Raw genomic sequence first — 72089 nt, forward strand, 5'->3', positions numbered from 1 at the left:
ATAAAGATAAAAGCAGGAATTTGCAATACTTCCTGCTTCTCACCCAACAATATGTCCAAAAACTTTAAGCCAGAAAAATTATTCTGCAGCACTCTCATCCAACAAACACACACCGTAAGCACAGCGAGTGACCCCAACAGCTTGGACGTCTACATAGCAGCAGTGTGAGTCATAGTCTTGTGGTTTTCTAAAATTCTGCACAGTTACAAGGACGCATAGCTCTATTTTCTGGCCAGTGTCTTTTGGTCTCCAACATTTGGGCCTGTAAAAATATGCGAGGCTCCTCAAGTGAATATCCAACAAATCCAGAAATATAACTTTATAAGTGAAGCTCATGAAAGTTATTCTCTTCCTCAAAATCCTTCATCAGGTAATAACCCAATAGACTTCCTACGTTATTCTTAAAATCTTCCCAAGAATTGTAAATGTTTCTGTGTGTCATGCACAAAACTGTTAAGTGATTACTAGAAAACAATAAAAAAATAGAATTATGTATTTCCAATTATGTATTTGGAAATACATAATTTTAAGCATAAAAGGATTGCTTTATGTGTTAGAAACAAGGCCTGCTGGCTGTTGGAGGCTTCTATGTCCTTTGACTTCTTAGGGAATTATGGAGGAAGATGTGTAAAGGACAAGACAAATCCCCATTCCACTGTATCTAACAGGGAGAGGCTTTAGCTGATGGATGAAATCATTAAATTATAAGAGTAAGTATTAAGTAAGGAACTCACCTCTCTGACCCAAAGCAAAAGCTAAGTGTGCTAGCCTGAGAGAGGTGGAGAATCTAGAATCCTCTCTTTTCTGGCATTTTCTCAGGATATGACTGTATTCTCAGGACCTCAGTTTTGTCAGTCAACATATATGGTAATAATTATAGATGATGTTTAATGAGTACAGTTGACCCTCCATATCCTCAGATTCTGCATCCATGGATTCAACCAACCACAGATCAAAAACATTAGGAAAATAAATGGATGGTCGCATTTGCACTGAACATGTACAGACTTTTTTAATCATTATTCCCTAAACCATACTAGATATTATAAGTAATCTAGTGATGATTTAAAACATACAGGAGTATGTGGATAGTTTACATGTAAATGCTATACCATTTTATATAAGAGACTGAAATATCTGAGGATTTTGGTATCCATGGGGTATCCTGGAACCAATCCCCCATGGATACCAAAGGGTGACTATATTTATTCTATGCCAGGCAATATGTTAAGTACTTTACTCTCATCTGATTCTCCCAACAATCCAGTGGAGTAGGTGCACTTATGATTTTCATGTTTTTAAGTTATTAGCTGAGACTTTGTAACTTGCAACACATGACACAGATAATAAGTGCTACAGTCAAGTTTTAAGTTGGTGCCTGGCACAAGGAACATATTTAGAAAGATCAAAGCCTCATCTTTGATACCTGCAAAACTGTATCAGTCTTCCCTCACTAGAAGTTACTAAGACAGGAGCAGAAATCTCTGTAAGGTTTGCTATTCTGATACTCTTTGTATTTCTTCCCACTGTCTGTGCAATGATTCCTTTTTTGTTTTCTTTTGAAAATGTTATCTGTCTTAGAATATGTAAGAGAAACCAAGGAAGGGATTTATTACACTATAGTGTTAAAGGGTTAAAATAAAGAGGTTCACATGAGTGTGACCAACTAACTACTATAAACAACCCCATAGGAAAGTAAATTACAATTCATTTTATAGGCCTCAACTCACTACCTAGAGATTCTTTTTCTAAAAAATCCTGTTCATGGTTTGTTTTAACAGAAGATTGTTTGGGTGTTTGTTTGTTTTACCGTGCTGGGAAGGAAGACACAATGGAGATATAACTTGGCACAGATTTCCTTCTGCTGTGGCTTCTGCACTTTGTTTGCCCTTTAAGGGGTGAGGGACCATCTCATGATCTTGGAAAGGAAGCCCAAAGAGAATCCATTACCATAAAACATGACCCAGCCATCTTATCATATCACTTGACAGTATCACTTTAGTTAATGTTGAGTTAGGGTTTCTATTATAAACCCAATTACTGAAAGTGGGGGGGAGGACAAGGAGGAGAGATGGGCTCATATGTCAACTGTGTAAAATGATGTGAGGCTGAAAGCAGGTTGCCAACCAGGATAGAACTTTACAACCATGACACTTAAGAGAAAAATAATTCTTCTATGCGCCATACTTAGAGTATGCAAAATAAGGTAGCACAGACATTATCTAAAAAATTAGTACAATATCAATGGGCTTGCCTTTTAATGTACCTCCTCTCTCCTGGGAGTGCGTTAAACAATTGAAGGGGGGCCGGACGTGGTGGCTCACGCCTGTAATCCCAGCACTTTGGGAGGCCGAGGCGGGTGGATCACGAGGTCGAGAGATCGAGACCATCCTGGTCAACATGGTGAAACCCCATCTCTACTTAAAATACAAAAAATTAGCTGGGCATGGTGGCGCATGCCTGTAATCCCAGCTACTCAGGAGGCAGAGGCAAGAGAATTACCTGAACCCAGGAGGCAGAGGTTGCGGTGAGCCGAGATCGCGCCATTGCACCCCAGCCTGGGTAACAAGAGTGAAACTCCGTCTCAAAAAAAAAAAAAAAAAAAAAAATTGAAGGGAAGAAGAGGCAAAGTAAGATGTAATAAGAAAAGCAGTAAGCTAGGAAACAAAAACTAAGCTTGAGTTCTAGTTCTCCCATTTATTCACTACATCATGACCAAGGCACTTTATGATTTACCTAAGGAGACATCAGATTCTGCATTCTGTAAAACAAAGCCAGTAATGCCTCTGATGCTGCCTGAGCAGGTCCTTGTAAAGATCACATGCAGTTGGTCTAGGAGTGCACATTCAAGCTCAGGAAACACAGTACAAGTGAGGACCACTATTACCACCCCCACTGAGCAAAAGTGTTCCCAGATCATTTATACTTGGCCCTGGCTTGCCAATGAGAACACTTATTAAATACCTGTTAGCTGTTCTCAGACCTCACCACCCTGAGCCTGATGGAACCTCTCCTGGACCCACTTTAGGTTTAGCAGTGGGAGAATATCCCTGAGCATGTCAGGGAGAAGATCACAGATTACACAGATTATCCCTCTGGAGATGAGCAGTGCCCTTAGAAGAGGTGCCAAGACTCTCAGACTAGAAGAGTATCCTAGATTTGTTTAAAAGTTTTAAATCATATATATGTTAAAATATATGTAAAGATCATATATATGAGATAAATATATAATCATATATGCTATTATATATATTTTTTGACATTTTACATATGATATATGTATTTCATATACATATGATTTTACATATATTTGGCAGGCAAGTGTACATTTATATGTAGTTTCAAATATTTTACATAATTTTATATAGCGTGTATGTAAAATCACATTTCCAAATTTTATCTCTCTCTTTTTCACACACACACACACACACACACACACACACACACTGACCCTACCAGTTAATCAACAAGAAGTTTGGGTTTTGTATGTAAGGAAAAATGTTTTAGTAGAATATTCTCTGTTTGGGCGTGATGGTTCACGCTTGTAATCCTAGCACTTTGGGAGGCTGAGGCAGGTGGATTACGAGGTAAGGAGTTCAAGACCAGCATGGCCAAGATGATGAAACCCCGTCTTTACTAAAAATACAAAAATTATCCCAGTGTGGTGGCGAGTGCCTGTAATCCCAGCTACGTGGGAGGCTGAGGCAGAGAATTGTTTGAACCCGGGAGGTGGATGTTGCAGTGAGCTGAGATCACACCACACTGCACTCCAGCCTGGGCGACAGAGTGAGACTTTGTCTCAAAATTAAAAAAAAAAATTCTCCTTACCCACTTATGACTTTATCATTTAGCAGTCTTTGTGTACTAATATGTAATAAGTGGCAGACAAGAAGAAGTGTAAATAAATAGGCTGAAAGAGAATAGAAATCATGAAAATTAAAATAATCAGCATGTCACCATGATCAAGAATCTTGATTAGTGCCTAGCACGCAATTCAGTTAATTTTATTCAATTGTTTTAAGAACAGTTCTGCCTTCAACTGCATCTTCTCTGCAACTCTTTTGAGCACTATCTCCACATGGTCCTATATTAATTTAAGGACATTATAAAGATTGATTTGTAGAATGTACAACAAGGGTTAATATCACCTAAGAATTCCACCGTCTTTGAGAGACATTATGTCTGTGAATTTTGGTGAAAAGTAGGGTTTGGCAGAAGCAAGGGAAAGTTAAGGACAGAATGGATTATGACTAGGAATGTGTGGAGGATAGGTTGAGAAATTAAGATCATGTAAATATCTATGTAGAGAACTAACACTGAATAATAAACAAAAGCCCAATCATAATACGAGAAATCTCCCTTCTTGGCTAATGGCAACAGAAGTAATATACAAGGTATGTGGGTATCCTCTGTGCAGTATATTCATGATATTGTCTTATATGAAGTTGATACTCATCATTCAGCTGAAGTGGAAGGCACATCCAAGTGACTCAAGGCCCTCAGTGGTGGAGCTGACACCTATCAAGGTGACCAAGAGTGGCGGCTGTGGGACAAGTAGATCTGGGTCTGCATTCTAGCCCTACTGCTGATCAATGCTGTGGCCTTGGACAAGTGACTTCTCTAAGCTCTAAGTCTCCCAACTACAAAATGAGGCACAGATATAACCAATATCCTAAAGTGAATCTCAGGCTTAAATAAAATGAAATATCAAAAGAGCTTGCCAAACCGCAGCCCTTGTGTGGGCTTATGACGTGGGCTGCGGTCATTACCCTTAGAGAAACTGAGGAGGCAGTTTTGTAGAGTTTGCAGAGTTGTAGTTTGGGGCTCCTCAGGAAATGCACCCTAGTAGTTGCTGAGTATGTGGAAAATTCCAGTTCAGCCTGAAGCACTAGGTGGTGCTTTGTGAACCCAACGGAAAGTATTTTGTGTCCTCAGCTTCAAGGGTGGTATGTCAGTTCATTTTTGCATTGCTACAGGGAAATACCTAGGACTGGATAATTTATAAAGGAAAGAGGTTTATTTGGTTCATAGTTCTTCAGGCTGTACAGACGCGTGGCTCCAGCACCTGCTTCTGGTGAGGATCTCTGGAAGCTTTCAATCATGGCAGAAGGTGAAGGGGAGACAGTGTGTCACGTGGCGAGGAAGGAAGCAAGAGAGAGAAGAGCAGGAGTCAGGCTCCTTTAAACAATCAGGTCTCCAGTGAACTAACAGAAAGAACTCACTTTTAAAAAACACTTTTTATGGGTACACAGTAGGTGTATACATTTATGGAGTACATAAAATGTTTTGATACAGGCATGCAATGTGAAATAAGCACATCAAGGAAAATGGGGTATCCATTCCCTCAGGCATTTATCCTTCGAGCTACAAACAATCCAGTTACACGCTTTAAGTTATTTTAGACTTATTACAATAGCATGTGCACCTAGCCATTCATGAGGGATCTGCCCCCATGACTCTAACACTTCTCTCTAAGCCTCACCTCCAACATTGGGAAACACATTTCAACATGAGATTAGGAGGAGGATAAAACATCCAAACCACATCAAGTACTGAGCAACACAGTTATGGCTTGTGATTTAGAATCAGAAAGAGAAATCAGAGGAAGAAGGAAAGGGGCTTGGAGTAGGTAATTGAGTCATTCTAATTTTTCGTTGTTATAATCTGAGCTACATGTGAGTCTCCATTCCACATCAGTTCTGAATTTCAAAGATGAAATACATTCAGGAAAAGAGCCAAGCATGTCCTCTGATACTTACTGACAGGATTGGTAAGACATTTAAACTCTCTGGCTCTTGGTTTCCTCATCATTAAAATAAGAATAACAATCCTGAAAAAAAAAGAAAAAGAGATATTAGTAGGATAAAGGAGAGACATTATGTGACGGTAGAGCTTGTCAAGATTTTAGCCCTACAGAAATTTCATTTCCTAAAATTCCATTCTCTGGCTCCCGCACAGTTTTGTTACGAGGCCAGGTCTCCCATCTTGGAATAAATATAATCTTTCTCAACAGGTTCACCCTGCGACTTTACCAAAGCCAAATGAGATGTGTTAGGACGTTTATATTTCTACACTCCACATTGCTCTTGCCTTACCTGGAGCAGGTGGGTACTTCCCTCCCAGCTAATCAAAGGGGGACCTTTGCCTCTGCAACTGCTCTGGTGCTTAAGGCCCTCTCTGCAGCAGTGCAGACTGCAATGTCTCCATGGAAATCCACAGACCATTTCTGCAAAGAAAGGAAGGGGTGAGGAGCCTCCAGAAATCTGAGTATTTATAGTCTTTTATTCTGATTTGAAACACTCCCAGTGCAGAAACCTAAACCAGGGTCTCCAGAAGTCTTTTTTTTTTTTTTTTTTTTTTGAGTTTTGCCTGTGACCCACTTTAGGTCACATTCCTGGCTTTCCTTGGTGACCACCATCCTAAATCCAGCAGCTTGGGACTCAAATCCCAGCTCTGCCACTTACTAGAAGTCAGCCGTTTTCCCAGCATATGAAGCATTTCAAGTAAAATCAGTGTCACAATATCAAGAATTACAGCAAACTTATAACATATACATAGAAATCACATAGATGTATGTAGAGATAAGCACATCTCCCACCCTTTAGGAACGTAGCACTCGCCCTCAATTCTCTCTCCTTCTCCGCTTTCCAACAATCAAATAACATCCTAGTGATCAGTTTCACTGTGTGTGAGAATTTTAAAATTACAAATGAGAAAAATGTTTTCAAATTTTGAAAAAAGCATATGTAGCTTTTCAATACATTATGGGAAGTTATTCCACTCCAAGAGATAAAGTGAAGATGCCCTCTTTTTGCAGGGTTGGAGCAAGGCAGGAAGAGTGGAAATCTGGCAAAAGAGAAATTGGCTGATATTAGCTGTACCAACTGAGGGAGAAGGTAAGAGGTTATAAAGAGAAAGTCTAATTGTGACGCTTTAAAGAAAATAATGTCAAAGTTCAGAGAAAGGGGGAAAATACTATCAAAACCTACTTTATTTATTTCTAGTGAGGAACCAAATGGTGGAACAGAGGCCTACACCGTTCATTCCCCCTGCTGGCAATCAAACTTTAACAACTATCTGCACACAGAAAAGCACCATCACAAGAACTAAAAATCAGGGAAGCAATCACAGCATCTGGTTTTAAGGTCATATCCTGGACAGAGATATTGAGGAGGTCAGGAGAGACAGTTCTGAAGCTCTAACAACAGCCCTTTTCCATCCCCCAGCAACAGCTGAGCAGTGTGGAGAGAAAATCTGTGCACTCCGGGGAGGGAGAGCACAGTGACTGGGGGACTTTACATGGAATTCAGCGCTGCCCTGTCACAGCATAGAATAAAGCCATGTGGGGCTCAGCTAGCACCTGTGCACACAGAGAGCACTTAAACAGCCCCAGCTGGAGGAGAATTGCCTATCCCAGTGGTCAGAATTTGAGTTTCTCTGCAAGCGTCTCCACCATGGGCTGAAGTGCTCTAGGGTCTTAGGTAAGCTTGAAAGGCAGTCTAGGACACAAGGACTGCAATTCCTAGGCAACTCCCAGTGGTAGACTGGGCTTAGATCCAGTGAACTAGGGTGCCATGTGACATAGGGAGACACCAGCTGGGGCAGCTAAAGGAGTACGTGCACTATTCTGCCCCCAACTTCAAGCAGTGCAACTCACAGGAACGAAAGTGACTCCTTCCTCCCGCTTAAGGGGAGGAAAGTGAAGAGTAAAGAGGGCTTTGTCTTGCATCTTGGATACCATCTCAGCCACAGTAGGACAGGACACTGGGCAGAATCATGAGATTCCCATTCCAGGTCATAGTTCGCAGGTGACATTTATAGGCACACGGTAGGCCAAAAGGGAACCTGCTGCCTTGAAGGGAAGGATCCAGTCCTGGCAGGATTCATCAGCTGCTGACTAAAGAGTTCTTGGCTCCCTTGAATAACCACGAGCATTACCCAGGGATTGTGCCGTGAGCCTCGGGCTTTGAGATATGCTGGCTTCAGGGGTGACCCAGCACATTCCCAGCTGTGATGGCTATAGTGAAAGACTCCTGCTTAAGAAGAGCAGAGAGAAAAGTAATGGAGACTCTGTCTTGTACCCTAGGTACCAGCTTGGCCAAAGTGGGGAAGAACAATAAGCAGGCTCTTGGGGTCCCAGTGTCTAGACCTGAGCTCTTGTACAGCATTTCTAGAACTGCCCTGGGCAAAAGGGGAGCACACTTGTCCTGAAGGGTGAGTCCCAGGCATAGCAGCATTCACCACAAGCTGATGGAAAAGACCCTTGGCTTTCCATGAACATCAGCAGTGGCCTGGCAGAACCCTCCATGGACTGTGGTGGTGGCCACAGGGAGAGGCTCCTTTGCTGTCAGAAAGGAGAGGGAAGATCAGGGTGGACTTTGTATCATGGTTTGAGTGCCAGCGTAGCTCCAGTGGAATAGAACATCAGATAAATTGCTGAGATTTTTTACTCCAATCCCTGGCTCCCAGGCAGCATCTCTGGACATGACTGGGGTCTGGGGGCACTCATCACACTGAAGCAAAGGGCCTTGACCAAGGCTCAGTGCTGTACTGGTTTCAGATCTGACCCACTGCAATCCCAAGGGTGGTAGACACAGGGGTGCTTGCATCACCACACCCCCTGTTCCAGGTGGCTCAGCATAGAGAGAAATACTCCATTTGTTTGAGAGAAAGAAAGAGAAAAGAAAAAGAGCCTCTGTCTGGTACTCCACAGAACTCTTCCAAATCTTATCCAAGACCACCAAGGTGGTACCTCTACAAATCTACCAAAAAAAAGACAACAATACTGGTCTTTGGGACCAAGTCTTTTCAAATACCTGAAAAGCCTTACTAAAGTGACAGGCATAAAGAAGCCCAACTGTGAAAACTAAATACCTAAATCTTCAATGCCTAGGCAGTGACAAACATCTACAAGCACCGAAACCATCCAGAAAAATATTACCTCAATAAATCAACCAAGGCACCGGTGTTCAATCCTGGAGAAACAGAGATATGTGAATTTTTCAGATAGAGAATTCAAAATAGCTGTGCTGAGAAAACTCAAAGAAACCCAAGATAACGCAGAGAAGGAATCCATAATTCTTTCAGATAAATTTAGCAAAGAGAAACTAAAATAATTAAAAAGAATCAAGCAAAATTCTAGAGTTGAAAAATGCAATTGACATCCAGAAAAATGCATCAGAGTCTCTTAATATCAGAGTTGATCAAGCAGAAGAAAGAATCCATGAGCTTGAAAACAGCCTATCTGAAAACCCATGGTCAGAGGAGACAAAAGAAAAAAGAATACAAAACAATGAGGCATGCCCACAAGATGTAGAAAATAGCCTCAAAAGGGTAAATCTAAGAGTTATTGGCCGTAAAGTGTAGGTAGAGAAATAGATAGGAGTAGAAAGCTTATTCAAAAGGAAAATATCAGAGAACTTTCCAAATCTAAAGAAAGCGACTCACATTCAAGTACAAGAAAGTTATAGAACACCAAGTATATTTAACCTAAAGAAGACTACCTCAAGGCATTTAATAATCAGTCTCTCAAAGGTCAAATATAAAGAAAAAAAATCCTAAAAGCAGCAAGAGAAAAGAAACAAATAACATACAAGGGTGCTGCAGTACCTCTGACAGCAGACTTTATAGTGGAAACGTTATAGGCCAGAAACAAGTGGCATGACATATTTAAAGTGCTGAAGGAATTTTTTTCAACCCTAGAATAGTATACCTAATGACGTTATCATTTATGCATTAAGGAGAAATGAAGACCACCCCAGATAACCAAAAGCTGAGAGATTTCATTTCACCAGACCTGTTCTATAAGAAATGCTGAAGGAAGTTCTTCAATCTGAAAGAAAAGAATGTTAATGATTAAGAAGAAATCATTTGAAGGTACAAAACACTGGTAATAGTAAGTGCACAGAAAAACACAGATTAGTATAACACCGTAATTGTTTTGTGTAAACCTCTCTTGACCTATGTAGAAAGACTAAAGAATGAACCAATAAAAAATAATAACTATAACTTTTCAAGATATAGACAGTACAATAGGACATAAAGAGAAACAACAAAAAGTTTAAAAACAAGGGAATGAAATTAAAGCGTAGAGTTTGTGTTAGTTTTTTTTTGAATGTTTGTTTATGCAATCAATTTTGTCATTAATTTAAAACAATGGGTTATAAGACAGTATTTGCAAGACTCATGGTAACCTCAAATTTAAAAACATACAACAGATACACAAAAAATTAAAAGCAAAATTAAAGAATACCACCAGAGAAAATTGCCTTCACTGAAAGGAAGAGAGAAAAGGAAGGAAGGAAGAGGAGACTGCAAAACAATCAGAAAACAACAAAGTATCAGGAGCAAATTTCTACTTATCAATAATAACACTGAATGTAAATGGATTAAATTCTCCAATTAAAAGATGTAGAATGGCTGAATGGATTAAAAAACAACAACAGCAGGACAAAATGACCTGTTGCCTACAAGAAACCCACTTCACCTATAAAGATACACACAGACTGAAAATCGAAAACAAAGAGATGGAAAAAGATATTGCATGCAATGGAAACCAAAAACAAACAGGAGTAGCTATACTTATATCAGACAAAATAGAATTCAAGACAAAAACTGTAGCAAGAGAAAAAGAAGGTCATTATATAATAATTAATGGGTCAATTCAGCAAGAAGATATAATGATTGTAAATATATATGCAACCAACAGTGCATGTATGTATGTGTGTAAAGCAAATAATATTAGAGCTAAAGAGATAAAGATATATTTGTTTGCAGTTGATATGATCTCATATTTGGAAAAACCTATTTACCAAAAAACTGTTGAAACTGATAAATTCAGTAAAGTTGCAGGATACAAAATCAACATCCAAAATTGGCAGCATTTCTGGTTTTTTAACTAAAAACCTTGAAAAATGATATATTTAGAAAAATGATTAATATATAACCTAAGAGCTTTTACAGGCATTTTGTTAACTTGCAATTCTTATACGAAACCTTTAACTGACTTGAGGCTAAATTTTAAATCCTTTTCTTTTTTTTTATTATACTTTACGTTCTGGGGTACATGTACAGAACGTGCAGGTTTGTTACATAGGTATACACATGCCACGGTGGTTTGCTGCACCCCATCAGCCTGTCATCTACATTAGGTGTTTCTCCTAATGCTATCCCTCCCCTACCCCCCACCCCCTGACAGGCCCCAGTGTGTGATGTTTCACTCCCTGTTTTCATGTGTTCTCATTGTTCAACTCCTGCTTATGAGTGAGAACATGCAGAGTTTGGTTTTCTGTTCTTGTGTTAGTTTGCTGAGAATGATGGTTTCCAGCTTCATCCATGTCCCTACAAAGGACATGAACTCATCCTTTGTTATGGCTGCACAGTATTCCATGGTGTATAAGTGCCACATTTTCTTTATCCAGTCTATCTTTGATGGGCATTTTGGTTGGTTCCAAGTCTTTGCTATTGTGAACAGTGCTGCAATAAACATACATGTGCATGTATCTTTGTTGGGAAAACAGGCTAGCCATATGCAGAAAGCTGAAACTGGATCCCTTCCTTACACCTTATGCAAAAATTAACTCAAGATGGAATAAAGACTTAAACATAAAACTTGGAACTGTAAAAATTCAATACCATTCAGGACATAGGCATGGGCAAAGATTTCATGACTAAAACACAAAAAGCAATGGTAACAAAAGCCAGGATTTACAAATGGGACCTAATTAAACCAAAGAGCTTCTGCACAGCAAAAGAAACTATCATCAGAGTGAACAGGCAACCTACAGAATGGGAGAAAATCTTTGCAATCTATCTATCTGACAAAGGGCTAATATCCAGAATCTACAAAGAACTTAAACAAATTTACAAGAAAAAACAAACAATACCAACAAAAAGTGGGCAAAGAATATGAACAGACACTTCTCAAAAGAAGACATTTATACAGCCAACAAACATATGAAAAAAGTTCATCATCCCTGATAATTAGAGAAATCAAATCAAAACCACATTGTAATACCATCTGACACCAGTTAGACTGGCAATCATTAAAAAGTCAGGAAACAACTGATGCTGGAGAAGATGTGGAGAAAGAGGAAAGCTTTTACACTGCTGGTGGGATTCTAAATTAGTTCAACCATTGTGGAAGACAGTGTGGTGATACCTCAAGGATCCAGAACTAGAAATACCATTTGACTAAAAATCAGTAGCATTTCTATATGCCAGCAGTGAACAATCTGGAAAAGAAATCAAAAGAGTAATGACATTTACAATAGCCACAAATAAAATACCTAAGAGTTAACCAAAGTGAAAGTGAAAGGTCTCTACAGTGAAAACTATAAAACACTGATGAAAGTAATTTAAGAGGAAACACACAAAAAGGTGGAAGATACTGTTAAAATGTTTATACTACCCAAAGCAATCTACAGATTCAACATGATCTCTAATAAAATACCAATGACATTCTTCATAGAAATAGAAAGGGTCGTCCTAAAGTTTATATGGAATCACAAAGGACCCAGAATAAACAAAGCTATCATGAGCAAAAAGAACAAAATTAGAGGAATCACATTACTAGACCTCAAATTATACTACAGAATTATAGTAACTGAAATAGCATGGTACTGACATAAAAAACAAACCCATAGACCTGTGGGAAAAGAATAGAGAATCCAAAAACAAATTCACACACCAATAATGAACTCATTTTCAACAAAGGTGGCAAGAACACATGTGGAAAAGACACTCTGTCCATCTGTCCAATAAATGATGTTGAAAAAACTGGATATCCATATGTAAAAGAATGAAACAAGACCCCTATCTCTCACCATATACAAAAATCAAGTCAAAATAAATTAAAGACTTAAATCTAAAACCTCAAACTATGAAACTGCTACAAGCAAACATTGACGATGCTCTCCAGGACATTGGACTGGGTAAACATTTCTTGAATAGTATCTCATAAGCACAGGCCACCAAAGTAAAAATGGACAAATGGGATTACATCAATTTAAAAACTTCAAAAACTTCTGCATAGCAAAAGAAACAGTCAACAAAGTGAAGGCACAATTCACAGGATGGGAGAAACTACTTGCAAACTACCCATCTAGCAAGAGATTAGTAACCAGAATATATAAGAATCTTAAACAATTCTATAGGCAAAATCTAATAATCCAATTTTATCATAGGCAAAATATTTGAATAGACATTTTTCAAAAGTAGGCATACAATTGACAACCAGGGATATGGAAAGATTCTTGACATCATTGATAATCAGAGAAAAGCAAATCAAAAGTACAGTGAAATGTCATCTCACCTCAGTTAAAATGACCTTTGTCCAAAAGTCAAGCAAATGCTAGCGAGGATATGGAGAGGAGGGAACCTTCATACACTGTTGATGGGAGTGTAAATTAGTACAACTACTATGGAGAACAGTTTGGAGGTTCCTCAAAAAACTAAAAGTAGAGCTAACATACAATCCAGCAATCTCACCACTGGGTATACACCCAAAAGAGAGGAAACCAGTATGTTAAAGAGACATCTGCCCTCTCATGTTTGTTGCAGCACTATCACAATAGCCAAGATTTGGAAGTAACCTAAGGGTCCATCAACAAATGAATGGATAAAGAAAATGTGGTACATATATACAATGGAATACTAGTCATCATAAAGAATGAGAGTCTTTCATTTACAACAACACAGATGGAACTAGAAATTAGTATGTTAAATGAAATAAGCTAGGCACTGAAAGACAAACTTCACATGTTCTCACTTATTTCTGGGTTGATTAATGGATACAAAAAAATAGAAGAGTAAATAAGACCAACTTGATAGCACAACAGGGGGACTATAATCAATAATAATTTAATTTTAAGAACTATAAACTAGTGAAAGCATAACTGTCAGCATATCAGAGGCAGCATTATCTTTCACTTGGTACATTTTTTTTAAAACCAAGAGTATAATTAGATTGTAACAAAAAGGATAAATAATTGAAGAAATGAATACACAATTTCAATGACGTGATTACTATGCATTGCCTGGCTGTACCAAAATATCTCATGTAATTCATAAATATATATACCTAATATGTACCCACAAAAGTTAAAAATAAAACAATTTAAACAAAAAAAAATATTATCTTGTCAGCTAAGTATTAGTCAAGTATCATTAAACAAGAAGGCATCCAAGTGTGTGTGTGTATGTGTGTGTGAAAGAGAGAGAGAGAGAGAGAAACACAGAGGAGCTGAGAAGTATAGAAGGTAGAATTGAAGCAGCTGGCAATAGTAGATAAAATACTAAAACATGTACATTATAAGTTCCCACCATTATATAAGATCATTGCCACAACCATAAACTATCCTAACAGAGTGAAAACAACTCAACAACTTTATGAGCACCAATACAGTGAAGCATAGACATATACATTCAGAATGTCTTAAAGCTTTCACAATGGCATGAATGAGTTTTAAATTGTAATAGTATATAACGCAAAGATTTCATTTTGAAACTAAGACAATACAGGCACATCTGCCCTGGAAGAAGCACATTAGTCAGGATGGGGCCTGTAGCAGAAGTTGCTACTTGTCCTCGAACATTCATTTTCCTCTTCCCTCCTGGTAAAATAATTTTTGGCTGGGCAAATGTCTGCCCAAAATAGGGATAATTGTTGCACACCCTTCTGGTTAGGACTGAGTCCTGGCCGATGGCCTAAGAGGGAAAACGCTGTGTGCAATTTCTGAGCTGTTCCCTTAAAGGGAAACCATATGTCTTTCACTTTCTCTTCCCTTCTTTCGCTTCCTGAGGGCTTGAATGTAGAGTAGATGTTGTAGGTCATCTTAGTTCATGCTAAAAGGATAGTCCCCTAGGGATAGCAGAACAACCAATGACAAGGCACCTGGAACTACTCGGTTTATAATGAATCTAAACTTATTACATGAGTAGGAAAAAAAGTCTGTCTTGAATAAGCTACCATTTTCAGTCTCTGTCACAGAAAGCAAGCACATGTTTTAAGATATCGTCTCTCATTTTCGCAAGAGGGCTAACACCATGTCACCATGTTTGCATTGACGAACATGCCAGAGTTCGGAATATGATAGAGTATAAAGAATTCCACAACCTTCTTCTGAATATAAATGTGACATCGGAATTGCCTCTGTGGCCTCCACGTGAGTTCACTTGCAGTAGCAGCAGACCTTTCTCAGAGTGCTAGGGCTTTTCCAGACCAGCAACTCCCATTGTCTCTACCTGAGGGCTTCCTTTGTTTTAGAGCTTGCTTTGTCTCCCTCAAGATCAAGGGGAGGACAGAAACACTGATGAGCTTGGGGGCAGCTCTCAGTCAAAGGGAAATGTGAAAGAAGGATAAATGCCTAGCCTCCCGATTCTTCTTTGGAGAATGCTAGGGAAAATTCCCTCTGGCTTTTCAGAGACTCCCCCTAGGCCCATCCAGACGTAGTTGCTCCCAGCTCTAGATGGTTTAGTCTCTTCTCTTCTCTCCTTTCCCTGTTTCAATTTTCCCCTTTTACCCCTGTGTGCTTTCTGTGATATCCTCTCAAATAAACTATGCAGTCAAGTCTTTGTTTCAGGATCTGCTTTTGGTAGACCCAAATCAAATGACCCCGAGTGTCTTGATTTTCTCACTCTAAAGATATCCAAAAGTAGTTAGAAAGATGAGCGATAAATGACAAAAAATAAATTAAAACAGTGAAAAATAATGACACACATTTACCTTCAGGTTGTTTGCATGAAGTTTCTCAACTTCTCTTTTGTCAAAGAACCTACTGGGTTTTCCCAGTATGCAAGAATTTCAAGCAAAACCTTGCTCATGATATTAAAGACTGTCACAAAAATTTCTGCTGTGGGGAATAAACATCTCTAACACATAATGATCTTTTTAATAAAAAGATTTCTGGGCCTAATTAAAATAATAATTTGGTCAGCCAACAAACTAAGTAAACACATAAAGCTTCTTCAAGATGTTCATTGTAAATCATCACATAAGGTCATTTCTCTTTTACTTCCCTTCAAACTAGGAAAGACTCAAGGAACCCCTTCACTGTTTGCCTGAATTCACTATTGAAATACCTTTTAGAAAAGTCCAATTTCTGGCTTTCATTTTCCTGCATTCAGAGGAACTTTCTGTATATATGCTTCAAACTGTATGTATGGCAGTAATAGCATAGTTTACTGATGAGTAATAGCTTTTTGGTTTCTTTGACCACTAGTGAAAATGTAATCCTTATTAATAAGGGAATTCAGTGAATATAAAAATGAAGAGAACAATAGTTTAAAAGCTGCTCACTTCCAAAATGTTTTATTCATATTGCTTTATATTTTTATATGCTTAATTTACTGATCTGACTCACCCTTAATTTTAAGAACTGCAAACTATTGAAAGCATAACTGTCAGTATACCAGAGGCAGCATTATCTTTCACTTGTCGTCTTTCCAATTAGATAATAGATGTACAGAAACTAATCTTACTGTAACATTCTGCTGTGTGTAGTAAACTTCATAACAAATCTCTTTATTTTAAAATAAAGGCCTTGAAAAAATATATAGATGCAGAAAATTCAACGCAACTAATTCCAGGATGTCTTGCTGCTTTAAAATACAGAGTTTCTGCCATGAAGTAATGGATTACTAACGAACACATCTAATGTTCTTTTAAGAAAACCAGGACAACAACAAAGATGATGAATATGTGGTAAAGGGTGACCCCTTCAAAAAGAGCATTTGATCATTGCACTGCAGTAAGTGGGACCAGATAGGACAGGTCATTCTCATGAGACGCTCTTTCTGCTCTACTTATGAAGCCACTGCATTATCTTTGGTGTCATATTGTTTCCTGTTTTTCAGATCCTAAAATCAGACCAAGATTTCTCTTCCTAACCTCACACAATGTAGTGCCATGTGCAAGAAACTAGCTTGGGTTAGATTTCACCAGCCTGGGTATCCCACTGAGGTCCCCTTTCAGTTAATGCTAAAAGTATAAGCTCCAACTTCTTGTGCAGGTGCTTAGCCACCCTCAAAAAGTCCTGGGTCCCTTCTGACAGTCCCCACTATGTTGTCTCAAGACCACGTGAGTTCTGAGCTGCTGCGTTTCCAGGCACACAGATCCACCCTGTGCAGTCCTACTGAGTGCTTTCCCTTGCGCCTGCCCAGCTTCTGCTTACAGCCATGTCAGATTCTCCCAGGATTCCATGTCTTGATCTGAAGAACTGACCCCTTAGCAAAGTAAGTCCAGGGACCCTTGAAAAACGTTGTCCTGCACAGTGTCTCACCAATCCTCTCAGAAAGTCAGCACCTTGAGCTTCAGCACCTGGTCGGCCGTCAGCAGCTACTCCAACAAAACAGAAATCTCATCAAGGGGGGCACAAAAAGTTTCCCCTAAATCTGTAGAGAAGAAACAAAACAAAACATTTTTCTCAAGGGACTCAAATGCAGAAGAAATACGATTCTTCTTACTAAATGAAAAAATGTTAGATTATCATGAATGAGTAGCAGGTTAGTCATTTAGAGCAGTCATGTCAAACTTCCTACTGGCAATTCTGTACAATTGCAGAGTTAAATGATTCCCTGTAGGGAGGTTTCCCAGATCAAAGGAACAAACTGCTCCAAGTCCCAATTTGCAACATGGAACACAAAATTCCTTTTGCTTGAAGTTACTGACTATATTCTTAATTTTCTACTGTCCTCATTAATATATTAAAAATATTAAAAACAGGCTGATCATGGTGGCTCATGCCTGTAATCCCAGAGCAATGGGTGACTGACGCAGGAAGATTACTTGAAGCAGGACTTCAAGACCAGAGAAGGCAACATAGCAGGACACCATATTTACAAAAAAAATTAAAAGCAGGGCATGATGGTGTGTAGTTCCAGCTACACAGGAGGCTGAGGTGTGAGAATCACCTGAGCCCAGGAAGTCAAGGCTGCTAGGAGTTATGATCGTGCTACTGCACTCCAGCCTACAGAATGAGACTCCAGGCAACAAAATAAGACCCCATCTAAAAGAAAATAAAAGGGTAAATTTTCAGAAGCACCCAGGCTTAATTACAAAGCTCTTTATCTCACCCCTTCGCCAATTCCCAATTGATCAGCAGTGAAATAAAGTTCAATTCTGAAACACAGGCTGCAAAACTCACCACATCTTGCTTCAAGAATGCGGCTTACGTTTAACCTAGCTTTTTTTCCAGAGAATCGTTGAGATTACTATGAATATTATACGTATCTAAAAGAAACTGCTAAATAAAATAAGTAACTTAATATCTATACACATGATCTCTAAGACATTTTTATTGTACCCCAAGAAGTTTAGAATTTAAACTTTAGCTCCTTAAATACAATTCGAATGAAATTATTAAATACTCTAATAAATTATGAAGTATTTATCTTAAATACCATGATCTTTATATGAACATTATAGTACAAAATGTTATGTGTTCAGTATCAAAAATGTAAGACATTAAGGAAAATTGAAGAGAATACATCACTAATCACACAAAATACAATTACTATTCACATTTTGGTATACTTTCAAACTTCTTCACAAACTCTTTTGTGTAGGTAAAATCTTATAGTTTTACAATTTCACAATCTACTTTTTTCACCTCAAGTAGATGGTAAGAATCTAATTATGATTTAAATGCTTCTCAAATTCTTTTTTTAATGTCTCCATAATATCCCATCAGTGAATATAACATAGTTTACCATATTGTTAAACATTTAGGTGTTTTTGTTTTTAGCTATTCTAGAAAATGTTATAATGTGTAGCTTATTCTGCATAAATCTTTATCAATATCTCAAATTATTCCCTTAGAACATATCCTGTAAAGCAAAATTTTGAAGCGTCAAAAAATATTTGATATAAATATTGCAAAACTTCTTTTTAATAAATAATAATTTATATAACCATAGAAATATATAAGTATTCATTTCACTGGATCCCTATCAACTTTGAATACTATTTTTTTATACTTTAAGTTCTGGGGTACATGTGTAGATTGTGCAGGATTGTTACAAAGGTATACATATGCCATGGTGGTTTCCTGCATCCACCCCTCTGTCACCTCATTAGGTATTTCTCCTAATGTTATCCCTCCCCAATCTCCCCACCCCCTGATCTCCCTCCTCTAGCCCTCCATCCCCCAACAGACCCCAGTGTGTGATGTTTCCCCCACCATGTCCATGTGTTCTCATTGTTCAACACCCACTTATGCGTGAGAACATGTGGTGTTTAGTTTTCTGTTCTTGTGTCAGTTTGCTGAAAATGATGGTTTCCAGATTTATCCCTGTCCCTGCAAAGGACATGAACTCATCCTTTTTTATGGCTGCATGGTATTCCATGGTGTGTATGTGCCACGTTTTCTTTATTCAGTCTATCATTGATGGGCATTCGGGTTGGTTCCAAGTCTTTGATATTGTAAACAGTGCCAGAATGAACATACGTGTGCATATGTCTTTATAATGGAATGATTTATAATCCTCTGGGTATATACGCAGTAGTGGGATTGCTGGGTCAAATGGTATTTCTATTTCTAGACCCTTGAGGAATTGCCACACTGTCTTCCACAATGATTAAACTAATTTACACTCCCACCAACAGTGTAAAAGCATTCCTGTTTCTCCACATCCTCTCCAGCATCTGTTGTCTCCAGATTTTTTAATGATTGCCATTCTAACTGGCATGAGATGGTATCTCAATGTGGTTTTGATTTGTATTTCTCTAACAACCAGTGATAATGAGCATTTTTTCATATGTTTGTTGGCAACACAAATGTCTTCTTTTGAAAAGTATCTGTTCATATCCTTCACTCACTTTTTGATGGGGTTTTGTTTTTTCTTGTACATTTGTTTTAGTTCTTTGTAGATTCTGGATATTAGCCCTTTGTCAGATGGGTAGATTGCAAAATTTTTTTCCCATTCTGTTGGTTACCAGTTCGTTCTAATAATTTTTTTTTTTTGACTGTGCAGAAGCTCTTTAGTTTAATTAGATCCCATTTGTCAATCTTGGCTTTTGTTGCCATTGCTTTTGGTGTTTTAGTCATGAAGTCCTTGCCTATGCCTATGTCCTGAATGGTTTTGCCTAGGTTTTCTTCTAGGGTTTATGTGGTGTTAGGTCTTATGTTTAAGTCTTTAATCCACCTGGAGTTAATTTTAGTGTAAGGTGTCAGGAAGGGGTCCAGTTTCTATTTTCTGCACACGGCTAGCCAGTTTTCCCAACATCATTTATTAAACAGGGGATCCTTTCACCATTGCTTGTTTTTGTCAGGTTTGTCAAAGATCAGATGGTTGTAGGTGTGTGGCATTACTTCTGAAGCCTCTGTTCTGTTCCATTGGTCTATATCTCTGTTTTAGTATCAGTACCATGCTACTTTGATTACTGTAGCCTTGTAATATAGTTTGAAGTCAGGCAGCATGATGACTCCAGCTTTGTTCCTTTTGCTTAGGATTGTCTTGACTATGTGGGCTCTTTTCTGGTTCCATATGAAGTTTAAGGTGGTTTTCTCCAGTTCTGTGAAGAAGGTCAATGGTAGCTTGATGGGGACAGCATTGAATCTATAAATTACTTTGGGCAGTATGGCCATTTTCATGATATTGATTCTTCCTAACCATGAGCATGGAATGTTTTTCCATCTGCTTGTGTCCTCTCTTATTTCCTTGAGCAGTGGTTTGTAGTTCTCCTCGAAGAGGTACTTCATATCCTTTGTTAGTTGTATCCCTAGTTATTTTATTATGTTTGTAGCAGTTCTGAATGGGAGTTCACTCATGATTTGGCTCTCTGTTTGTCTGTTATTGCTGTATACGGATGCTTGTGATTTTTGCACATTGATTTTGTTTTCTAAGACTTTGCTAAAGTTGCTTATCATCTTAAGGAGATTTTGGACTGAGACGATGGAGTCTTCTAAATATGCAATCATGTCATCTGCAAATAGAGATAATTTTATTTCTTTTTTCCTAATTAAATACGCTTTATTTCTTTTTCTTGCCTGATTGCTCTGGCAAGAACTTCCAATACTATGTTGAATAGGAGTGGTGAGAGACAGTGCCTTTGCCTAGTGCCTGTTTTCAAAGGGAATGCTTCCAGTTTTTGCTCATTCAGTGTGATATTGGCTGTGGGTTTGTTGTAACTAGCTTTTATTATTTTGAGATACGTTCCATCAATACCAAGTTTGTAGAGAGTTTTTAGCATAAAGGGCTGTTGAATTTTGTCAAAGGCCTTCTCTGCATCTATTGGGATACTCATGTGGTTTTTATCCTTTCGTTCTGTTTATGTGATGGATTACGTTTATAGATTTATGTATGTTGAACCAGCCTTGCATCCCCGGGATGAAGCCTACTTGATCATGATGGATATGCTTTTTGGTGTGCTGTTGCACTTGGTTTGCCAGTATTTTACTGAAGATTTTTGCATCTATGTTCATCGTGGATATTGGCCCAAAATGTTCTTTTGAGTTGTGTCTCTGACAGGTTTTGGTATCAGGATGATGTTGATCTCATAAAATGAGTTAGGGAGGATTCCCTCTTTTTGTATTGTTTGGAATAGTTTCAGAAGAAAGGTACCAGCTCCTCTTTGTACATCTGGTAGAATTCAGCTGTGAACCCATCTAGACCTGGACTCTTTTTGGTTGGTAGGCTATTAATTGCTACCTCAACTTCAGAAGTCTTAAAAGAAGTCTTAAAGAAGTCTTAAAACTCAATAATAAAAGAGACAACTCAAATTTTTGAAAAGTATTCAGATATTTCACCAAAGAGGTATATAAATGACCAGTAAGCACTTGAAAATTCTCAATTTTATTAGTCATCAAGAAAATGAAAATAGAAATCACAAGACACATTTTCACACCTATTAGAATAGCTAAAATTAAAAAGGCTAAGGACAGCACACTTGGGGGAGAATGTGAAGAAATGCAATCTCTCATTTATGACTGGCAGAATTATAAATGATGCAGTCACTTGGGAATTCTATCAGTTTCCTAAAATGCTAGATATATACTTACTGTATGACTGAACATTTCTAATCCTAAGTATTCACCCAAAGAAATGAAAGCATAACTAATAAAGAGTCAGATTCTATTTTTGTTGTTCAGTACTGACAATGTTAAAGCCCAGCCCCTTTCCCTTTTGCCCATATCTGTGCAAGACAATGATAAAGCATGGGCATCCCTTCCTTTGGCACTGGAGAGAGGTTTAAACCATGCAAACTCAGCTCATGGGAACACCCACCTTAACTCCACCTACTAACTACAATAAAACCAAAGTCCCCAGCCTGTGCAATATAGGGAGACACCATCTCTACAAAATAAAAATTAAAAAATTAGCCAAGCATGGTGGTGGACATGTCTGCAGTTCCAGCTATTTGGGAGGCTGAGGTGGAAGGATTGCTTGATCTGGAGAGGTTAAGGATGCAGTGAACTGAGATTGCACCACTGCACTCCAGCCTATACAACACAGTAAGTCTCTCTCTCTATGTCTCTCTCTCTTTCTCTCCCTTTCTCTCCACCCCTCCTTCTTCTCCCTCTTCCCCTCTCCCTCCCTTTGCCCTCTCATACACAACACACACACACACACAAACACACACACACACACAAACACACACACACACACACACACGCCCCTAGCCCCTTTTTTGCTCAAGCTATTCTGGACCAGCTTGGTTGCTTGCCTTTCTCTCACAAGAAAGTCCCATTATGTGAGAAATAAAGGTTTTTATGCCTTCTTGATATATGTGGCATCATCACTCCAAATACTAAAACAAATTATCTACATAGAGTTGATCAAGCCCCCTATGGGACAACCACCAAAATAAAATCCATAAAAATACATGGATACAAATAGTTGTAACAACTTTATTTATTAAAGTCCCAAACTGGAAATGTCCTAAATGCCATCAATGAGTAAACAGATAAATGAATAATGGTATATTTACATAATAGATTACAACTCTGTATAAAACAAAACAAAACAAAAAAATTATTAATATCCCTAAAGTAGCTGGATCTTAAAAACATGATGGAAAGGGAAGCCATGCACAAGGGTACATATTGCATGAGTCCTCTATTTATATGAAACTCTTAAACTGACCAAACTAATCAATCCTGGCAAAAATAAAATCAGTGGTTTCCTGGGGTTGAGGAAGATAGTGGTACAATTGATTGCAGTGGGGAACAAAGGAACTTTCCTGGAAGGTGGAAATGTTTTATATTCTGGTTTCATCAAAAGTCCTTGATCTTAAAATGAGTGAAACTGATTTGTATATAATTATACCTTAAATAAGTCGATTTTGTAAAAAATGATTTTCAGATTTATCTTGTGACCCCCTAGCTAGATCCCAAAAAGGTGGAAGGAAACATTCCTTTCACGTGAAAATATACAGCATACAGAGAGCAGCAGAATCACATGGCTATCCCCTACACATGGGATGCTTAATGGGAGTTGGAATATTCGAGGGGGACATGACAAGTAGGAGCACTTAAATATTAGAAATCAGGTGAGTTTATTTAACTCAATACACAGCATAAACATCCTTTAATGAGAATGGCAAAATGAAACTCTGGTGGTGGCTAATTGACCGTGGGAGGCCCAGGACTGGAAAAAGATAGTCATCTCCGTAAGTACTACTCAATCTTATATAATGGTAACAACTAAAACCTTTAAGTCTAGTAGAGTTCTCAGTTGCGTTCATAAGCTACAGAGTCATAGCTTTTCTTCCAATTCCTTCTTGAATGATAGGGAAGACTAGTAACTTTGAGAAATATTCCTGCAATGGTATCTCCAATGTCAGGGAATTTTGCTTTCCTCAATTTGGAACTTTATATTAACAATAAGGAAGAGACATTCTTAGAAATATGGAATATTATAAAACAACTAAAAAAGAGAAATCTTCTCAGTGGGCATACTTTTAAACTCTAGCATTTAAATCTACCACAACAGTCTAGATTGAGTTTTGACATTCCATATTTGGTTGCCTTCCAGGGTTTTTCACCAATGTAAGTTACATATATGACTATTTTATTTTTAGTTAGAAGATCAAACCCCTATACTAACTCCTATGACATGGATAGAAGTCTTCAGGACAGAGCAGAAAGTTAATGGAGGTCAAGTAATAAACTTTTGACCCAAATCCATCTCATAGTAGGTCCTGTGGAATACAAATCTATTTTGAGATTATTTTTCCAGTTTCTAAGTGGAAAAGTTATTACAGATAGAAAATCTGGAATATATATACCTAGCAACAAACACAATCCCCATATTAGCTTTCTAACTCAATGATAAGGCCTATCATGACAGAAATAGCTAGCATAAATCTTATTAAATATCCTATTTTTTTTCAAATTCTAAATCAAAATCAATACCACATCCCACATGGGTGAATTTTATTTATTAATGTCATCACTAAAGACTTGTGGACTGCAGAACTAGTGAGTCCTATCATTTGCCCAGTGAATCTTTTTGTTTGGCATATGTGGAAATAGACAAATCTTAGAGAATGGCAGTGAATTATAAATTTAATAAGATTGTGATTTCAATTGCAACTGCTCTTCGAGATGTGATCTCTTTATTGGAGCAAAATCAATTCAGTCTCTGGCAACTGCATATGCAACCATTGCCATACTGAATGTTTTCCTTATAGCCTAATAAGTAGAAAATACAAAAGCAGCAAATTTCACTCAATAAATACAATAGCACATTCACAAAATTCAATATCCTTTCATGATAAACACATTCAATAAACTAAGAATAGAAGGAAACTTTCCCAATCTAACAAAATAAATCTATGAAAAACAAAACAAGGATGCTTGCCCCTGCCTCTTGTATTCAACATTGTCTAGCCTAGTGGTCAGCTAATGATTGTATAGAGGATTCTTTAAATGCCTGAAACCAGGAAGTTTTTGTGAAGGAACCAGAAGAGGCTTTGTCAAGATACTCAATGTGTGTGTTGGGCATGCTTTCAACACTCAGCCAGGCAATTTACAACTCTGCCTTAGCCTTCACTTCTTGCTTGTGCAAAGTCTAGAAGTTATCCAGAGCTGAAACTCAGTTCTTTCTTGAGCATACTCATAGTCCTGAACATGCATGCAGTCCTACACATGTGCATGGTTAAAGCAAACTCAATATGGCCTGAGAAGGACTCTGTACTTCCATATTTAAGTTTTTATGGATGAACTGCAATCTAACTTAATAGGTAGACAAGATTGGAAACCTAACTTAAAAGTATGCACCCGTAACAATAGTTGAGTCTTGGCCAGTCTCAGCAGCTATACTTCAACCACTCCTACACTGCTGGGTGTTCAAACTCTGTTCAAATAAGTCAAAGGTGGAGCTGTAACCAGTCCAGTTGTTTCTGTACCTCACTTCCAATTTCTGTACATCACTTCCCCTTTTTTGTCTATAAATTTGTTTTGACCATAAGACATCCCTAGAGTGTATCTAAATCTGCTGTGATTCTGGGGGCTGCTTAATTCACAAATCATTTGTTGCTCAAATTTCTTTAAAATTAATTTGGCTGAAGTTTTTTTTTCTTCTTTTTTTAAAAGCATCAATGTCAAGATTTCCAGATATATGCCAGAGATTTTCAAAGTTCCTTACAGACATTTTACTCCCCAGAATTTTCTCTTGAGCTCTTTGGTTAGCCTATTTGCCCTCCAGCTGTTATCTACCACCTTAGGCAGGCAAAATGTTAAACAATTGCCTTTCATTTTTTTGATAAATGCCCCTGGAGAAAAGGTTGTTCACATTAAATGAGCTATGACTGCAAGCTGTTCTTTTTAAGGCTTCTGCAGATCTGGGCAAGGAAATGGGAACAGGGCAAGTTAAAATGTCAGTTTCACAGTTTTTACAGAGATTAGCTTATTTGTCTTAACTAAACTCTGCAGATTTCTGCAAGCCTTTTAAAATCTTCAGATTGCTGAAAAAGTTAATTTTGACTTTTTTGTGAGTATTTTCATTGTGTTTATGAAGGAGAAGATTTTTGGAGGTCTTTACTTTGCCACTTTCACTGAAATCCTTTTTCATTCCACAATTTGATCCGTACTCTTTTTGCTCATCTGTTTGACCAAACTTTTTGCTCACACTTGGAATGTTGAGTTTTCCTTGGGGTTTCATTTAATTATTGAATATTACTTATCAAATTTCATTTATACCTATGCATATATGCAGATTTGTACAAATAGCTCTACACAAGGCATGTTATTTGCAAAATCCTTTAATAGTCAGACACACACACAAATGCAGCCCCTCACAACCCAATAAAATTTCTACTGAACTCCAGCATTAATTTCTTTCTTTACATGCATGCCAACTGACTTACTTATAATTATGCAGGAGAGAAACAAGTCAGAGCTACAGTGTGACAGATGCAGCAATTTCTGCAAGAATAATAATCCTACCCCCTCAGGTTACCACCCTCAACCTTTATCAGAAACTTTGGCTTTGAACAGTTGAAGAGAAAAGAAACTAGAACTGCCATAAGGCTCTCTTCATATCACCCTCCTCTCCACTTAAGTAAGAAATAGAAGACAAAGATCTAGGACTTTAAGACACCTAGAATAACTTCTAACATGATCTATGCATTTTCAGGTCACCCAACTTTTGAACTTACCATTGTTGATTGCTCAACTTTTAGACTTCACTGAAAACCTGGAAAAGTTTCCTTTGCACAGGTAGAGATTGCATTGCTAATGTTGGGCCAATTTTAGTTATGCTAATTGGTAACAAGAAAAGGTGTTAAACATTGAAATATACCAGTGGAAAAAAAGTGCCTATTTGCATCAAACCTACCTGTCACATGTTATTTTTCTTGAAGCAGAATGATGTTATTCTACAACAAAGAGTGGAAAGCTTCTAAGCAGGTTGTATACTTGTAAGATTAGGCATATTTGGAGTTTTCTGGTAACAACTTTTTAAGGGTCTTGCGTTGGAGCCTATAAAATACACAAGTAAAGATCCTTGGCTCTGAAGGCAACCTGTCAGAATCTCAGTAGTATTCATTTTGAGAATAGTAATAACTTTGTGGACTAAACAATACTTATACAACTGAAAACAACATATTGCCTTTAAAAAATGAAAGGCATACTAGGAAAGGGCAGCTTTAAAGAATGTTCTTGAGTAGTAAGCATAGACGCAAATTCAACATTCCTTTTCCTAATAGGAAAAAAAAAGGCATTTTTATCTGTCTTTTTTTTAAATCCTAAGAAATTCATGAGGGAAATATGTATGTGGTTTCTTCTTCCTTCCTCTGAAGGAAATTTTTCCAGATTTTCAGTGAAGTCTATAAGTTAAATAATCAACATTGGAAAGATCAAAAAGATAATACTCAGAGCATACCTTGAAACAAAACATAAAAGAATTATAGCACAGAGATGGAAGTAAAATATTTAAGGGCTGTTGGGAGGTATGAAAGTCTAATTCACTACATACAAGTTTGCTCTCACCAAGCCTTATCTTCTAATTGAAGTTTTATACCTTCAATATCTATAGCCTATCATAGGACCCATCTTAAAAACTTGAGAAATCATGCTTTAAAAATATATTTCTCACTTGTGTTGCACCCAATCCCAGATAAAGTTGTGGAAATCAGCACATACCATTTGCTCATTAAACATATCCTTTTTTCTTCTGTCTGAAAATCTTCATATTGTTTTTCTGTAGAAATAGTTTACATTTAAAACGTAACATGGGGCTGTGAAATGTAGTCATGGAAACCATGACAGTAGGGAAAAAAGAGAGATTTGAAGAGTTAGTGAGTGTTTTTGATTTTTCAAATACAATAGTTCCCTTAAGCAAAGTCAGTTGTGCCATATGGTGAACTGTGTGTGGTAATTTTCTAAGCTTGCAAATAGAATTCTGCAAAATGTGATCAACTGCTAAGTCAATGCAATCCAAGTGAGATCAAATTCTGCTTTTGCTCACTATTCCCAGGGATATACTGCAAACAAATGCTTAGTATTTAATTTTAAGAACTCTGAAACAAAGATTTATGTGATAGGGTAGAAATTCACCAAAATCATTTAATTTTAAAAAATGGAGAGACAGTGGGTTTCAGAAGGCCACAGACTTCCTTGCACACTCATTGTCTGTGTGAAACTCTATATTAGCCTGAGATTCAGTTCTTGCCCTTGCTCCATCACCCCAAATCCATAATATTGTCATTATTGTCTTCTTGAGGCAAACATTTTCTGTGTCATAAGTCTTTAAATATAAATCAGCTTTTGCTGCAACGCAATCAATCACAGAATCTCATTTGCATAACAAAAAGCATTTGCTGTATGACTTCCTCGTGCATCTATCTGCAAGCTGGCTGAGGCAGATCCGCTTTAGGCTGCAGGTCTGTGGGTAGAGCCAGCTCTGCTTCATGCATCTAACACTGGAGCCTTGTTTGGAGTGCCCGCAGCTATTCCATCAGGTCTTCCCATGGCCATGACCAAAGTGCAAGAGAGTAATCTCAACTGAGCAAATGCATTTCAAGCCTCTGCATACAGCACATTTGCTAATATTTCATTGACCAACATAAGTTACAGAGTCAAGCTCAATGTCAAAGGGAAATGATACATATATCACATTGAAGTAGAGTGGTAAATATTTAATTAACAATTTAAAAATTTACTGCAATCTACCCTTTTTGTTCTCAAATATTCTCTCTCTTTTCATATGCAAAATACACTCACCCTCATTGCATTCATAAAATCACAGCATCAGACTCAAAATACAGAATCTCATGATCTACATCTGGTCTAGATACAGCTCTTTGTGATACAGTGATCTATGAGCTAAACACAAGCTATGGTGCTCCAACACACACAATAAACCATTGTACAACTTGGGTAGGGTATCCACAATAAATAATCCTAGTGTTAAAGACTGAGGAATGGAAAACACATACAGTTACTAGTTCATAACAATTTTGGAGCCTGGCAGAGCAAATGGCATCAGGTGTCCAAACAATAGAAAACTGAAATCATTGCTTGCTAACAGCTGTTGCCCCAAAGGTGGACCAAAATAAGATATATATCCTGTAGTGTAGCTAGTAGAAACAAGAGCAATACTGAGTGACACCTGGGCACTCCTCTTAGGAGGAAATGTGTCTTTCTGCACAAGAATACTCAATGGGAATCTGCATCTATACAATCATGTAAGTTGCGACAAGGTGATTTGCTTTGTCCCCCGCTAACATTGAACCCATAAACACAAGAATCATGGCCATGGTTTTTTTTGTTTTGTTTTGTTTTGTTTTTTTCTTTTTTTAAGATGGAGTTTCACTCTTGTTACCCAGGCTGGAGTGCAATGTTGCGATCTCGGCTCACCACAACCTCTGCCTCCTGGGTTCAGGCAGTTCTCCTGCCTCAGCCTCCCAAGTAGCTGGTACTACAGGGCATGCGCCACCATGCCCAGCTAATTTTTGGATTTTTAGTAAAGACGGGGTTTCACCTTGTTGACCAGGATGGTCTCAATCTCTTGACCTCGTGATCCACCCGCCTCGGCCTCCCAAAGTGCTGGGATTATAGGCGTGAGCCACCGCACCCAGCCAACCATGATTTTTTATAAGACCCAAGTTATGCCCTCTTGGAGTGGCTCCCAGCCTATTTTTCTCCAAACATCTTGGGTTGACCCTCTTGAAGGTATTTCCTCTGCCATCATCCTCCTTGACTATATCTAAGGGGCATTTGAAAATAAGCCCTTCTTGGTGGCTCAGCAGATTTAAGTTCAATTTCTGACAATATAAAGTTGGAGAGCAAGAGGTTTTTGCTACATCTCTAATAGTTTTATTGTCTTGTAATCTAGACTGTTGGCTCTTTTGCCAATATAGTTTCTCTCAAAAGCTTGCTTTGTTTTCTATGTATGCACTTAAATTCTAGTTAAATACAAGTGCCAAGAGCCACACCCAAAACTCTCTCCAAGGCATGCCTCCATCTAGACTTAGTTACGGGCTTTTCGGGTATGTTAGTCTTCTGAGGGGCCTTGCCTTTAATTTTTCTAGAAGCCCTTTCATCCAGCTGAGAAGATCTGTAAGCTTTAATCATTAATTGTTCATATGTCTTAACAAAGAATGTTAAAGCCATTATTAACTTGGTCTTTGTAATTAGCATCCTTGTTTTCACAAGAAATTACTTTATTTTCCATACCTGAGATTTCTGGGCTCTCTGTAGTCTCTCTAAATCCTGTTTGCAGACTGACCAGTTTACAAATTGAGCTCATCTTTTTCTGCAGCATTTTATTAATTGTGATTAATAAATATCTGTCCATGATTTTAAAATATCACCTTAAATGCTATAAGTTCATTAGGTAAATTTTTCTGTCTTCTGAGTTACTACAGGCAACAGCTTTTTCAAATATGTTGTCATTTTATAACTTCTATCACCACTTTCTCTACCTCCTGTGACAGGTTCATTACTCACTGTTCTCAAAGCCAAAGCCAACTGCTTGGAGTTTTGAATGGCAGCACCTCATTTCCATTACCAATTTCTACATCATTCGGTTATTGCTACAACAATATTTCATTAAAAAGCTACCCAAAATTTAGTGGTTTAAGGTCATAAACGTTAATTCCCACATTTACATATCTTCATGCTGGCTACTGTTCAGCTAACTAGGGACCAATTTAGCTGTGGTGACTCTATGTCAGGCTGTAACGTGATGGGGTTTGGCCCCACATGACAGCAGATATGTGGGAAATGTTCTTCTCCTGGCAGAGGATTGTGTTGGGAGATAAAGCTCCATGGGTTACTCACATTTCTGCACATACTGAGAGCAGAGGCACTGACTGTCTTTGTTTCAGACCATCCTTTCAAGGATGTATGGCAAACAGCCTCGGAGGATAGACATAAGGTTTTCCTCCAGAATCAAAGGCGGACATGCTGACCTTCCATTATAGAATATTCGGGCTCCCTAAGTGTAGAGTTTCCCTCTTATAATGCAACTCACTGTTGGTGCAGTAATCAGGTGGCCCTTTCCATATTATCCTGTAGGAACTGGAGCTTGGGGAACCAACACAAGAAAATACTGATATTCTAGCCACTGTTATTGCTGTGAGTAATAAAGTTTTTTATTTCTGACATAGGAGTCTCATGCCTTCTTCAAGCATCCACAACACTGTGGTAGAGTAATTTGTTTGCTTGCAAATAGAGTAAAGTATCAGACTCTTAATAAAGGTTTATTATTAAAAGTAAAGGAAATCACATAGCGAAGCCCAACATTAATGGTGTGAGGAAAGTATAATTCTCCCACGGAGGTAGGAGAGTGGGAAAGGTAAGAAGTAAATATTTGCTGAATGATAACCTAATATACCATAATATCTACCAGTGTATCTGTCATTTCTTCTCATTTAGAACCCATGGATTTTACTGAAAAAATAATAATCTGTAAGTGTTGAGTCTTGGTAGAATTGAGAAACAGAAATTTCAATGGCTCCAACTGCCATTGTGTCAGCCCTTTTCTATTGCTTATAAACACATATATTTCTCATTCCTATTTTGTACATTTTCTTATTGCATTTCCCCTCTCTGATCAAAGGCTTTTTCTCAGATCTTTAACGCCAGCAAAAAATTTTAATATAGACAGAATTAATGAAAGCATTAAAAATAAAGAAAAATTATAAAAATGGCATTTCAGGGTTGGAGTTGAATGAAAAGAAACCAGTGGGTTCTCTAGCAGTTTTCTGAAGCTAAACAAGAGAGCTGGTAACTGTCACTTCTCTTAACACATCTACCACCATTTGGGCTCAACTAAAGCAGTAGATATTACTAAAGACAGCATGGTGAAGGATGAGTTTAATTTAGCTGATAGAGTATACTGTGACTTACTTACTTACTTGCTCAATCCGTGACTGTTAAATCAACAGCCTTTGTAACAAAGTAAGACTATTTCCTTGCACACATATAACTACAAGGGATTCACAGAACACAAGAAGCAAAATCATCCCTCATGGTAACCTGTTCTACAATTGATAACATATAGAGATTTCCTACTTGGCTTCAGATACATAGGACAAAAGGCTGCAAACAAAAGGCAGATTCTATTTTGAAGTTAAAGCTAGGTGACTATTCCCAATCAATAGAAAGGTCACTGAAACTCCAAGACTTTAAGCACTTAATCAAAAATAAGTTATTTTCAAAATTATGATTAAAATCAAGATTTGTAAATAGGTGTTGTATCTTTTATATTGGCACTCTACCTACTGGCCACATTTCCCAAACTGAAGTTATTGTTATCTGAGAGCCTCAGGTAAGTTAAAGACAAAAATTAAATGTAATAATTCGTAAGTAAATAAGTAAATGTCATACATGTCTACATGTAAGAAAAAAACAAAACAATAAATCAAGTATTCAGCTTTTGCACGTTTGATTTTTTTAAATTGGATGCACTTATTATAATCTAAATATTTGCCATACATTCTATTTTCACTGAACAAGTATTGTATTGAAAGTCTATGACTGTGAGAGAAAATACCACTATTCTTGGCACTATGGATACCGGTATAGCTAACACTTGCTTGCTTATTACTTATTTACCTATGAATTATTACTTACTTATTGATCATTATGTTTAATTTTTCTCTTTAACTTACCTGAGGCTCTCAAATAACAATCACTTCAGTTTGGGAAGAACAAGCAAAGTCATGTCTTCTGGTTTTGCATTCATACTTACAAGCATAATGGACAGAATTAGAGCAAAGACTGATGAGGTTCTGATGAACAACGTAGGTTCAGGGGGAGGAAGAAAATGGGATATTGCCCCAGCAACACAATTTCTACAATGGGAGAAAGACCACATAGAGGTAAACAAAAAAAAAAAGAAAGAAAAATAAAACAAAACTGTGAGGTTCTTTGAATGTCACATTGTCAAGTTTAAACTTTTTCTCACAAGCTGTTTTAAAGCAGAAAAATTGCATGATCTATATTTTAGGAAAGCTCTGGGCAGAGAGAGGGATGGCTTGGAAAGAGCCAAACCTAGAGATCAGGGCAGCTAGAGGACAATCACCGAGCCCTTGAGAAGAGATGACGAGATGACGAAAGGCCTGAAAGACGGGTTGAAGTGGAAGGGGCTTTACTGAGGTTGACTTGACTGAACTTAGTGACTCATTTTATAATTTTATAAAATTTCTATGATATTATCAAAACTCTTCAATATAATGAAGCCTCAATAATGGTCTTTTTATTTTTTAATAAAATGTGAACATATAGAGAAAAATATAATGAAAATCCATTCACCCACCACCCAATTTAGGCAATAAAATGCTATAAATGTAAATAAATCTCACTATCTGATCTTCCCAAAACTCAAGTCCTCCCTCTTACTTAAAAACTACCTTCACCTTAAATTTAGTGTTTATTTATATTCTGTTTTTCCCTTCCTCTTATCTTTTCCCTTTTCTGCTGTCATCACTGTCTTTGCTCAATGAAGCAATATTCACTTGCTAAATGACAATTTTAACTACTTGCTATCTGTCTGCATTCTAGAGGAAGTCTATTCCTTCTCTACAAATTTGGCTCTCACACTGTGGTCATAGCAATTCTTTTCTGTACATGGCATAAAACTACATACATTTTTCCATTTATTCCTCAAACATTTGTTTAAAACTAATTATATGCCAACTACTCTTCTAAGCAACTGGAACTGTGATCACTTACTGAGTATATACTGAATGAGTGAATAACAGACTCTCCCTGCCTTCAATAGCATCTAGAATAATGAAGGAGCAAGACACAGATAAGCAATATTGAAAGAAAGAATAAGGACTGTAAGAACACAAAAACCATAAAAGTATTCCTTTGGCTTATTTCATGGTATTTCAGAATCTTGTCACTTAATCTGATGACTTGTCACTAAAAAATTTTGCCAACTACCACCATTCTTACGTCTCTATGAGGTAGACATATTAAGAAAATGTTCTTACTAGCCAAGATCAGAAGCTCCTAGAAAACATCCCAGTGCTGTCCAGACAATGTTTAATTCCCCGGAATTGTAGTGGAGATACAACCCCAGTTTATTGCCAGCCATCAGCTCAGACCCCATCTTACCAAATCCCTAGAAGTCTGTCCACACAAAAGCCACTCCTAGGAGATTTCCTTGTCTTCCTCCTTCCAATAGTGAGAACCTACTTTGACTATGGGATGAGAAGGACTACTCCCTCCTTATAGTTGCCCAATAGTAACAATAACCATAGCAACACTAAAAATAACTAGTATATATTGAGCATTTACTACATAGGTGATATGTATATAAAACTTCACATGTGGTATCTCATGTAAGCCTTACAGACTCTGTATAAAAGATCAAGTCTCTGCCGGGTGCGGTAGCTCCCACCTGTAATCCCAGCACTTTGGGAGGCCAAGGCAGGCAGATTGCCTGAGATCAGGAGTTCAAGACCAGCCTGGCCAGTTTGGTGAAACCCCATCTCTACTAAAACTACAAATATTAGCTGGGCATGGTGGCACACGCCTGTAGTCCCAGCTACTTGGAAGGCCGAGGCAGGAGAATTGCTTGAACCCGGGAGGCAGAGGAGTTGCAGTTAGCCCAAGATCATGCCACTGCACTCTAGCCTGGGCGACAGAGCAAGACTCAGTTAAAAAATATATATATATCAAGTCTCATCAGATGCAGTGGCTCTCACCTATATTAAGCCACTCAAGAAGTTAAGGTGGGAGGATCTCTTGAGCCAGGAGTTTGAAGCTGCAGTGAGCTATGATGGGCACACTGCTCTCCAGTCTGGGTGATACAGCAGAACCCCATTTCCAAACTAAAGTAAAATAAAAACCAGATCTCGTTACTGCTCCCAGTACTTTTTTTGTAAATTTCCCAACTGGCCCTCAGAAATGTTAAGTAATCTGTCCAAGAACACTGAGGGCAGAGGTAGGTTTTTTGAAAGCTACCAGTCTTTTAGGAAAAGGGCATGGTAATAAAAAAGTAAGCTTTGGTGCCATTAGCAACTAATTATCGAGAAAACGGTGGTAATAATAATAACAACAATAATAGTATAGTAACTGAAAATGGGGCAGCTTGAGCAGAAAAGGGTCCTTGACGCAGAAGGCATCTTGTCGAAAGCAAGTGCAGGGACTGGATTGATCGCATTGCTCATTTGTTTAGTAGACAACTAAGAATAGGGTAAGAATTCACCTTCTCTTTGCTTGTCACACCATGCTGTGGTTTCATATTGCCTGAGGCAACAGGGCCCCTGCTGCAGTCTGTGTTAGTAACAGAAGAGTCATTTCCATGGTTTCCTTATGGTTTCTAGAGACGATAATATATATTTTTAAGCTTGGCTGATTTTATTCATGGAATCCACCCAATAGCTGACACATTAAAAGTGGCATAAGTCCATATTTTGTAACATGTATCAACATCATGCAGTTATGATAGAAAGGTCTTTTTGAAATGATACGATCTACGACAGTCCTGCTCAGATCAGCACACTGATGGTCCCCCTTGCTGAAGGGAGCCAGGGTACCGTCATTGTCCCTGCTGGCCGTTCTCATAGAGGCCTCTCAGGACACGACAGATGAAGAACAGCAATGCTCTCTCCTTAGATACTAATGCCAATGGATGGGAGGCCACAGAGAGCAATGCACCGATGAGGGGAGGCACTTGTAAGTTCGTAGGGTGAAGTGTTGTCTATTCTTCAAGATGGAATAATTTACTTTTCTTAGTCACCATCTTTCCAAGAAAAGAGCTGGATTTTGAAGGAAAAATAAGAACTTACCAGGTGGGTAAGTGGGTGAAGTCTTAACAGATGCAAAAACATAAAGGTATTGGAATATTCTCAACCTGTATCAAGATGAGTTGTAAGGCACGTGTACATTTTTATCTGAGATCATACCCTCTTTTTCTTAAATATTATATCAGACTTCAAATTTCTTGAAAATGTCATGTTTTAAAATGGTATTTTATTATACACATGGCCCTAATTTATTAACCATTCATTTATTGTTAAGCATTTCGGATTTCCCCCAACGTTTCTGTTATTATAAACATGGCTGCAAAGAATCTCACTGCGTATATATTTTCATTTGATTTTTTGATTATTTACTTAGCATATATTTCCAGAGGTGGAATTGCTGAATAGAAGGAAATGGAACTATATGAGTTTCTGTGCTGACAAACTGCTTTCTACAACCCCTTTCTCGGTGGCTTTGAGTTCCAGTTGGCCCTACATCTGTTTCTGTGAGAAGTGTTTGTTTCACCAAAGCATTTTTACCTTTGGGTATCAACTTTAATCAAAGCTTGCTAATGTGATTGAGGAACATTGGAGTGACATTATTGGAATTTGTTTACTTTTTTGAACATTTTCTTGCAATGTAAAAGAGTCCTTTCTGAATTGAATGTAACAACACCCCTCCACTTTTGAAAAGGTTGCTCTGACCAGGAGAGTATTACCTTCTAGATTGTTTCTGTCTTACCAGAGCCCAGGCAGTAGAGAGGAATACTGCCTGACATTTTGATCTGGCCTAAGTAGGGCACAGAGGGGAGGGGGAGAAACTTTAATTTCCACATTTCTGCCTCATGTTTGAGTAACTAAAGGTTTCTGGGTCTGTTGTTTGATAAGTCCCTGGGCATGATCTGGAAGCAGAAGGATGAGAAAATTATAATTAACATTGCACTGCATAATAACGTAATGCTCCACATTGCCTGTAAGAAAAAATCTCATTTTCCTTATTTTCTGAAAAGCATTGTCTGCTTTTGAAAGATGTGTGTGTGTGTGTGTGTATTCTCTTCACAATTATATAAATCAAAATTTACACGATCACGTGTGAACAGAAACTGAACTCAAAATAGCTGAAGCAATAATAGTCATTGTTGGCTTAAGCAACTGAAATGTAGGGGCTCTATTCAGTTATTAAAATGATAATCACAAACCCTGTCATTTTCCCTTTCTTTGTTTAGGCTTTATTTTCCTTTGCGCTGGCTTCGTTCTCAAGCAGGCTTTCTCTACGTACCGGTCTGCATGGCCCTCACCAGCTCCATCATTTAGAGAACTTAGTGTCCAAAACCTCAGAAGAAGAGGATATTTCCTTCCCAATCATTTCAGTAAAAATCCCAGAGAGGGGTTTGGTTGGTCTATCTTGAAATACCTACCCATTTTAGTATCAATCACCAAGGCCAGGAAGGATGTGGTACTCTGCCTACTCTTGGAACCAGGGAATATGATCAGCCCCAAGTGAACCACCTGGGCTAAGAAATGGAACAAGTGCAATCCCCCAAAAATACCCTGGGCAGTGTTGGGTGGGTAAATGATTCACAGTTGGCTCTCTGGAGTAGAAAAAGACCCTGATTTGTAGCAATTGTTGATTTCCGTGGTGTAAGCACTACCACAATGACTGATTTCAAGCAACCAACAAGGCAGTACTGAAGAAAGAATTGAGAAGAGATGCGTACAGTTGGCTCTCTCACACCACTGTGACTGGACCAAAAAAGAAGGCTCAAGCAGAAAGCACCAGCTCCCATCTGAATTACTCTGCCAAATATTCCAACCCCACCCCATCAGTCTTCATACACCATGAAATGTTATTATTATCAGTTAGATTGATAAATTATACTTTGGAAAATTTTATCCCGGGGGTTACCCTGATACAGAGAGGGAGATAGAACTAGGAGATGTCCAAACCCAGAGCAGTGAATGGAGTTTTTCTAAAGTTGGATAAAGATTGCACAGTAAAGTTAAAGGGCAGACTCTCTCTTGGAGTAAGGTACACCTCAAGACTAATAAGTATATGACAATGGTGATTCCCTTCGGTTTTTGAGACAGTCATATTTAGTCTTTTAAGTTTTTTTTTCTACAATGAAAAACTTTTTACCAAGCCCTGAACATTCAGCATACCATGCTACATGCGTACAAAGGGAAGGAAATGGAAGGGTGGCATTCCAGTGTTACCCACCTACCAAGGCCAGTGTCATAGCGAAAGCACTGAATTGAAAGAGGAAAGTATGTTCAGAGTTTCAGGAGGTAGAAACACAGCTGAAGAGCACTCAATAGAGTTAGGAGAGATGGGGAGTTGGAAGCATTATGGAGAAATTACTGAGCATGAAAGGATCAGGGAGCAGATGAAGAAGAAAGCTCCCTTTCCCTCAAATACACTCAATAATAAAAGTAACCTATGGAAAGGATGTATTTTCTTCTTGAATGCATTCCTAGTCTATGTCCTTAGCTCATTTTTCTTTCCTTTGTGCTTTTAATATTTTAGTTTCGATTTATACCTAGTATTGGCTCTCCTAGAAGAAGACCCTGAGATAAGAACTTGCACAAAAATGATTTATTAAGAAGTATTCCTGGGGAAAACTAATAGGGGAGTGGAGAAATGGGACAGGAACAGGAGGGGGCTGACCAGGTTTGTGGCATCCACTAAAGTTCCGTGGAAAATACCTTTGGCATTACCTCCAGGTAAGGTCTGGAGATGATAGAGATCACATCTCTAAATTGCCCTAATCCAAGATAAGGGAGCTGTGTCTCTTGGTCCCTGGTTAAGGACTGTTCCTGGGTTGGAAAGATTGAGTTCAGGCATCAATTCCCAGGCAGTTCTGACTCTCCATAGGCACTAGTAAAAGCATGTTAAGTTGGCCGCAGCAGTCTCCAAAAAAGAAATGCAGGTACTAGCAGTGTTCAGAAAGGAAATCTCACAAGCCGCCAGTAACAAAAATAGAAAAGGATCCAAGGAAATGTGAGTAAAGCACTGCCAGTGTTTGCTATAATTCTGCTATAATTTACCATACTACAAGTGTTCTTATACACTAACAGTATTAACTTTTGTCATACTTAGTGAATATGTTTTCCCAAGATCATTGTTGGATTTTTAATTCTGGTTTTGTTATTTTCTGATATGCAGATGTTTTCAATGTTGATGCAGGAAAATGTTAATTATAATTTCTTCACAAAAAAAGAGACAATATCAATCTTGCTTATCAGTACCTACTAAAAGGCCTAATACATATTAAGAGGTTAATAAATATTGAGATTATACTTTAAATACAGTTTTGTATATTTAGTATTTTCCAGTTTGGGAAATGGCTCTTAATCATAAAACCGTAAAACCTTTCCCAGATATCAAAATATTTCTCTTGAGAGTTCTACTTCAATGTAGGATATAGAAAGATGCAAGAGAACATCACTCCCACTATAAAAATGAAAAAAATCTACGTCTACAAAATCATAAATTTTCTTAAGTTCATCAGCAAGCTGAGGTTACAAGGCAAATGTAAATTGCTTCTGCGAGAAGAATAAAAGCAAAAACCATCTGCCCTGGTGAAAGGAGAAGAAAATACATTTGGGCACAGAACCCTGTTTTGATACAAACCGAAGCATATGATAAATAAGATAAATATATAAAAGAAAGCCTTTGTGACTCTGGGTTAGAAAAGATTTTTTTGAATAATACATAAAATGGAGAACACATAAAAAAATAATAAATTGGATTTTATCAGAATTAAAAATTTTTGATCTTTGAAAGCCCTGGTAAGAGAAGAGAGAGAGAGAGAGAGAGAGAGAGAGAGAGAGAGAGAGAGAGACAAACCACAGACTATGAGAAATAATTTGCAAAATATGCATATGATAAACAATTATCCAGAATCTACAAAAACAAAACTCTTACAACTCAATTAAAAAAAATAGCTAAATCTTTTTTGTGTGTATTTATTTACTTGTTTTTATATATTTAGATACAAGTGCAGGTATCTTCCATGCATATATTGCAGCATGGTGAAGTCTGGGCTTCTGGTGCACCCATCATCCAAACAGTGAACACTGTATCCAATAGGTCATTTTTCCACCTTTACCCCCTCCTACCTTCTCACCTTTTGTAGTATTCAGTGTCTATTATCTTACTCTGTATGTCCACATGTACCCATTGTTTAGCTCCCACTTATAAGTGAGAATATGCTATAGATATGATTTTCTGTTTCTGAGTTATTTTACTGAAGATAATGGCCTCCAGTTCCATCCATGTTACTGAAAAAGACATGACTTCATTCTTTTTATGACTCAGTAGTATAGTGTATCTTTTTGATATAATGATTTCTTTCCTTTTGGGTATATACTCAGTAGTGGGATTGCTGGACCTAATGTTATTTTTCTTTGTGAAATCTCCATACAGTATCCATAAAGGTTGTACTAGTTTATATTCTCACTAACAGTGAGTAACTGTTGCCTTTTCTCTGCATCCTCACCAACAGCTATTGTTTATAGACATTTTAATAATAGACACATTTTAATAATAGTAAAATGGTATCTCATTGTGGTTTTAACTTGTATTTCTCTGATTATTAGTGATTTTAAGCATTTTTTATATGTTTATTGGCTGCATGTATGTCTTCTTTTGAAAAATGTTCCTTGTAGATTCTGAATATTAGCTTTGTCAGATGCATGATTTGCAAATATTTTTTCCCATTCTGTAGGTTGTCTGTTTACTCAAAAGCAGAAGGTTTTTAAGTTCCATTATTTTTTTATTTTATTTTTTGCATTGCTTTTGAGGACTTGGTCATAAATTATTTGCCTAGGCCAATGTCTAGAGGAGTTTTTCCTAGATTTTCTTCTAGAATTTGTATAGTTTCAGACCTTATGTTTAGATCTTTAATCCATTTTGTGTTAACTTTTATATATGGTGAAAGATATGGGTCTAGTTTCAATCTTCTGCATATAAATAGCCAAATCTCTAAAACTGACCAAAGGTTTGGACACCTCACTAAAGAAAATATGTGAATGACAAATAATCATGTACAAAGATGGTCAACATTAATGGATGTGAAAAAAAAAGCAAATTAAGACCACCATGGGTGGGTAGGAAAGGGTTAACTCAGGAGCCCTGTATTGCTCAAACCCTGCATATTCCAAAGAAATACCTTTCTTCCTTTGGAATATTATCCTTTGATATAATGATTTCTTATTCTTATTTCTTAGGAGGCAGAATATTCTGAGATTCTGTATCAGTTTGACCAAATAAGTTTATTCTAACAATGTGATTTATGATGAACATCTGGTTTTGGTGAGGTAGGGATGAAGTGCAGCATGGGAGTCAGAGGAGCTGTCAGTCATAGTGCCTGTGTTACTGACCCCAAATAAAACTCTGGACACAGAGGCTCAAGTGAGCTTCCCTTGTTGAAAACCCTCATGAATGTTGTCACACATCATTACTAGAAGAATTAAGCATGTCTCCAAGTGACTCTACTGAAAAGGGACACTTGGAAGCTTGCGCCTGGTTGTTCTTGGATTTCATTCCATATGCCTTTTCCTTTTGCTGATTTTAGACTTTATCCCTTTACTGTAATAAATCACAGTCATGAATATAAGAGTTTTTCAAATCCTTCTAGTAAATTATTGAGCCTTGGGGTGGTATTGGAGACTGCTAATGCAATGACATAATACTACGCATCAACTTGAGTAGCTAAAATGAAAACGATTGACACACCAAGATTTGGCCAGAATTTGAAGCACCTGGAACTTTTATACATTACTGGTTGGAATGCAGACCGGTACATATAGCTCTTTTACACAACAGCTTGGCAGTTTCTTATAAAGTTAAATACATTTATGTGGCCAGCAATCACACTCCTAGATATTTAACAGAGAAATGAAAATATATGTCCACACAAAAACATGTCTGCAAATGTTTTTGGCAACTTTATCCATAATCTACAAACACTTCAAATGTTCAATGCTTCGTGGGTAGATTAAAAAATTGTGGAACATCTATAGCATAGAATACTATTTAGCAATAAAAGAGGAATGAAGAGAAAATACACGGAACAGTGTGAATAAATCTCAAACACATTATACTATGTGAAAGGAGCAAAACACCAAAAACTACCTACTTTTTCCACATGATCCCATTTATGTGATATTTGGGAAAAGGCAAAACTAAAGAGGCAGAATCAGATCAGTGGTTGCTTGGATTGAGAGGAAGAGATTGCAAAGGGGATTAATAGAATGAGTGATTGTTATCACTGTGTATATATTTACAAAAACAAAAACAACTTATTGATCTAAAAATAATCCACAAGAAAAATGTCTGATAAAATACATTTTGTGATTCTAAAAAACTAAACAATCATGCAAGGAGAGTTAGGTACATATTTAAGTAAGATGTTTAAGAATTGAAACCATTGCCTAAGTTCTGTATCCCTAGCACAGTGCACTTAAAAAATGCCTAATAATATGAAAAGAGAAGTCTCTCCTAAAACATACACAATATTTCACTGTAAACATTTAATTTAAGTAATTGCCCTTTTGTAGGACATGTCAGTGGTTTCTAATATTTTACTATTATAAATGATGTTACAAGAACATCTTTATATATGTTTTTCCCATTTTAAATTATTATTTACATAGCCTTTATTTCTGTCTTTATATATAAATATATGTGAAATATATATATATATACACACACACACACACTAGAGAATCTCTCAAATGTCTACCTATTTTTCTAGTTTTCTGTGAAAAAGTAGCTCTTGAATTTCTGTGAAATTTGTCAAGTGAAGGTCTAAAGTGTTTTTTATTTTTTTTTCCTCTGCCATTGCCTTTAACGTACAACGTTCTCTCCATTCAGCTTTCTGAGTTAGGAGCTTTCCCTTTTTGATTTGTCTTTTGCCTTTTTATTTGTCTTTTGTGATCTTTAAGGACTCGGTTTATCCCACTATTGTAACACTGATATACTGCTTTGATCTGTTTGTCTGCCTTTTCTCTTACATGTTGTGATTCACATGTCAAGAAGTCGCTGTTTATTCATCTTCAGGCGATCCCATCTCTGACCACAGCATGTGGCACACAATAGGGACCTGACAAGGGTGACTTGGCTAAATAAGCAGAAGAGGCCTGAACAACAGGGCCCTGTTTCCGTGCCTTCCGCTGCCACGGTATAAATGCAGTCCACTCTGCATTTGCTTACACAAGGTAAGTCCCTGCTTCTCAGTGTCTTGTGGTGTCACCCCAAAGGAACCAAGCAACTTCCACCAGAGAAGCGTGTAAGTGTGCATACTGTCCTTTGTTCTTGCTACCCACAACATTAGGGGGCTTTGATTTATTTGCAGTGAATGGGATTTCTTTGCCATAAGGGATTATAGCTAGAGGTTCAGATGACAGGCCCTGGAGAAAATTCTTAGGATAAAAAGTAAGCTTTGATCCTTACTAGTTAGACCTTTGGAAAGTTAGTGTCTTCCCCTGTAAAATGGGAAAATAGATGTATACCCTTCATAGCATTAGGTATGTAAAGGCCCCAGCAAGTAGCAAATGTACAACAAAGGTGTGATCTATTCTTATTAGCTACATCCTCCCCCTGTCCATCTGTACTGGGTGCTTACATTTTATAACGAGTTTTCGGCAGGTTGCTTCACACGGGCTAACACATTGAGAACAGGACTGGTGGCAATGTGCAGATGTGCCTTCTTGGGCACACTCACCTCACTGGTTGGGCAAAGGCAGCTCCCTCAGTGTTTCTGCGCTGAGTTCCTCCTACAGTCCAACCCCACAGCTCTTGACAGAAGCTCAAAGGGCTTTACTCTTGCTCTGTCTGCACAAAGATGAACTGTTATTTCTCATCTCAGTCCTGTCACCACTGCCCCTCAGTCACCACTTCTGCTTCCTTCCCCTTATGCATAGGATAAAAAGGTCAGCAAGCTTTTATCCTATGCATAAGAGTATTTTTCCTGGAAAATATTCTTATTCTAGCTCTATTAATGCTATGACTTATCTCCCAGCTATTGAAAATGGTTCTGTTTGGGTGCCATTTCAGCAGCTGGCTTCCTCCACTCTTTGTGTTTCTCTTGTTTGCTTTACAAACTAGAGAGAACTTTTTTTTTTCATTTTTTATTTTTGTCATGGGGCTGGGAGCTGGATAAAAGCGTATTTTCAAATGTATTTTTCTAGATGCCCCCAAATCAGGAACTCTAAGGGAACTATAGAGTACACCTGGGATTGTACCTGCGGGGTGGGTGTCTAGGCTGTAAATAAATACTAAACTAGTGGTTATTTCACTAGGAGTTTAACTACAGGCTCATCTGCTTCAGTGAAATTCTAAGTGAGACTCATTTTTGAAATAGTTGGTGAAGAGAGACTTCAAACTCTGTATTCTAAGCAAATGGTATAACCTCCCAAGGCCATCCACCATCTGCCAGTATGTGTGTGAATTGCCACAGCTCAAATCCCACTCCAGTAAACAACATTAACCAAAAGGTTCACTTTTCCGAATCATTTTCAAGTCCTGGAAAGTGGTCCACACTGACATTCAGTGTTTCATAGAGGGGGAAACTGCATTTAAGAGGAAGGAGGACCTGAGTTCAATTAATTTGAAGAAAAGCATGTGGATTAATAATAGTAAAATCATAGTACATAACACTGATTAGAATTGACTTTATCCAGGCCCCTGGGCTTAGCGCTTTACCAATATCATCTCATTAAATTTTCAACACAATCCTTTGAGGTAAGTACTAACATTGCCCAGTTTTGCACATGATAAAAGTGGAGCTGAGAGAATTTCACTGACTTACCTAAACTCACACAGATGGCAAATGGCAGAACCAGAACCTAAACCCTGTCCTGCCTAAAACCCAAGTGTACTCCGAACCAGTGGTTCCCCAAATCCAGACTGGATAACTGCACTTCCTGAGTTATGCAGGCATTCCCTGAGAGCTCATAAAAACAGAAACTCTTGGCTTCACACTTAGAGATGCCGATATAGAGGGTCTCAGGTGGGAGCCAAGGAATCTTGGTGGGAAGCACAGCTTAGGCTCTATTCTATAACGACCCCCAGGTTCTGGATCTGGATCAGAAGATTACAGAAAATGTTCTCTAGATCGTGGCTTCAGACTAGAGAAAGACTGCTGGATTTAAAGTTAAAGACATAGGCTTCCATTATTTGAGTAACTTGCTTGATGGTGTTGCACCTTTCACATATGTGAGACCGATATCACCAGCTGTGCCACTGTATCTTTTAAGGTTGTGACGAAGCTCAGAAAAGATAATGTAGCAAGAAAAGCCTTGAAAACTAACAGACTGCTACATACACACAGATCACACATTTATGACTATGATATTCTATTCTCATTTTCTGGGTGTAGCAGATGATGTCAGTGCTCTATCCAGAACAACTTGGATCCTGTTTTTACCATTTTTGCACAAATGTCACCCCTTCACACCCATACCACATGGCGTTATGTTTCCAACAACCAGCACCTGTGGCCCTTCTGAAAGTTGCACTGGGGCAACTGAGGCTTCTGGGTCCTCAGAAGTTTACTTCTGTGGAGGAAAGCCCTTGTCCGAAGGCAAACAGGTAGGAGGGGAAGAGAGGCCAGCTCACTGGCTCAGCTCGGGACAACACTGAGACCTGAATTACTCTCCAGCCCTCCTCTGCCGGATTGGGACTCTGCAGGTGTTCGCCTGAGATCAAATCCTGGCATGGCTTTCTATCCGTTCTTGTCTTACCTTGCTCAGTTCCTCACTGATCTCTCCCAGAAACCTTTCCTTCATAAAGCATGTACCCAGGAGTCTTCCATGGAAGATCTGCTCCTAGGAAACCCAGTCTCGAGGTTTTTCTCCCATAGTCTTGCAGCAGTGCCCTTCTAACCAGCACCCATGTTATTAACATTCTCATTGCTTCTCCTTTGTCTTCCCTTCTCCCCAAGCCCAGTGCCTTTTTCTGGTCGGGTTTGTGATGGAGTCCTCGACGACTCCATCTGCTCTTCAACATTTTCTTGCTGCCTTTCAGTGATGAAAAGACCCTAGGCATTGAGGAGGGTCCAGGACAAGAACAGGAGTAGATGTAGGCTGGCCACCTGCTTGAAACAGTGCCCCATCTCTTCCCTGAGGCAATGAATGTGAAGAAGGAGAAAGGAGAAATGGACGGAGGTGACATTAATTCATATTTTCAAGATATTATGCTACTTTACTCAGTATCACCATTACTTTTTAGTTTTTGTTTAATGTTTCTTTACCTTTTAACACATTAGTTCTCACTGGCCACATTTTGTGAATGAAGATTCCCAAAAGCTACTTCTGCCACTATTATCTTTTGTCTGTTTCTATTCTTTTTTGAGTGTCAAGTTATGTCTCCTAAAAACATGACTCTACGACTTGGGATCCCTCTCTTTGACTCCCTTATCCTGGGTTAGACAGGATTCACTGGATGTGAGGGAAGTCAAAACTCCTAAAACTGCTACATGAAAAATTAAATCCCTAACCATTAGAATGATGAGCCTTTTGAGTAACTAAATATCTTTCACAATATGGCTATTTCAGCTTGCCTTATTTATTTAAGCTACAATAAGAAATTCTCTTAAAAAATAAAAATCTGAACTCTTAAGAGTTAATGCATCTTTACCTGAATATTGAACAGTTATAGACTCAAAAAAGCTGTAAGAAACTATTTTAGGGAACATATTGACACAGCAATCCTTAATTGAATGTTACCAACTGCTTCATATTATATATTTAGAAAGAACCTGTTTATGTTGTTTTGCTATTCCAATGAATAAAGTCAGAATGGTTTAATCATCTTTTAAACACCAAATAGTCTTTATTTTAACAAATGTCCTTATTGGCCCAGGATTTCAAACCCTAGTTGCTAGAGCTAGACAACACAATCATTTTTATGCCAGCAAAAGAAGCAACTATGAGGTCTCACAGATAACAGAAAGAAGTATCGTACACCCAACTTACTGCCTGGCATAATCTACGTGGTACTGAAACAGATTGTTGAAAATCAAAACAGGTAACCTCTCCAACAGTTATTTCAGCTGTACACTGACAAATAGTTGGGTTGATTATATTTCTGGCTAATAGATTTAAGATTTTAATTACTGACTGAGACAACTGGATTAAAAAGGTTAATTTATGCCTGAGATTGGAAAGGAAGGCTAACAAAAGAAAAGAAGATCAACTTCCAACCAATTTGGGAAAAAGGGACTAAAAACTCTACAGATAATTCTAATGAAGGGCCTGTGGCAATAAGCTGCGTAACCTAACGAGAAAGTAAGAAACACAAAGCGCATGAATGAGGAAAAGACATTGTTTTTAGACACATGTGGTTGAAAAAACTGAGTCCCATTTCACAATCTCTTCAGAAAAATTTTAAATAATGGTTACAAATATATTATAGTAACCTGAAGCTAATAAAACAATCATATCATATTACAAATATGAGAAAATTAGTGTACAACATTTCATGGAATCAACAATTACTTTTTTTTCATGGACTCTATTCTGCAGGCAAGAAGCACTGAGTCTGGAGGGCTTTGAGCAGGGCGGCATGAGGTAGGCAAGCATTTTCTTGGCTGTTTCTTAATTTTTATTATTTCTTTCTTATTATACTTTAAGTTCTGGGATACATGTGCAGAACATGCAAGTGTGCTACACAGGTACACACATGCCATAGTTTGCTGCACCCATCAACCCATCATCTACATTATCTATTTCTCCTAATGTCATCCCTCCCCTAGCCCCCTACCCTCCCAACAGGCCCAGTGTGTGATGTTTCCCTCCCTGTGTCCATGTGTTCTCATCGTTCAGCTCCCACTTATGAGTGAGAACATGTGGTGTTTGGTTTTCTGTTCTTGTGTTTGTTTGCTGAAAATGATGGTTTCCAGCTTCATCCATGTCCCTGAAAAGGACATGAACTCATCCTTTTTTATGGCTGCATAGTATTCCATGGTGTATATGTGTCACTTTTTTTTTATCCAGTCTATCACTGATGGACATTTGGATGGTTCCAAGTCTTTGCTATTGTGAACAGTGCTGCAATAAACATACTTGTGCATGTGTCTATATAGTAGAATGATTTATAATCCTTTGGGTATATACCCAATAATGGGATTGCTGGATCAAATGGTATTTCTGGTTATAGATCCTTGAGGAATCGCCACACTGTCTTCCACAATGGTTGAACTAATTGGCACTCCTACCAACAGTGTAAAAGCGTTCCTCTTTCTCCACATCCTCTGTAGCATCTGTTGTTTCCTGACTTTTTAATGATTGACATTGTAACTGGCATGAAATGATATCTCATTGTGGTTTTGATATGCATTTCTCTAATGACTAGTGACGATGAGCTTTTTTTTCATGTTTGTTGGCCACATAAATGTCTCTTTTGAGAAATGTCTGTTCTCATCCTTCGTCCACTTTTTGATGGAGTTCTTTGCTTTCTGCTTGTAAATTTGTATAAGTTCTTTGTAGATTCTGAATATTAGCCCTGTGTCAGAGGGATAGATTGCAAAAAATTTTCTCCCATTCTGTAGGTTGTCTGTTCACTCTGATGATAGTTTCTTTTTCTGTGCAGAAGTTCTTTAGTTTAATTAAATCCCATTTGTCAATTTTGGCTTTTGTTGCCATTGCTTTTGGTGTTTTAGTCATAAAGTCTTCGCCCATGCCCATGTTCTGTATGGTATTGCCTAGGTTTCCTGCCAGGGTTTTTTTTTTTTTAAATATCAATTACATTCATGTTTACCTTTAGAGGACACAAAATGCCAGCAGCCCTGTTAGATTTGGGGCATTTTTTTCCTTTCTTCTGCCTTCAAAACATGAGCTAAGTTGCTCATAGAAATATGAAAATATGAATTCATTGAAAAGACATATTGGTTTTTGAGGAATAGCCACACTGTCTTCCACAATGGTTGAACTAATTTACACTCCCACCAACAGTGTAAAAGTGTTCCTATTTCTCCACATCCTCTCCAGCATCTGTTGTTTCCAGATTTTTTAATGATCGCCGTTCTAACTGGCGTGAGATGGTATCTCGATGTAAGAGGAGTACTTAGGCAATTCTCATAGAGCTCAGAAACTAAGTTGGCACTCAAGACGTGACTGCCGCTTCCTCAGTTCCCTGAAACTTGCAGAGCAGAGTTCAGTGGCTTCAGGAAAACTCCAGAGGCAACAGCAGAATTCTCAAACTGCTGCATCATTAACACCCATTTGATGACTTTGTCTTAATTCAGTGATTCAGAATCGCTGGACTCTATAATGTGATGAAGCTTTAGGGATACTTTTACCAATTTATTGTTTCCATTCTCTTTTCTTGTATGCACATGGAGTAATATATGAAAAATATATCTGGGTCTAATCAAGCCTAAGATAACTCTTTCAACAAGTCTAAAATGAATATTCTGAGTGAGAGGAATTATGATGCCATTGTTTCACTGGCAGCCATTTTTCTTTAGCAGTATGTATCAGCAGAGTCTGCAATCAGTGGTGTCTTAGATGGAATAAAACACTGCATTATGGTAGTGAGGAAACACAGGAATGTTTAGCAAGCTTACTTTAGGCCTCATCAATCATTTTGGAACTACTGACCCCCCTTATTTTATTTAACATTATAACATTATTTAGGGGAAAATCATTAACTCTATTAACAGATAGTTTGCTAATGGATAGAGGTCTCAAAAACATAAAGGACAGTAAAATAATAGCAAGACTAAAGATGGTTAAAAATTGTCTCAAGAAAAACAGAAATCAGAGAGTTTTTATATCTTCTAATCGTTTGGGAGAAATAATCAGTCTTTAAGGACAACTGTGGATATGAGGGTACCCAGGTGGGTAACTATAGGGACAAAGACTATCTTTTTTATTATCTCCGAAGAAACAAAACCAGGGGAACAGAACATCTGCATGTTGCCCCTCTCTTTCTTCACTTAATAGTAGTGGGTTAATAAACCCTCTTTGACCTGTGCCTACTGCTTAGTGGACTATGTAATACAATTAACATATTTGCACTTTAATAAGATATGGATTAGGCTCCACACTTCTTTTGAAGACCAAAGAACCCAGACTTCAGATACCTGATGAAGGCAAATGATCATTTGACTTTTTTTTCCTGGATTTTTAGGGCCAGTCTTTCCCCGAAACAAAGAAAGAGGTTTCCCCAGAGAGAATACCAATGGCCAACAATCCTGGGAAGTGATAAATTCTAGAGCAGGAAATAAAGACTCTACAGAGAAGAAGGAGCTTGGAAATTGGCCAGGAGCTAGCTGGACCAGAACTCTGTGGTCTGGAAACAACTGGAACATTTTTAGGAGGTCAGCAGGACACTGAATTGCTACCGCCCATGTGAAGGCAAAGTACACTCTTGGCATGAGTCCTGTCCTGTGCAGTTTTTCTGTGTTGTATTTTCCTTATGTAATAGTTTCAAGAGCTCCTAAGTTTCCTTTTTGGTGACACTGTTTTCTTCCTGCTTTCTTTCTATGACATTTGTTACAACAGGGAAGAGGAAAGAGGCATGTCCTAGATTCTGTTTATGCATCACTCCAGATCTATGCTTGCTTTGCTTTCTGACCTGTGAAGCCCCCAGTAGAACTCACCCTCTTCCATAGATCATGGAGCCAATTGTCTCCAGCCTTCACTGTGGCTACAGACTTAGAGGCTCAATGCACCCCCATGCCCCCACATCCCTGTTGTGCTGAGGTTTGGGGGGAAACCAGGACTCACTTGGCACTCATGTTACAGTAAAAACTCCACAGATCCAACTTTGACCTATGGGTTGTGGAAGTCAGTGGACAGATGCTGCTTTCTTCCTCACCCCTAGACAGAGCCCTGGATACACACTCCCTTCACTTATTCTCCATAAAGATATCCCCAAAGGCCAAGGAATTTGCTTGCCATTAAGCTCAGTGATATACTCTCTTACATTTTCTCTCCATCTCTCCTGTTTCCTTGGGATTGCATTTCCCCAATCCAATATTGGCACATAGTTTAGCCTCAGGCTCTGCTTTATAGATCTTAACTGACACAGGAATCCCAAAAGTCCATCCTAGGAAGAAAGAGAAGACAAAACATAAAATCTGGCCAGATAGGAAGGAGGAGTGATGAGAAACAAAATCATATGATGAAGACATAGCCTCTGAAGTCAGACTGCCTGGATTCAAATTCTGTCTCCACCACTTACTAGCTATGTAAACCAGGGCAAACTCTTTGTGCATACCTTCCTAATCGGTAAAAACAGACTAATGATAGAATTTGCCTCACAGGGCTACTGTGAGGTCTGGATGAGTTAACTAATAGAACATGGTAATTAATATACACAGTAATATCTATATTACCATAAGCAGCTATCATCATCATCATTATCATTTTAAGGCCATAATGGTGCTGGAAGAATGAGATGGAGGAATTAAAAGAAGAGTGGAGGACCAGGCACCATGGTTCACACCTATAATCACAGCACTTTGGGAGGCCAAGACGGGAGGATTGCTTGAGCCCAGGAGTTCAAGACCAGCCTGGGCAAGATGGTGAGACCCCCATCTCTACAAAAAATGTCTTAATATCACCTGGACATGGTGGTGTGCACCTGTGGTCCTACTATTGGGGGTAGGTGGGAAGACTGAGGTAGGAGGGTTGCTTGAGTCCAGGAGGTCAAGGCTGCAGTAAGCTGTAATCACACCACTATACTTCAGCCCGACAACAAAGTGAGACTCCCCCACCTAAAGGAAAGAGAAAAGAGAGAGAGAGAAAAAGGAAAGAAGGAAGGAAGGAAGAAGGAAGGAGAGAAAGAAAGGAGAGAAGGGGGAGGGAGGGAGGAGAGAGAAGAAGGAAGGATGGAAAGAAGGAAGCAGGAAGGGAAGGAAGGAAGGGAGAAAGGAGGGAGTGAGGCAGGGAGACAGAAAGAAAGAAGGAAGGAAGGAAAGAAAGAAGGGGACGGAAGAAGGAAGGAAGAAAGAGAGAGGGAGGAAGGAAAGAAGGAAGGAAGGAAGGGAGGGAGGGAAAGAAAAAGAGAAAGAGAAAAAAGGAGGAAGTTAGGTGTCAGTGTCCTTAATTCTGACTCCCACTGAATGAGGGAATAAGAGACTAGGTGGGGTAGGTGGTATAATCTCAAGACGGAGTGAACCAGATGGGTTTCAGGAGACCTAAGAATGCCCCATTCCCTTGGGCATGGCATAGTAAATGGAAAGCTTCACCTAGAAGCATTTAGTTCGGTTCCACATGCAATGTGGCTCTGGTGAGAGAGCACAATATTGGTGGAGAGTGAGACATAGCACCCAGCTCTGAGCTGTCTGCTTGTGCTACGCAAGGATTGTGGGTGTAGTGGTCTGAAGAATTCTCAGAGAAGCAGGGGACCAGAAGATCCCTGGAGTAAAGAATATCAAATTGTACAAGACTATACTATAACCATCCTTGAGACCTGAGCTATGGCAGGGACTATAGCCTTCAATCCACCAGAACAGGACCACATCTTAGCATTAACACCAGCGCTGAACACCCACGGGCCATTGCTTGGAAAAAAACACACAAACCAGAGCCACCTGGCCCCATCCCACAACAAAGTTACCTGTGCTTTTCTCTGCACATAGAGACCAACTTGGGAAGACAGTGTGGGGGTGGAGGAAGGAGGAAATTTTTAAGAAAGAAGAACCACTCATTTAAGGGAGTGTATCTGCAAATTGATTAAATATTTACCAAAAAAAATTACTGGAGGAAACTGAACTATATTTTCTGTGACATTATATATGTTTTGGTCCACGACTTCTGACTCATAACTTCCATAGCCCTTGTGACAGTCTCTTGTTATAATGTTGGGGTGCTTTAGGCCTCAGAAGCAAACCTCAGGAGACAGGATTTATCTCTCTCTCTCTTCTCTCTCTCTCTCTCTCTGACTTTCTCCTGCCTTCCTTTCACCTATTCATTTTTCTTCCAGAAAACAAGACTCTAATCTTCCCCCATCTTTTGGTAGTGGAGCTAGCCATAAAGAAATTTGCAGACCTACCTTATCTGATTGTAGGTTATAAGACCTACATTTTAGAAGATCTGCTCCATACCTAGGAGGAAAGAATGTTGCAGAGACGGGCCAAGAAGATACTGAACAGACAGCCTTCCTGGGTTTCTATTAGCATTGGATCATGCCCTTTTTATCCAATCACATTTCTACATGATGGTCTATCACAGCTACCCAATTAAGTTCCCATAAAAGCCCAAGAAGACGGAGTACCGAGGGCTTCTGTGTTAGCTGAACACATGGAGGCTCCTGGAGGGTGGCGTGCACAGGAAGGGCATGGAGGTCCCACGCCCCTTCGCTCATACCTTGCCCTATGCATCTCTTCATCTGTATCTTTTGCAATATCCTTTTTAATAAACCAGTTTATGAAAGTAAGTGTTTTCCTGAGTTCTATGAGCCACTCTAGCAAATCAGTCAAACCCAACAAGGGGATTGTGGAAAAACCGATTGATAGTGAGTCAGTCAGAACCACAGGTAAAACAATCTGGGGCTTATGACTGCAATCAGAAGTCTGATAATCTATAGGACTGAGCCTTCAACCTAGGGGATCTGATGCTATTTCCAGGTAGATGGTGTCAGAATTGAATTGGAGAACACCCAGCTGAGTCCACTGCAGAATTGATTGATTGCTTAATAATGGGGAGAAATGACTATTCATATGGTCACAGAAGTCTGTGTTGATTGTTGTGGTGTGACCACAAAGGAAAAACAGTTTGTGTTTTTTCCACTCAGATTTTTCCAGGAAATTGAAGCTGATCTCTCTCTTATATCTCCTTCATCAGAGAGGAGAGCTCTTGCCAGATGACATCAGCTCTGGATCATAAAGAAAGTTATATTTTTTTCTGCACATTGAAAGAACTCTCGAAAATATGTGGGGATTTAAAAGCATCATTGCAGAACTCGAGTGTGTAGACTGCTTATTTCTGGCAATAAAACACTTTGAGGTTTGTATCACTGAATTTTAAAATCTTTATACCTTTAAAAAGTCCTCATATAGTACTATTATCTCTCTAAGGTCACTTCCACTCAATATTATCAATTTCTTTCCAAAGGAGCAATTAGTGGCAGAAAAGATGTGGGTCCTAGAGATTTGTTTCTGAAACCAGACAAGAGGAGGAGGGGCCAGCTGCGTTCATTCAAAATGGGAAGCATATTCTACCAGATTCTCACTGGGGTAAACAGCACATATTCCTTAAGGTCAAGCAAGTGCAGAATCTCAAGCGTGAATAATTAATAAGGATGTACAAGATGTCAGGACTCACATTCCCAGGATTTGCTAAGATACAGATAAATTGGAATCTGACATAAACAAATTGTGTTTAATAACCCTTAAAAACATGATCCCTGAAGCATTCTGCACTGCTTGAGTTGCCCCTTATCCAACTTCTTCTATCTTAATTTATAGTTGACAAAGACTGGTAAGAAAAAAGTGCTTCAACATAAGTAATAAAATCAGTTACAAAACCACTTACTTTATCACATATTTAATGTGCTTCCCTACCACTTTTTTTTTATGACTTTCTAATCTCTCTATTTAGGGAAGACACATAAAGTATCATTTAATTTCAGCTGAGAAAGCGTCTTCCAGCGCCAACCCTGGCATCAGCATCATGGAATGAATCATCCTTGCTAACTTTCTTGCTTAAGTGAAAGAGTTGGGTGATGGAAACCAGCCTCCCATACCAGAAAAATAAAGTGCCCTCTGAGTCCTCTAAAGCAGAAATTCCCAAGACAAGGCATAGTTCTTCCAAGGGCAAAATTATGAGGCCAGGGATAAATTATATCGTTACATAATTTTGTATTCCTCCAAGTTTTTATTCACCATTTTTTCTTGGGGAGATCTTCAAACTGCTCAATTAGTGCCTGGCAAATATTATTCACATGCCTTTCTCACAATGTCCAAATATGTTCTTTCTTCGAGAATAGATATTTCTGGTTAGGGCTTAACTGTACATGTCTCACAACTAAAGAAGAGAAATATGAGTCCTCTAAGTTACTCCAAAGGAATATAATACAAATAATCCCCTTACATCCAGCCAAAAGGGAAGCATTCCCAGAACTCAAGGTAGCGTTCAAATTTAAGTAGGTCCAAATTTTTTCAGCAACTCTATAATTCCACCTGAAGTTAAATGATGGCTTTGCTGTGTGTCTTTCACACTGCAGTGTGTGCCTATGTGTAACAAAATAATACAAACAATACATTTCTCCAGAGACTTAACACAACATCCAAAAATGTATACATATTCCTTTTTTTAATCTCAAGTAATTTGCTTAGATATTAAGAATAACAATGGGACTAAAAGTAGGCGTAGGGGAGAAGGAGAAAATACATTTACAAGTTATCAACCATTGAGTACAAATACTACATTAAAAATTAATATTTCCTGATAAAGTTGCAACTTCCAATCACTGAGAAAATGATGCATTATTCACTAAATGGTGTTGGAATAAACTACAATCATTTGTATGACAAATTAAAGGAGTTCATATATTATACAGCACCAAAATAAATTTCATATGAATTACATATTTAAATATAAAAAATAAAACCATAAAATATGAACAGAAAATAGGAGTGCTGATTTATGTAACCATGTGTGGAGAAGGCCTTTATAAGGATTGTGCCAAAAGCAGAAACCATTAAAAAATACATTATTAAATTTGATCACATAAAATTTAGAACTTACATATATTAAAGATCCACTATCAATAAAAGCAATATGGAACATTTAGGAAAAAATATTTCCAATTTATGATAGAAACAGAATTGAGGTATCAAAATTCTCTCGCAAACAAATTAGAAAAATAAAAAGCTAGCAGAAAAAAAATTGCCAATGGAATGAAAAAGCACTTCACAAAAACTAAAATCAACTAGTCAACAGCATATGCAAAATGTGTAAGCACTAGTAATCAAGGAAATGCACATTAAAACAATAATGAGGTGCTATTATTCACCCATCAAATCAGGCTAAAGATTTTTTTTGAAGCTAGAATCCCAGAGATTGGCAAGTATTCAGAAAAATGGTCCCTCTGAGAAACATAAATTGTTGGGAATATGAATGAAAAGACAGAATTATTCTTACCCTTTTTCCCAAGACTCTCACTCCTGAAAATTGTCTTAAAGAAGTAGGAATGAATGGCAATTTAATAATATGTATTGGAGAATCACAGAGCAGACTGGCTCATTCACCTCTGTTGCAGCTACCTGTCAATAAATATAGACCTACATAATCAATTTTAATAGCTTCATAATACTACATTGATGAATGTATAACTTATGTGTTCACTGCCATTCTTACAGACATTAAGGATGTTTCAAGATGTTACTTTTGTTTAAAAGCATTCCAAAAGCATCCTATTAAATATATATTTGTATGCATCTTCAATTTTTTTTAAGATTAATTCCTAGGTGTAGAATTACTGAGTCAAAATGTGCCCATTTAAATTTAAGTACGGTTTAAAAAAGTCATAACAATTTATTCCTTCCAGTATTATAGAGGTGCCATTTATTTTTCACACTCTTCCTTCAGAGAATGTTAACAATCCTTTCCAGCATTATCATTCTTATTGGCAAAAATTAATATCTCATAGCTTTATTTGGTAACTCTTTTCTGTACATAGTGAAGCATAAATTTGACCATTTTTCTATTTGTTATTTTTCCCATTTTAAAACAATCTTGTTATATCAAGAATGTTATTTTTTTCTACCTATGTATTGCAAATAGGTTCTCCAAATATAGACACCTTTAAACTTTCCTTTTGTTGATTTTTTCCCAGTATAAAAATGTTCAATTTCTACATAGTTATATCTTTAAACTTTTCCTTTATGGTTTCTATAATTGCTGTAATTTTTGAGAAAGTCCTTCCTACTTGGCATAAATAATAGAAATATTCATTATATTCACTTTTAAAAATATCTTATGAAAAATTTCAGGTACACATAAAAAAATGAAAAGAATAACACATAGACTGATCCCAGGGTCCAGATCAGTTACCAGACATTGACAACTCTTGCTTTATTCATCCCTGCTTCTATTTTAACAGTTTTTCTTTACTGATGTATTTTGAAGCAAATTCCTGACATTATATCATCCTTATGTCATTCACGGTTCATCTCTAAAAATAATTTTCTTACAAATCCACAATGACATTTTCACAGCTAACAAAATTAACAAGTTTTGGTATCATTTATCTCAACCATAATCAAATTTACCAAGTTGACTAAAAAAGTGTCTTTTTATAGCTGTTTTGAATCAGTATCTAAGCAAGTCCCACACGCTACTTTGGATTTCATGTATCTTAGATCTCTTTTAACCTAAGAAAGTCCTACTCTTTAATTTTTCTGTTTGCTATTGAATTGTAGCAGAGACCAGCTTGATGATCCTTTAAAAATGTTTCCATTTAGAAGACCCCATCATCTCAGCCCAAAATCTCCTTAAACTGATAAGCAACTTCAGCAAAGTCTTAGGATACAAAAATCAATGTACAGAAATCACAAGCATTTCTATACACCAATAATAGACTAGCTGAGGGCCAAATCAAGAGTGAACTCCCATTTACAATTGCTACAAAGAAAATAAAATACCTAGGGATACAACTAACAAAGGATGTGAAGGACCTCTTCAAGGAGAACTACAAACCACTGCTCAAGGAAATAAGAGAGGACACAAACAGATGGGAAAACATTCTATGCTCATGGTTAGGAAGAATCAATATAGTGAAAATGGCCATACTGCCCAAAGCAATTTATAGATTCAGCACTATCCCCATCAAGCTACCGATGACCCTCTTCACACAACTAGAAAAAACAACCTTCAACTTCATATGGAACCAAAAGACAGCCTACATAGCCAAGACAATCCTAAACAAAAAGAACAAAGCTGGAGGCATCACGCTGACTGGATTCAAACTCTGTTACAAGGCTACAGTAATCAAAACAGAATGGTACTGGTACCAAAACAGAGATATAGACCAATGGAATAGAATAGAGGCCTTGGAGGAAATGCCACACATCTACAACCATCTGATCTTTGACAAACCTGACAAAAACAAGCAATGGGGAAAGGATTCCCTGTTTAATAAATGGTGTTGGGAAAACTGGCTAGCCATGTGCAGAAAGCAAAAACTGGACCCCTTCCTGACACCTTACACTAAAATTAACTCCAGGTGGATTAAAGACTTAAACATAAGACCTAACACCTTAAAAACCCTAGAAGAAAACCTGGGCAAAACCATTCAGGACAATGAGAATACAGGGACACAGGGAGGGGAGCATCATACACTGGGGTCTGTTGAGGGTGGCTAGGGGAGGGACAGTGGGGGTTGGGGAGGTTGGGAAGGGATAACATGGGGAGAAATGCCAGATATAGGTGATGGGGGGGATGGAGGCAGCAAACCATATTACCATGTATGTACCTATGCAACAATCCTGCATGATCCACACATGTACCACAGAACCTAAAGTATAATAAAAAAAAAAAAAGGTAAACGATTACAAATAAAAATATGTATGTACAGTAAGAGGAAAAAAAAGTTTCCATTTTTCAGATGTAGCTGTCTACTTCCTTAGGGTGTCATTTAACTTATTCCTCCATTTTATAATTCTTATAAATAGAAGTTAGCTCTAGAGGCTAAATTAGATTTGAGTGTAGCATGTGTGTGTGTGTTTTACAAGAACACTTCATAGGTGTTACTGTGAGCTCCATATAGTCTCATATGTGAATCAACCAGCATCTGATTGTCCCACTTAATGACGGTACGACAGATCAAAGGATTGATTTAGTTTTTAAAGTAAATGTTAGTTTCAGAATAGTTTTATATTTATAGAAAAATTTCAAAGATAATACATAATTCCCATGTACAACCCACATCCATTTTCTTCCCATTATTAACATCTTACATGAGTATGGTACATTTGTCACAATGAGCCAATGTTAGTTGTTACTAACTGAAGTCCATACTTTATTCATAATTCCTTAGCTTTTACCTAATGTCCATGTTAAATTGAGGGATTCTATCCAAAATACCATATTGCATTAGTTACCATGTTTTCTTAGATTCCTTTTGGCTATGACAGTTTCTGATATTCTTGGTTATTAACAGCTTTCAATATCTGAGGTTCCGTCTTGTATTTCTCCTGCTCCAGGCTTGTAATTAGTCACGTCTCAAAGTATCCTGGTTTCTTTAAGTAAGAGATTCATATTTAAAGACGGCAAACTGGAGCGGCGTCGTCATTGCTGTTGCATTGTCATCGCATTTAAGCTTTTTCAGTAAACACACCTACAAAATACATGTTTTTGGAGAAAAGCAAATTCATACTGATATTTCCAAAGCAAAGTTAACATTATAAAAGTTTTAGTTAAATTATTTCACTTTACACTTTTTAGAGTAAAAATCCTAACTCTTAACATCATAGACATAATTACTTATTAGTATTATTTTACAATGTATAAAAAGCAATCTCGACGCCAATATCATTACTGATAATTAGACTACTAAGTGGAATTTAGGGTTTCTTGGCAATTTTTTTCCTTTTAAATATATTCCAGTAAATATGCATAATCAAATTACTTTATTCTAAACTCACCTGAAAGAACACTTCTCTCTGTGATATAAACATTGGCATATTTATTTCCATTTTCATGGACTTTTTTATTAGGTTTATTTTATGATTATGCAACACACGTTTCCAAAGCCATTTACAAAATATATGTGTAATTATTTTTAAAATGCCCTTTTTAGAAACAAAGGTTTTAAATTATTTTCCTAATATATGTCATTTAATTGCTTTGATGATTATATTGGATTTTTAGCTTTTATATGAGTTTATCAGTTAGTTCCTAATATGTCAGATCAACTAACCTTATTTGCTACTCCAGTTATGGCCTGATATACCTGTAGGTATGTTTCCAGACCAATGACAAATATACACATTTTTAAATACAAATATTTAATTTAGAAATTTTAATATACAATTTTTTAAAAAAACAAAAAATATCATATAGAACAAATTAATGTACTATATAGTAGCATAATTATGGCAACAAGAATTTTGGAAAAAGTTAGAACGTTACTTTTTAAAGTTATAATTGGTATATATAAACATTAATTTATTTTAGTAAGTAACTTACCTAGTTGGAAACAGAGCAATTAAATGATACTTAAATTTTTTCCTGTAAGGCCTAAATTGACATTGTTAATCAAGGAGACAGAGTCAGCTTTGAAAAATTAAGGAATCATTATGCCTAATGAACTGGAATAAAAATTCTAGTTGTTCAACATTAACTTTTCCTAAACTCAAATCTATTTTTATAAACTAATATAAATAATGTTTATATTACAATTCTAACTGGTTTTTATTTTTATAACTGGTAGACTAAACCTTCCTTATAGCTTTAGAAATAAAATGAAGTTTCAATTGGATTTGTAAGAATAAAACACGTTTTTTCTAATAGTCCTAAAATGAAATAGATTAGTTACCAAGTGTTTATTGTGCCAATGTACATTGTAATTTACCAGAGAAAAATACATAATTTTTTTGGTCTTGCCAAAAACGTTCCCTTGAAAGAACTCTCTTTTCAATAAGTAAAACCTCCAAATTACCAGGAAAAATAAATAAATAAATAAATAAAATTATTTTATTTTATTTTATTTTATTTTTAAGACAGATTCTCATTGTCACCCAGGCTGGAGCGCAGTGGTGCACTCAGCTCACTCCAACCTCCATCTCCCGGGTTTCAACAATTCTCATGCCTCAGCCTCCTGAGTAGCTGGAACTACAGGTGTGTGCCACCATGTCCAGCTGATTTTTGTATTTCTTTTTTTCAGTAGAGATGGAGTTTCCCCATGTTGGCCAGGCTGGTCTTGAACTCCTGACCTCAAGTTATCTGCCCACCTCGGCCTCCCAAAGTTCTGGGATTACAGGCATGAGCCACTGCACCCAGGCAATTTTTAATATTTTTATTTAAATATATATGTAATTAAGGATATTCTATCTACTTATTTATAGTTAAAAGATATGATATAAAAATAAAGATATTCAAAATAGTCTTATTTCCCTCCCTGTTCCTTAACTCTATTCCTTCCCTCTTCTCATAGAAAACCATTTTAATTTGGTTTTGTTTTATCAATCCAGTGTTTCTTTTGGCTAACATAAACATATATATAGTTATGAGCATGTTGCTTATGTATATTTGCATATATACAGGGAGAATGTATTTCTTTCTAATAGCAATAATATCAATGATATAATTTTAAAACTTTTATATATTGTAGGATAATATGTCATTATCATAATATAAGAAATAAAGAACTGTAATGTAAAATAAAAGAGATAAAAGGTAAAAGTGTAAAATAGAGTGATGTCAACCAAGTGGTAGAGCAAGAAGCCCCAGATCCTTCTTCCTCCTACAGAAACACCAATTCTACAATAACACACAGACCAATTCCCTATATGAGAAATCCAGAAAACAGTTAAGAGACTCTTGCACCTCAGGTGAGCACAGAACCAACTACATCAAAGCAAGTAGGAAAATTTATGGCATTCTCTCAGGGTACTTGCTCCCCCTGGCCAAAATGCTGCACATTTATGAGAAAACTCCCAGCTCCCAGCTGTTCCTTTGGGACAGAAGGAGAAGACTGGATGGTACATGCAATATTCTGCGCAAGAGATCAGCTTCTGTCTTGCCATTCTTGGAGGCTAACAGGACCCAGCATCCTCTACACAACTGAGGACCACCGAGCACAGAAGATCTGGGCGGCATACTGCCGCTCCATGGGACCCGCAACAGGTGGAAGTTGATACAGGTTGGTCGCTTCTTCCTCAGAAGGAAAGAGAAGAGTGGAATATGAATCCAGCATTCCAGCTTTTTCCAGGGCTGCCCAAGGAACTGGTTTCCATCTCTCCTTCTCAGAGGTCACACACGAGACCTGGAATAACTCTAGGGGCCTGCGGGCGACTGAGAGCAAAGAAATTGCCAGGCAGTGCGCTGCTGCTCCAGAAAATCTGTGATACAGCAGACAAACACCAGAGGGAGAAAGAGATTACAAGCAACCAGTAAACCCTCAAATTCAGAATCTAAATGTGCAAGAACAGGGAAGATGTATCCGCAGAAAAGACTTGCGAGGCTCCCAGAACCTCTAGCCAGGCTGATTGGTGAAAGTCTTCTCTTGTACAAGTCTAGTCTGTAGAAGCTGGGAGAGGTGAAAGTCTCTAAAAATGTGTGGATGCCAAAACAAAGTTATAATAAACATGAAGAAATGAAGAAATGGCCCAATAAAAGGAACAAAATAAATTTCCAAAAACTGACCTTGAAAAGGAAGCATATTACACTGCAAAAGACTGAAAAAAAGCCTGAGGAACTTAACAGATATTGTCAAGAGTATGTCAATACTCATACTATGGGATGCCTAGAAGAAAAGACAGAGAAAGTGGCAGAAAGTTTATTTAATGAACTAACGACCAAAAACATCCCAAATCTGGGAATGGAAATAGACATCCAGATTCAAGAAACTCAATAGGTACCAAATAAGATAAATATTAAGAAATCTACACTGAGACACATTATAATCAAATTGTCAAAAGTCCAAAGACAGAATTTTGAAAGTTGCAAAAAAAAAAAAAAAAAAAAATAGGCTCATCACATACAAGTGAACTTCATAAGATGGTCAGTGGATTTTTTTTTTTAAGCAGAAACCTCCAGGCCAGAAGAGAATAAGAAGATATATTCAATGTGCTGAAAGAAAAAAGCAGCTGCCAACCATGAATACTGTATCTGGCGAAGAACCCTTCTCTAAAAATGAGGGAGAAGAAGACTCCCAGAAAAGCAAAAGCAAGGGAGATCATCATCACTAGACCTACCTTATAAGAAATGCTAAATTTAGTCCATCAAGGTGAAATAAGATGATCAAAAAAGGACAAATACTGCATGAATACATTTATATGAGGCATCTAAAGTGATTAAACTCAATGAAGCAGAAAGTAGAATGGTGGTTGCCAGGGGCTGGGGAAAGGAGAAGTGGAAAGTTATTGTTTAATGAGTATAAAGTTTCAATTACGGAAGACAAAAATTTCTAGAGATCTGCTGTGCAATAATGGGCTTATAGTAAACGATACCGTGCTGTTCACTTTTAAAAGCTGCTAAGAGGGTAGATTTCACGTTAAGTTCTTATTTAAAAAGTGTAAAATAAAAAGTACAAATTCTTTAATGTTAAATTTACATGGGACGTGTCAATATTAATTCATGATAGTTTTTATTTTTCAGAAATACATATTTCCTTGCCCTGTTCATTAAAAATATCTAAAAACAATGAGAATCTGTATGCTCTATATACCATCCTACTACTTGCTTTTTTCACTTAATATATGCAAGAGATCATTCTATCTCAGCCTATGGATGTTTTATTGTGCTATAATTTATATACCATAAACTTTACCCACTTTAAGTATACAATTGGATGATTTTCAGTAAATTTACTAAGTTGTACAATCTTAATCCAATTTTAGGGCATTTTTATCACCCAATAAGATCTCTCATTCCCTTTCACAGTTAATCCATTTTGCCATCCCCAGTCCCACTAATAGATTTTCTGTCTCTATAAATTTGCCTTTTATGTCTGTGTAGTGTTCACCTGTACAGATGAATAATAATTTATTCAACTAGTCCTCTCTTGGCAGACATTAGTTTCTTATATTTTGCTATTACAAATAATACCTGAGTGGATACCTTTAAATCATTTCATGTGAATAATTTCATATTTTTACCACATTAACCCTAAATGCATGTTGAGGTAGATTCCTAGATCATGAAATTGCTAAGTAAAGGATAAGTGTATATGTAATTTTGCTACCTGTTACTAAATTCCTCTCTATAGAAGTTGTTTCATTTTGCATTCTCAATAACAATATATAACAGAGTGCCTATTTCCTCACAGTCTTATCAATTGAGAAGGTAGTGAACTTTGAATTTTGTCAGTCTGCAGCATAAGAAGTGTATCTTGGAGAAATTTAATTTGCATTGCTGTTATATTAAGTATATTTGAGCACCTTTTTGTGTGTTTAAGAGCCAGTTTCATGTCTTCTGTTTCTGTTAGTATTGGACCAAGAGGAAGGAGTTTAGAACACATGTATCTGTGAAGCAAAGTACACCTTTTTGTCCTCTGAGATGGGCTATTTATCAAAAATAACAACAACAAAGATATAATCAATTTACCTGTCTGGAATGTTGTGATAATTTACTAATTGATACTGTAAAGTGCTTTTAAAACATCAAGTGAAATACAAGTGCTAAATATTGTGTAATAGCTTCCTTTGATTAGCATCTTCCATACACAATAATGTAACCTAATTTAATTAATCAATACAAAGTTAAATAATAGAAAGCAGAGGAAGAAATAAATCAAGAGGCATAGTCCAAAGAGAAGGGCATATTTTCAAATGAGATTTGAAAAAAGATGGTGAATCAATGAGGCAGAGAGACATTAGGAAGCTGTTCTACTTGAGAAAAGATATAGACAAGGTCTCTCCTTAGACAATCTGCTACATTCTCTGGTACCTAATTATAACATTAAATGCATCAGCATCTCAATAACATGAATGTTAATGGCGATCACTGCTGATACACAAAGGAGCACTTAATTACCCTTTGGGAGAGTAAATGTCATCATTACTGAGAATTGTTAAAGTCATATAAAAGTTTGAAAAATGCAATAAGTTGTGGCTGGCTAACACTGAAGATCTGTGCTCCTCTTCTATAGTCTAAGTTGCTGCTGGTATGCACCTGTACAGCCAGGAACTACATTTTCCAGATACCTTGCATCCAGAAGAGGCCAGTGACTAGTCTGGCTGATGAAATATGATGTGTGCTATTCTCAGACTCAGGTGGATAATTAAAACATTAAGTGAAATATAAATGCTGCTGTGCATTTGTATTTCAAGCGGTTGTGCATTCACTATAATCATTTTCCTTCCCACCGTAACCCTGGAACAGGCATGCTGAAGATTACCTCGTAAAGAAAAGAAAGGCTCCTGAATCCCAGAACCTCTACTCGAAGAAAGAAACCCATGAACACTCCCCAGCTAGCAACATCCACAGTGAGCCAAGCATTCGTGAGAAATAAAGTTTTATTTGCTAAACCACTGATATTTCAGAGTTGTTCATTACCTACCATTCCTAGTAATATATTACTATCACTAGTAATATCTTTTTATTTTGGAAGTCAAATTTTTGAACAAAACATGCAGTTATGAGAATGAACAAGTATTATAGACTACAAAAAGAATACAATGAAGGAGCGATGGGAAAAGCAAAAGCTCTAGTTGGAAGAATAACTATGCAAAGTGGAGAAATGAGAGAAAAATATGACCAGGTGGTCAGGATGGCTGGAGTGAAGAGCTGGACAATGGTCTATTTTTAAATATAGCAGAGAGGCCAGATAAGGTCCCTTACAGTGCTTTGGATTTAGGAACAAGAATGTCATAACTTCCTTTAGTGAAAGCAATTTTCATTAAGTATTGGGAAAATAAGTCACACTGCAGTGGATTGAGGACAGAAAGGGAACTGAAGTAGTTAAAGGAAATGCAAAATATTTTTTCAATAAACTTGGCTTTAAAGGGAAAGAAGGATAAAAGAGGGTAGCTAGAGGAAGCTGAAAGGAGGAAGGACAGTCTTGTTTTGTTATATTTTGTTTTAAGATTGGAGTGACTGGTGGATACTTAAATGCTAGTGGAAAAGCTACAGCAGAACGGGTATCATGTGAGATATCGAAGAGTTCCCTGAGGAAATGAGAGAGGCTGGTACAAAGAACTTGTTGAGAGCCTAGCCTTAAAGGCAGAAAAGGCACTACTTCTTCTCAAACAAGAGGCAAGCTGTGGGAGGAATGGCTATTTCTACTATGAGAACTGCAAAACATTTGGAAAACATAGGCAATAATTCTTCAATTGAAAAGGGAAAGAAATAGGAATAATATTGAGTTAATGTGCATACAATTAAAGTTAAAAATAGGTAAAACTAAGTTAAGAGAAAACTGTAAGAATATAGATATATAAGTTCATCATACAGAATACAGATGTGAAATGCAGCAAAAAAACATATAGGATAAAAGAGATAGCTTATTCATAGCTACTGGCAATATATTTGAGACTCTCCTTGCAGATATTCTTAGTTAAGTGAAGAAGAAGAAGAAAACTAATTATCATCAAGGGAATACAACATGCCCAATAGTGGGCTAATTTTACAAATTTTCTCTCATTTATTCCAATCACAATTCCATAAGGTATAATTTCCATTTTTTTAACTAGGGTAAACTGAAGTTCAATTGACAGTTATTAAGTAAAAAAGATTCAAACCGATGTCTATCTGACTTAAAAATGCATGTTCTCATTATACTTCAAAACTACCATTGCCTTAGGCAATGAAAGAGCATTCATTTTGGAGACAAACAAATCAGAATTTATACATGACTCCCACATCTTACTTCCTATATTGTCAACTTTCTGAGAACAAGGTCTTGTTCACCTTTGTATCACTTATGCATAGCACAGTGCTTAAATTATTGAAGCTGCCCAATAAGTGAATGTAGCATTAAATTTAATTTCTTTATGACTATTTCAATAGTCACAGCAGGATAAAATTAAAATATTACAAAGAAAGACAAATGAAAGATAAAAAAAATTTAAAGGAAAACTTAAGTTAATCAAGAAACAACTAAGATGGGAAAGTAATAGGCATTCTAGATTGCTTAAAGTGTTATAATAATTGGCAAGGGTAATATTTGAGTGATTTAAACAGGATGCTAACAGTGGAACTTATGTCACTGAGGGTGGACAAGAATAGCACATTCCTGCTCTATACTAGACCCTAATATTTTTTGGTGAGTGTACTCAAAAAGTCAAAACAATATATTATTGTCAAATAATCACTATCCAATATTCCAAAAATACTTTCCTTTCCTCAAAACCTATATTGAATTTTAAAATTCCATTTCCATGTTCATATTGCAAATGATTTTTACATAAGTTGGCTTTAACCCCTTTTCAGACTTCACTTGGGAAGCTCAAAGAGGCTTCCTTTCAAAAATTAGATACTAATATATATACAATTTTAACAACATAGAGTTAAGAGTTTGGAACTAAAATAAAGCATATTCTAACAAAAGTTCACAGTTTTAGGTATCAAAGGAAATCATAATATGCATAATGCACAACAAGCAACATTTGCAAACTACACATACAGTATGCGTACATCTGCTATAATATTTAATTTGAATACTATCTTTGTATTAGGCACTCAGCATGTCAAGTCGCACCAGCTTTTTCACTACCCACAAAAAACAAAATATTTAAGATGCTTCACTTTAGATTTATAATCAACAAAGCTTCAAAGCCAAAAATTACAGGAAAAGGGAATGGTGTGAGCTAAAGTTAAAATACTAGATTTTATTCTTTTATTCAAAAATTAATTTATTGCTTTGATAAAATGATATATGTCAATGTTATACTATTCAAGTCAAAACAAGAAAGATTTCAAATCCAACTAGCTAGAAATTATTCTAATTAATTACAGGTGAATATCAGTCTAGACATATCTATATACACAAATGCAGATAAATAATAAAGGCATAAATGACTATAAAGTAGGGGTTAGTCTATATATTTTTAAAAAAATTTATTTTTACTTAACAACAAAACAAAGTGAAATACAAGGTACTTTAGTTTTAGCTGTTTCTTTATGACCAAAATTAATAAAAATAACAAAGAAAAACATTTAGAGATTGCTAGTATAACCATCTTAAAAACCACATTTCACTTTTAAATACTACTGATAATAATATCTAAGGATAAGAAAATGATCATACTTAGACTTCTTCTGCCTTTCATTTCATTTTTTGTTAATTAACTATTATTTGGGGGCTGTCATTATTTACCACATTTGTATTCTCTCCTATTGAAATAATTCCCACAGATATTTAGTCTTAGCTTTATGTTGAAATGAAATGGCACACACCTCAATTTCTTTTACCAGGTTCTCTCCGTTCCTGGTTCTCTGTTTTAACTCATTACATGGCTGGCTGAATGTCAGCATGAACTAGTTTTTCCAGAAAGACTCAACAATGCTAATTTTGTTCGTGTTTGGGTATGATGGCCTCCTGCTTTCACACTTAATGGAGAGTTTGGATGAGTTTAATATTCTTTGATCACATAGTCTCAGAATTAAGCCTATTTTATGCTATTATCTTTGGGTATTAAACATTGCTATGAAGAAATCAAAGGCCAGCATGATCTTCCCACTTAGAGATGACATCCCATTTCAGCTGAAAAGCTTGACTCATTCTTTTGATCTGCAAAGTTTGATAACTTAATTAAGACGTGAATTGTGATTACTTGTTCTATATTGACCTTCTCTGGAACATGGTGGGCTCTTTCACTCTGCAGATTTGATTTTGTGTTTATTACAAGAAGTTGGGTTTTTAAAAAATGGGCATCTTTCAATTATTTCTCTTTTATTTGTTGTATTGTCAAACTGAGAAACACCATTTATTTTTTATATTAGACCATCTATTTTCTCCATGTATGAATTTTTCTGTGTAACATTTATGCCTTGTTTTCATTCAAGTAATATTTTCATTACTTGGTGCTTCTGATGTTTTTTATTTTGCAGTGGTGTCACTTGGGACTTTAAAAAAGAAATTCTGGGCATTCCAGCAAAAGAAGTCAGGATACAAGTAATGGATACCACGTAGCTATAAAAACAAAAACAAAAACAAAAAAAGTACTGTGATTTTTAAACAAAAATACTTTATGCTTTTGAACCTATCCCTGCTTCAGATATTATTTTAAAATCAATTTTGATTAGGTACCATGAACTCAGAAGTATTAAAAAACAAAACAAAACACCACTCTTGGAAGCATCTAATCTGATGTGCTCTTATTATTATTTGAATGGTACTAATCAATATTTTAACTAAAGATGTACTTAAATCTTCTGTGTCCTACATCCAGTGCTTTCTCTCCCAGCAGCCTAGGTAAAAACTATTCAAAATGAAGGTTTTTAAATACTGATTTTACTGTCATGTTTCATATCACTTAAAGAAAAAATAACTTTTAAAAACTTTTTTCTATTTTGAAAATAACTCACCTAGGATTAGGAGGATATCTTGGAGTTTCTGAAAAGCTGACATTTACAGATAATTTTAAGGGTTTTGTTCTTATTCAAAGAAGCAGGTTGCCTAAAATAAACTGAGATGGGTGAGTTGGATCTTGAAGTAAAGAACGACAAAAAGAATAATATTGAAAAAATTATATCACAAAGAGAGTAAGAGATATTTAAGAGTCAAATGTCACTGAAAGGCATAAAACAATATCACCATAACCCACCTAGAGACAAATAAATCAAAATGTCTATTCTTTCTGAGTATGAATGATAAAAACCTCACATAGACTTATTATTTCCATATTTCATATGATCATTTCTCTTGGCAAAGGACCCATGGCTTTTCACATCATAAAGTGTTTTGATACTGAGCTTGTTCTTAGATTTGAGAGCTGGATATTAGAATGTTTCCATAGGTTCCTAAGAGGGCCCACTGGGCTGAGAAATGTCTTTTCTTAGCTTCTATGAAACGTATGTTTGAAAACTGTTCTAAGTAAAACATGTTCCATTCAAAATTATCTTAGCCCATAGGGGAAAAAATTGGAAATATGGAATGTTGAAGAAAAAAATATTAAGCACTATTTAGGCTGAAGGTGGAGGTTTGAGGAGAGGTGAAATATTTAGGCACAGTTTTCATAAAATACAACCCTCCAATACCCATTCATTTAGAAATTCTGATACATCCTATGGAGAAATAACAGCATTAATAACACTACCCAAAATGATTCTGTTATTCCCCTCAGGTTGATAATATTAATTTCACAGGTAAGAAAACACTATGCTCATTTTATAGTTTAAGAAACTCTTTTGGTTACTGTAGCCTTGTAGTATAGTTTGAAGTCAGGTAACATGATGCCTCCAGCCTTTGCTCTTTTTGCTTAAGATTGTCTTGGCCATATGGGCTCTTTTTTGGTTCCAAATAAAATTTTAAGTATTTTTTTCTAATTCTGCAAAAAAAGTCAATCGTAGCTTGCTAGGGATAGCACTGTATCTGTAAATTACTTTGGGCAGTATGGCCAGTTTCATGATATTGATTCTTCCTATCCATGAGCACGGAATGTTTTTCCATCTGTTTCTGTACTCTCTTACTTCCTTGAGCAGTGTTTTGTAGTTCTCCTTGAAGAGGTCCTTCACATCCCTTGTAAGTTGTATTCCTAGGTATTTGTAGCAATTGTGAATGAGAGTTCACTCATGATTTGTCTATTATTTTTGTATAGGAATGCTTGTGACTTTTGCACATTAATTTTGTATCCTGAGACTTTGCTGAAAATCTCCTTAATCAACTTAAGGAGATTTTAGGCTGAGATGATGGAGTTTTCTAAATATACAATCATGTCATCTACAAACAGAGACAATTTGACTTTCTCTCTTTCTATTTGAACATCCTTTATTTATTTCTCTTGGCAGATTGCCCTGGCCAGAACTTCCAATACTATGTTGAATAGGAGTGGTGAGAGAGGGCATCCTTGTCTTGTGCCAGTTTTCAAAGGGAATGCTTCCAGTTTTGCCCATTCAGTATGATACTGACCGTGAGTTTGTCACAAATAGCTCATTATTTTGAGTTACGTTCCATCAATACATACTTTATTGAGAGTTTTTAGCATAAAGGGGTGTTGAATTTTATTGAAGGCCTTTTCTGCACTAATTGAGAAAATCATGCGGTTTTTGTCATTGGTTCTGTTTATGTGATGGATTGCATTTATTGATATGCCTATGTTGAACCAGCCTCGAATCCCAGGGATGAAGCCAACTTGATCATGGTGGATAAGCTTTTTGATGTGGATTCGGTTTGCCAGTATTTTATTGAGGTTTCACATTGATGTTCCTCATGGATATTGGCCTAAAATTTTCTTTTTTTTGTTGTCTTTGCAAGGTTCGGGTATCAGGATAATGCTGGCCTCATAAAATGAGTTAGGGAGATTCCCTCTTTTTGTATTGTTTGGAATAATTTCAGAAGGAATGGTACCAGCTCCTCGTTGTATCTCTGGTACAATTTGGCTGTGATACCATCTGGTCCTGGGCTTTTTTGGTTGGTAGGCTATTAATTACTGCCTCAATTTCAGAACTTGTTATTGGTCTATTCAGGGGTTTGACTTCTTCCTGGTTTAGTCTTGGGAGGGTGTATGTGTCCAGGAATTTATCCATTTCTTCTAGGTTTTCTGGTTTATTTGCATAGAGGTGTTTATTATTCTCTGATGGTAGTTTGTATTTCGGTGGGATCAGTGGTGATATCCCATTTATCATTTTTCATTGTGTCTATTTTATTCTTCTGTCTTTTCTTCTTTATTAGTCTGGCTAGCAGACTATTTTGTTAATCTTTTCAAAAAACCAGCTCCTGGATTCATTAATTTTTTGAAGGGCTTTTCGTGTTCTCTATCTCCTTCAGTTCTGCTCTGATCTTAGTTATTTCTTGTCTTCTATTAGCTTTTTAATTTGTTTGCTCTTGCTTCTCTATTTCTTTTAATGGTAATGTTATGGTGTCGATTTTAGATATTTACCACTTTCTCTTACGGGCATTTAGTGCTATAAATATCCCTCTAAACACTGCTTTAGCTGTGTCTCAGAGATTTTGGTATGTTGTGTCTTTGTTCTCATTGGTTTCAAATAATTTATTTATTTCTGCCTTAATTTCATTATTTACACAGTAGTCATTCATGAGCAGGTTGTTCAGTTTCCATGTAGTTCTGCAATTTTGAGTGAGTTTCTTAATCCTGAGTTCTAATTTGCTTGCACTGTGGTCTGAGAGACTGTACATTATGATTTCCAATCTCTTTCATTTGCTGAGGAGTGTTTTACTTCCAATTATGTGGTCAATTTTAGAATAAGTGTGATGTGGTGCTGAGAAGAACATATATTCTGTTGATTTGGGGCAGAGAGTTCTGTAGATGTCTATTAGATCTCCTTGGTCTGCAGCTGAGTTCTAGTCCTGAATATCCTAGTTAATTTTCCATCTCATTGATGTGTCTAATATTGACAGTGGGGTGTTAAAGTCTCCCACTATTATTGAGTGGGAGTCTATGCCTCTTTGTAGGTTTCTAAGAACTTGCTTTATGATTCTGAGTGCTCCTGTATTGGGTGCACATATATTTAGAACCGTTAGCACTAGTTGTTGCATTGATCCCTTTACCATTATGTAATGCCCTTCTTTGTCTTTTTTGATCTTTGTTGTTTTAAAGTCTGTTTTATCAAAGACTAAGATTGTAACCCCTGATTTTTTTTTCTTTCCATTTGCTTAGTAAATCATCCTCCATCCCTTCATTTTGAATCTTTGTGTGTC

Source organism: Aotus nancymaae, unplaced genomic scaffold, assembly GCF_030222135.1.
Source record: "Aotus nancymaae isolate 86718 unplaced genomic scaffold, 86718_ANA_hifiasm-v0.15.2.pri h1tg000036l, whole genome shotgun sequence".
In the NCBI taxonomy this organism is placed as follows: domain Eukaryota; kingdom Metazoa; phylum Chordata; class Mammalia; order Primates; family Aotidae; genus Aotus; species Aotus nancymaae.